The sequence below is a fragment of the Telmatherina bonti genome (genome assembly GCF_933228915.1).
Source record: "Telmatherina bonti genome assembly, chromosome: 2".
Lineage (NCBI taxonomy): Eukaryota > Metazoa > Chordata > Actinopteri > Atheriniformes > Telmatherinidae > Telmatherina > Telmatherina bonti.
In genome coordinates, this window is record NC_136620.1 from 8538998 (window position 1) to 8598342 (window position 59345).

Sequence of the window (59345 nt, forward strand, 5' to 3'; positions counted from 1 at the left end):
AAGTTCGACTCTTTACAAAGAATACACACTTCCTTAACTCAACACATGCGGGAATGTGAGGGAGTGTGAGGGCCTGAAAGGACATGGGCGGAACACATGATTCAGTTTAGGATTCAGTCAAATCAAACCACTTCGCTCATCGGCCACTTTATTAGGTACACACCTGCTTGTTAAAACCATCCAGCGCCAGATGGAAGAAGAAAGGAGATTTAAGGGTCTTTTTACTGGGATGTTCACACAGAACCATCTGCAGGGTTTACAGAGAAGGTCTGAAGAAGAGAAATATCCAGCAGATTATTGTGTTAGGTCAGAGGAGAATGGGCAGACTGGTGGGAGAGTGTGAACTGGCTGGACTAGCTTCCTGTAAAACAGCTTTTTGCAACAGATGACGCTGAGGTGGGTGTATCTGTTTTATCATCTCATCTAGCACAAGGCCACACTTTTCTGGGACAACAGCTGTCTCTCTTCTCTTTTTCAACCTGTACTTCCTCTGTGGGTCCTCTTCCTCCTCATCACTGCTTCCTTCATGTTTGTGTTTGTGTTCCTCACTAAGTTTATGTTCCTCTGTTTCACCATTTCTCCTAGAATTGGGCTGTTTTGTCTTCATGACGATGCAGACATGCTGCGGTGAGGCAATATGAGAGGAGAGCATTTGTTTCCAGGCCTGTAAGGTTAGAACAATCGCCCTCTAAAGAGAAGCTGGCCAACTAACAGCTCGCTGCACGCAGCAAACCCTAATAAACTTTTATTTATACAAAATTACTGCACTGTTAACGTCCTTGTGGAATTTTACACAGCTGACCAATCCAGTTCAATGTGTAACATTTCCACATTAAGTCTCTTTAATGAGGTCAAATATAAAATTCATAACCAAGAACCACACCGAAACAGAAGAAGATGACTGGTTTGAGGAGTATTTGAGGGTCACTGGGTCCTGTTGGGACAAAGAGATTGGAACCCAGTTCCTTTCCAAGGCTTTTTTTATATTTGGAGTTTCTGGCCTTTTTTAAGGCAGCCAATGATCTCAACCACTGGCCACTAATCCCTGATCTCTAGAAAAAATGGGTGCCTTAGTTCTGCTAAATGGGGACGTAGGGGCAAGAAAAGAGGTTTAAGGGATGGAAGGGTGTTTGAAACCTGGGGCTGACAAACATTACTCACTGACTCCAGAGGAAAATAGAGTGTAATTATATTACAATGTAATACAACTCAATATATATATATATATGATATGATATGATGTGATGTGATGTGATGTGATAAAGTATGACACAATACAATACTTATATCATATGATTATGATGTAATACAATACAATATGATACAATATTATACAGTAGTGAACAATACAAACAATAATACACAAAGTGATAAAATGTGATACATAAGATGCAACATATGATATGATATGATATGATATGATACGATACGATACGATATGATAAGGTTAATGATACAATAATGTACAATATAGTGCAATACAATATGATGTATTGTACTAAATGATACAATGCAATGCAACATGATATGATACGACACAATAAGATACAATACGATACAATACGAAACAAAACAATACAATACGATACAATATGATACAATGCAATGCAATGCAATGCAATACGATACAATACGTTGCAATGCAATATGATATGATACGATACTATGCAATATGATATGATACAATTTAAATGATATATTATATGATACTATACGATACAATACAATACGATATGATACATACAATACAATACCATACAATACAATATGATACATACAATACAATACGATACGATACGATACGATACGATACGATACGATACGATACAGTACAATGCAATATGATATGATACGATACGATGCAATATGATACAAAACAATTTGATACAATTTGATACAATATGATATGATACGATGCTGTTGGATACAATACAATGTATGATATATGATATATAATATATGATGTGTGATGTAGTATGATGTATGATGTGACATGACACGACACAATACGATACGATATGATATGAGACAGTAGAGGGCAATACAATACGATACACCTTTATTGTCAGGAAGTCTGAAATTTGTTTTGTGTTACATCAACACGATGTTTACACAGAACTATACTTATACAGTTTAAATAACAATGTTTAAACAATACTCGTGAAAATTTTCAAACTTGTACACAACTTTATCTTGGACTACACAAAGAGTGAATGGTATCTAGATTTAGTTGCAGCTCAGGAGGCTGTTTACAAATGGAAAATGGAAAATACGCAAGACAAGTTTATTTGTGTAGTACATTATTTGTGTAGTACATTTCATGTACAAGACAATTCAAAGTGCTTTACATAAAAACATTAAAAGCATTACAGTGGGAAGCAGAGAGCATGCATAAACTAAAGGTAAGAAATAAAATAAAAAGAGTTCAATCTTGTCATTTTCATATTGCTTGTCCAATTCAGGGTCGCAGGGAAGATGGAGCGTCTCCCAGCAATCATTGGGCGAGAGGCAGGTACACCTGGACAGGTCAGAGGGAAATAAACGTTTTAGATAAAAGTTAAAGTGTAAGGAATTAACAGTTATGTGGATAAAAGCCAGCAAATAAAAGGTTTTAACTTTGAGATTTTCAGCAAACCTGCAGGTTTTCTGAGCATTTGTTCCACATGAGGAGCATAAAAACTAAACGCTGCCTCCATGTTTGTTTCTGACTCTGGGAACAGAAAGTAGACCTGATCTTGATGGTCTGGAGGATCTGCTTGGTTCATAGCAAATCAGAAGATCCTGATTGTATTTTGGTTCAAAACCATTCAGTGATTTATAAACCAACAGAAGGAGTTTTATGATCCACTTTCTTGGTCTTTGTGAGGACTGGCTCAGCAGCATTCTGGACTAACAGAAGCTGTCTGATGGACTTTAGGAAGACTTGTAAGGACAGCGTTACAGTAGTCTAGTCTACTAAAGATAAATGCAGAAATCCTGCTGAGTCATCATTCCTTCAGTCCTCCAGATGTTCCTCAAGTGATATAAGGTGACTTCACATCTGACTTAATGTGATGCTGAAGTTCTGGTCTGAGTCAGGACGACACCCAGATATCTGTCTTTGTCATTAGCTTTTAACATAGCTGTCTGAAGCTGGTTGCTGATGTTGAATCTTTCTTCTTTGGCTCCAAAGACCATTTTTACTGTTTATTTACATTACATTTATTACAGTCTTGTCTTCATTTAACCCTTTCATGCATAGTGGCCATATAGTGGACACCTTTTAGAAGCTTTTTTCTTGCATATTCATGAATGTGAATGGTATTTATGTATATAAATTGCTTAAGTGGATGTTAGTGACTCCTCCAATATGTTTCCACTCACCAGAGAAGGAATAAATATATAATATAATGGAACATAATGTAATTCGGCAAGTTTGTATTTGCGATAAATAGGAAAAGAAATGATACAGCTATATTTTATAAAAGATTTACAAAATGTAATTATGATTGTATATTATTTTATAAGTATTTTGATACATTAAAATAAGTAATAAATCATGATAAATTCTAAATATCACTAATAAACAAAAAAAAGTGTCATTGCATATGTCTGTAGAGGTAAAATATTGTATTTTAAAAAATGTTGCATTGTTTTTTGTTAATTCATGCATGAAGGGGTTCATTGAAGGAAGTTCTGGAACATCAGGTAATAATTTGATCAATGCATTTGATCAGAGTTTGGATTGGACTGCAGTCTCTTCGTTATGTAGATTTGTGTGTCATCAGCATAACTATGGTAACATAATTTGTTTTTTGCATTATTTGAGCAGATAGGAGCATGCATGTTAACAGCAGTGGCCCCATAATGGCGCTTGGAGGAACTCCACCTGTTATATTTTTTTTCTTCTCAATGTTATAGTTACCTCTAGACACAAAGTAGTCCCTGTCTTTTATATAAGACTTAAACCATTTAACCACAGTGCCATTGAGGCCTACCCAGTTTTCCAGCTAGCCTTCCATGTCTAACAAAGATGTTATGGTCAGCTGTGTCAGATGTCGCACTGAGATCCAGCAGCATCAAGACTGTACAGAGACTAAACAAAGTTTTTATAAGATATATGCTGGCATTGGAGGAAGCCATTAAACGAAAGAGCTACTCCTTCACATTCCTTATCGAGGGCTCCACTCACAGAGCTGAAGTTTGAAGGAGTTGCTTCAATAAGAAGAACTGGATAATCGTCTCTTTCCTGTTTTCTGTTAAAAACAAGAAACCAAGTTTGTGTTTGTAATGAAATCATTGATTAAGAATGTTTTTCCTGCCAAGAATCTGGCGTTCAGTAGCTTCAGTGTTCTTCAGCCTTATCCGTCCTGTTTTGGTTATCAGCAGGCCGAGGGTGATGACGATTGAACACAACATTTGATCAATTTGTAGAAAACCTTTCGGTGAATCCTGTTTCTCTGAATATCTACAAGCATTTTATTGTGACATATTAAATCGGAATGAAGGTAACTAAAAGCATATCGGGCCCGGCTTAGTCTGGGGAGAGCCATGAGTGCCAGTGTAGTTGCAGCCTGGACCCAGCTCATCTCAGTTAGCTACACCGTTGTTATCAGGTCATGGAGGTGAGGTTGTGTCAGAGTTTGTAAGGTGGGATGTTTCAGGGGGGAAAAGTAGAACTTGGACATGAAGTCTGTTTGGTTGCAATGGTGATCATCTGCTTTATTGGGGTAGTGATGTCCAGGAGGGGTGGGGAGGAGACACTGGGTCTGGATGGAAGAGCAGGCCAGCTGGTTGTGTCGCTAATCTCAGCAAACTGGGCTCTGCCTGTTATGTGTCCTTCCTTTTTCCTCTAAGATGATTTATTCTTTGGTATTGTTCCAAGAGCATTCCAGACAACTATCGGTGGAATAATTATTGTCTTGCTCACTCTTCTCCAGTTTCATCCCAGTCATGTCCGGGCTAATTAGCATTGCGTTAGCAAGATCTTGTCTGGCGTTTTTTTTTTTTGTCAGATGGAGAGTTGTGGTGTATCCGTATAATCCATTCACTTCCACATTCACATCCAGCCATTGAACCTTTGTTTCCAGCATGCTGATCCTCTGGAGATGCTTGAGCGTCACCAGGAGATGGGAGAGGCATCTCGTAGCTAGTTAGCTTTAGCTCTAGAGTAGCCGTAGATGAGGCCTCTGCTATTTGTAGACCATGCTGATGTGGCACCAACAAGACTGTACAAGTCTTAAAATATAGTAGTATCCAGCCAAATCTACCACAAAATACAGTCCCACTTATTAGTGAGTGTCCAGGAGCCACTGTGCATAAATTTCTTGAGGAGAACGATACGAATGCAGAAAAGTGCAAACAGGGTGGAGTGTGAAGCAGATGACAGATGCAGAAGGCCATATATCACACACTAAATACGCTAAGGAATACCTTCATTATAATATTGGAATGTCTCTTTTTGGACCTGAGTGAATAAAGAGACATGTTTCTCTCCAAAAGATAATCATGGATCATTAAGATGACAAAAATATCTCAATTTGCTCATATCTGAGCAAACTGATTTAGCTCCAGCAGACTCAGTCATTTATGATGTTTCAAACAGTGTTGATGATATTGAGCAGATATCGTTGTATTGGAACGCTGCTGGTCCACAGGTTTGACTTTGTCCTTTGTCATGACACATTGAATTCAACTGCAGTGGACTGGTGACATGCCCACTGTGCTTGGATAGACTCCGGCTTCTTTGTGACCCTGAATTAGACTAAGAACAAAAAACAAACGAATGGATTAAACACCAAGGAGCCATGCATTACACGGTTTTAATGCACAGCTCCTTGTTGTTCATTCTGCTTATAACATGGTCCCACATTGTAAACATTTTATAACAAATGTTTATTTCCTTTTACAAAACTTGCTAAATATGCTAAAGTAATGAACTAGTTTACGTTGGTCTCGGTGTACTTTTTAACCATTGCTAAGGTACAGCGAGTTTCTCTCATTCACCTGTCAAACCCCAGCTGATCTGAGTATGTTGTTTAATGTTTGCTTTGGTAACACCCTCAACACAGTGATATTGGCAGTGGATATACATGACAATAATGCAGCCTGTGCAATGCCAATACAATGCTGCAAACAGTTTTAGTTATTTCTAAAAGTCAAATAGATTTAGCAACTTTAGCAACTTTAAACTTTGTGCATTTAATAATCTATGTGAATCTATGTGATTCTTTGTGAACAAATAATCTATTTCCAAAGGAAATAGATTATTTGTTCAACTTGTAGCTAAATTGTAGTTACAAACTTAACAAGTTGCCGTTGTGATGACTTTAATTAAAACAATGATGTTGCTTAATTTGTTCATGGAAACAAGTAATTAAGCCCTGAGCCCTCCTTGAAGTCACTCAGGGGACTGTCGTGGCCAAAAATGTTTGACACAAAAACCTACAAAAGCTGAATTATTTTTCATTGAGAGTTTGAATGACTGCCACATTGATTGCAAATTTATAAACTGGCGTTTCAAGGGCTTAAAATCCTTCAAATTATTGAATGTTTGGTTCTTCTTCCAACAGGATGGAGGTTTGTTAAATGTTTATGGAGCAAAGCAAAATAAAATACTGATGAAAGATGATTTTATTGCAGTTATTGTTCATGGACACTTTCTGTCACAAGGTTCACCAGACGGCAATAAACTCTCTAATAGAGTATAAAAAACTTTTGATGGAGAAAGTCAGTGGATTTCAAAAATACGTCAAAAAACAAGAGTAATAGCAAACATCTGTGGCTCGAGCCGCAGCACAGCCAAAATGATGAGCAAGTAACAAAAAGTTGAACAAAATGGACAGAAGTGTCACAAAGAGGGGAAAAGGGTTAGGGTAACAAAATACAAGTAAAAATGTATCTATTTAAGCTACTTACAGCTCATAGGATGAACTCAGAGAAAATCCTGAGAGTCAACTTTTTATTGTTGTGATTAAATTGAGAAAGACAGACAGTCATTCTTTACCTTCCTTCCACCAGAGCACCTCAAGGCTTAATATGAGCACCCCTTGTTTTGCCATGTCAGTGCAAATGTATTTATGTAGCGCAGTACATACATGAGTCAGCTCAGTGTGCTAAACATGGCCAAAAGAAACTGATGTGATAACAGAGACTAACAGATGTCAACGGGAAGTTTATCGTCATCACCATCTGCTATCTCATCCTCACCCTCACGTCAGTGTACATATGCAAGGAAATATGTACCAACAGAGAATCTCTCTGTCATAATTACCTCCACCAAGGAGGTTGTTTTGTTTTTTTTTACCGTCGTTTATCTGTTTGTTTGTTTGTTTTTATTCAAGATAACTCAAAAAGTTGAGGATGGATTTTCATTAAACTTTCAGGAGTTGTTGGAAATGTAAAAAGAAAAAACTGATTGAACTTTGGTGGTGATTACGGTTTGAATCCAGGAACTTTTTAAAGGATTCTTTAACATTGTGAGATTGGGCCATTTTCAGCATTTCTGCACGTAACTCCAACAAAAAGGGTTGGATCACTTAGGAAACAAATACAGGACAAGCTTCCAACAGGTTGTAAAATATATTGAAGACTGATCCAGGTAAAGGAATCATTCAGGATGCTATGATCCAGAATATGAAAAAAATAGGAGTTTTTGGAATTCATAATAGAAAGAGAACAAATAATTACAATATAGGGAGAACTGTGGCACTTGGCAGAGGTTTGCGCTTTTCGAGTGCTTTTTTTAGTTAAAAAGTTGTGATAACTAGAAGAGTTTTCAGACCTAGTTTAACTAAACTAAGGTTTAGATCAAACTTTAAAGTTTTTTTTTTGCTCCAGGTAGCCTCCCAGGAGGAGAAAAGCTAAATGTTTAGCTTCAACTCTCCGGATGAACGGCAAGCTTGTTGGCTCTTAGAAGTGTCAGTGGCTCGTACAATGTCATCAAACCACTGTGAAGGTCTGAGGGCTTAAACTATTCAGTATGTTCCCTTGTTTCTGTCTATGTGAGGACACCAGCAGCAGCATTCTGGATTAGCTGCAGTTTTTCAACATATCTTTAACATATTTTCGACAGTAGTCAAGACGACTGAAAACAAGCTATGAACTTTGTTCCAAACACAATCCTTTCACTTTTATCTTCATGAAAATTCATGGAAAAGCCATGAACTGTTTCCACTGAGGTTTTAAGGTTTGTATGGAATCTGGTGAGACAGTAAGAGCTGAGTGTCGTTGGCATAATTATGATCAGATATTTTGTTCATTTGTATGATCTGAGTATGTACATGCTGTATAACAAGGGGCCCAAAGTGGAGCCTTGGGGAACTCCATATGTTGTCTTTGTCTTTACAAATCAATACAAAATAGCCCCCACCTTTCAAGTAGAATTTAAGCCAATTCAGGACTGGAGCAAAGATTCCCACCCACTTTTACAATCTGTATAATATGATGATGTAGTCCAGGGATCCCCAGTCCTGGTCCTTGAGGACCGGTGTTCTGCAGGTTTTCCAAGCGTCCCAGTGGCAACTCACCTGTTTCAAATCAATGTGCATTTAGCAGACATGCGCAGAGCTTGTTTGAGTCTATATCTGGTGTGTTCCAGCAGAGACACTAGGAAAACCTGCAGGAAAGGAGCCTTGAGGGCCAGGATTGAGGATCCCAGTTGTAGTCAGTTGTGTAAAAAGCAGCACTGAGACCCAACAGAACCAAAACCCAGTCTCTGTAGCTGCTGTGTGTAGATGGATGTCATATTAACCTTTGATGAGGACAGTTTTAGTTCTTTAGTGTGGTCCAAATCCTCATTGAAAGTCATTTGAATAAATGTTAAATGTCAAGAATTCGTAAAGTTTTTGTTTTTCTTTTTGCGAAATGCAGCAGTTCATTTGGACTGGTTATCCACCAGTTTGATGGATGCTATGCAGATGAAGTACAGCTGTTTCTATTATTCTCGATGGATGACACTCATGGGTTCAGCTTAATCCTCATTTAGTTCTCTTAAATATTTTAGTAGTGTGGATGAAGTAATAGTACCTTGGGCTGAAGCTCACAGAGACTAATCTATTAGTCATGCCACACAATCAGTTCATCCATCACCTCGTCAAGAAAATAATCCCCTAACCAATGATAGCTGTAAGAACCCAGGTGTTGTCCCTTCCTAACCATATAAATCTCTTTAAAAAATCAGGCCTTATATGACTCAGTATGGCACCCCTAACTCATGGCACTGACCACAGTTGCCTCTTGCGTTGACTAATGCATTGCTCTTCTAACAGGTTTCCCAGCATGCACAGTGAATCCCCAAAAGAAGGTCCAGAAGGTGCTGCAGCTGGTGTTCTATTGCACTAAAACATGGATACACGTCATCGTCACCCATTACTCATTGTACTTTTCTGGGTACCAATGGCTGCCCAGATCTAATTCAAGCCCTTAGTCACAAAGTGGTCTCAGTAAAGACGGTTTCATGTGACGTTTCACAGCAGGATGTCTTTATGAAAGATGTCAGAGCAGGAATCTGGATCTAACACGATACCTGCCAAGGTTTGTTACCAGCTTAATTTTTTTTTTTTAAAGTTGCTTTTGATCTAAATCTCTGCTAAATTAGCCAAACAAATGTGTAAAGCTAGAAACTTGTTTAAAAAAAAGTTAGAATAAAGCTGGATTTTTTTTTTCTTTCCCTGTTTTTAACAGATGTAGAAATATTCAACTTCTCACATTAATGCAGGATTGGACTGTTTTTCTATGTTTTTGGGTCACATGTAGGATCACTGAAATAAAATGTGACATGTTAAGAAAAATTATTATAAATCATTATGTGATGAAGCTAAACAAATAAATAGCACATGCAAAATCAGTCTGTGTTTATTGTTTTTTATTGAGAGATAGATAGATAGATAGATAGATAGATAGATAGATAGATAGATAGATAGATAGATAGATAGATAGATAGATAGATAGATAGATAGATAGATAGATAGATAGATGTGGTCTTAAATGTGCATCAGTTTGTCTAGCCTGTGTCACCATGTGCTTTTAGTTTCAATACTAAGGCAAGGCCGGTTTATCCAATGGGCACAGGCCCACACCCACTTGGGACCCATTTGGAGATGAGTGGTACCCACAAAGGCCAAACACCAGCAGTTTGGACATGAAACAAAATGCACATAAAAGCCAGATAATTACACCAGGGTGTCTAGCGTAGTGCTACTGGTACCACTGGCTGAGAGATGTTAGAAATGTCGTTTCACACTGTATCATTCGCAATTTTCACAATGTTGCAAATAAAACTGATGGTACAGTGAAATCATTGTGGAAATGCCACTAGAATTAAATATCCGAGTTGCTCTGTAATAAATGTTTTATTTTGTTCTCCATATCATAGATCTAGTCTAATCAGTAAAATAAATAAAAATACAAAACAAAATGTATGTACTGGTGAAGTTATTGCAAGTATTTTGGATGTAGAAAGGGGGTGGGATTACATGAGTCTTCTTCCCACTCCCTTTTAGGAAAAACTGTTTTCCCCCCGTTTTTTTGCAACAAGGCTCATCATGTGAAAGATGACAGATCTGCATGACTCTTCTGTTTTCGCTGTAAATATCACCGAAATTACCTGAAAAATGACCAGAAATAAATAAAACATTGCCAAGTAAATGTACACGTCACTCATTAAAACACCAAATTTGTGTATACTTCTTTGCCAGATGTGGAATTTCCAAGTCTAAAATGTATCTTTAAATCAAAACATTCAAGGCCCGTGTAATATCTCAAAGATGTGGTGTCCACCCCCCTGGCCTTATTGGGCCAAACTGGTCCCAGTATGACAGAAGCAATGTCTCCCTGCAGCCATGAGAGGGCAGAGCTGCACATCTCTGCTGTGGTGACTGGTTTGGTGTGTAAAGCGCAGACAGCAGCAGGACTGATGCTGCACACCGCCTCTCATCGGTCCACCACGCGCACACAAGCTTTCAAAACACGCCATTCTGACCAGTGGTTGTGAAGCAGCGCGTGCGTCTTCTAACAGGATATCCATACCGGCGTGGATGTCGTCAGTAAGCTGCTCACTGTCGTCTCACTTTGGTTTCCACAGCTACTAGGCAGGAGATAACCATCGCTATTCATCATCTGTTTTATCACTGTTTGTTCAGTAAATTGTTCCGGATTAATGTACAAACTTTTATTAGAAAGAAAACAGAACATTGCGTACATTTCAAAGAGAAGGACATTTTTCTTTATTTTGCAGATAAAAAGAATTGGGAAAGGACTTGACATTTTTTTGTACAACTTGTTATACTCATGGGAAAGTTTCATATTCTTAAAAGGAAATGGGCTGACGGCAAGCCGAGCTTTGCAATGTTTTTACAAGAACTTTTTCAATACAGCACCATGATTAAAGATCTTGAAAACCCCAAGGCTTTAAAAAACTACGAGCATATTGGACAAATTCTTACTTCACTGATATAGTCTTACTGATAATTTGTATGTGTGTAGACGTATACACAGGTGAAGATGCTCAATTTTTTTTTGTATTGTCCATGGCCTACATATTCTTTTTGTAACTATTTTAATTTAATTCTTGACCCCCTGACTTATCAGTTTATGTTCTGTATTTTTGTTCAATTGTGTAATAAAATAAATTAATTAAATAAAATTTAAAAATAATAATAAAAAACAATTGTGTAATAAAAAATAAAATAAAAAAGAAGATAACTATCATTACTTTTTATTTTAAAAAATTATATTAATTTTAATTAATGTTAACCCCTGACGTATCAGTTTATGTTCTGTAATTTTTTGTTCGATTGCGTAATAATATATATATATATTAATTAGATAAATAAATAAATAATAAATAAATAACCAATTATGTAATAAAAATAAATTTAAAAATAAATCGAAAAAGAAGATAACTATCATTATTTTTAATTTATTAGTTTTAATTAATTAATTAAATTAAGCTTGACCCCCTGACTTATCGGTTTATGTTCTGTATTTTTTTGTTCAATTGTGCAATAAAAAAATAATAAATAAATAAATAAAAAAAATAAATGAATAAAAAGGAAGATAACCAATTGTGTAATAAAAAATAAATTTAAAAGAACCAATATTACTTTTTTATGCTTTATTTCACCTCACAATATGTCTTACCGTTCACAGTGAATGACATTGCAACAATTTACAAAATAACTTAATTGAGGAAAACAACAACAACAAAAAAAAAGCCATTGTTTGTATTTAAGTCATTATTATGTCATTTTTAAATTCTTAAAACAACAGAATTAGAAAAAAATATAATTTTGTTCAAATGTTTAAGCGTGTTCAAGGACATAGGATCTGAACTAAAAAAGACCGACATTGTTTAGTATAACTCAAGTATTGACTGACTTCAGATAAGCATCGCTACACTTGCTGGTCTGTCCTGTTTTGATGACGCCATCGCTGGGACTTTCCGCTTACGTCACGTGGAGCTTCCGCCTTATAAACCCAGCAACCGCCGCCGCGTTCATGTCGTCGGACGCCGCAAACGTTACCGCAACGCTACGCAACACACGCACCATGAAAACGCCAAACGACGCCAGCTCCGCAGAGGGGTCTGAACTCTGAGACGTCTCTGCTAGAAGCGACGGTCGCCCCGCGAGGCGGGATGTCAACAACGCGGCCCCTCCTCGGAATGCGACGAGTCACCGAGCTCTCGTGCCCGGAGCAGCCGGCCAGCAGGCTCCCTACGCCGGCCGCCAGGCAGCAGCAAGACGCCCCCACCGTGGATGAGTTCACCGTGCTGGAGGAGAAAGAAGAGGAGCTGAAATGCGCCAAGCCTCGAGTGGAGCAGGTGTTTAAGGTGACGTTCACTATCATCGGTCTGTTGGACCACTCGGGACAGCCTCACGGCAGTAACACATCCCGGCAGATATGGCTGCAGCTCCGGGGAAGCAGGGACGACGTGTCCAAGGCAAAGGTCAGCCTCTTCTCAACACTTTCACTTGCGATTTAAATGCAAAAACTAAACATAAGCTGGTTCATTTAATCCGATTTAAGGCTGAATAACTTCCCTGTGAGAGTACAGGTGTGAAGATGAACAGGTGCATCCGGGTCATGTGGCTGATTGGCACCAGCCTCCACCTTCCCATCACAACACAGTTTGGTCATATATTCCACATCACACTGTGATGGGTTTGCTTTGAAACTGGTCTAAACTTCTCAACATGATGAGATGCTTCATACAAAAAGGGAAAAAAGAACAGTAACATGGTGATGTTTGTTTATAATAAAGGTTCAGGCAGGCCATGGAGGCTGTCGTGTTTATACTTCCATTTACGTCCAATCCAACATAATATCTAGAGCTTGGAAGGCCAAATATGTTCTGGCTTTACATAAAAGTGGAAAACCTTCTGAGTTAACCAACTTTATACCGTTTTGTAACTTTCAAATCAAAATTTATGTATATAGCACCTTTCATACAAGAAGCAGTTCAAAGTGCTTTACATATATTAAAACATCAGTAAAACAAATCCACATCATCATACACACACTGACGCACCCCCAAACTCATGCTGCCTGATAACGCTTCTAAAATCGTCCTCTGTCATTTTAACCGACAATAATAATAGTAAAAGAATAAATATAAAATAGATAACATCTGGCTTGGCAAACTGTGAGGAAACAAAATCCCAGGGATCCCATCACACCAGGGGCAAGGCCACCAATAATCATAGGGTGCATCACCACAACTCAGGGTTTGCCCCGATCCGTACCCCAGCCAAATGGCTGTAATGCAAGGGCCGACGTGTCAGAGGACATCCCCATAGGCAACGACCTGGCAAACTGAATAGGCAGCGTGGTGGATCCCCATGAGGAAACACTGGAGTAACAGAACTTAAGATCAAACAAGACTAAGACCTACAACAAACTGCAAAATAGATAATTACATAATAACAGTGAGCATAAAAATAAAATATTTAAGAAATAAAGCAACAAAGTCAGATAGAAATAAATGGGTATAATAGAACAACAATAAATAAATAATCCTTACATAGACTAAAAACCGGACTTTCAGACGTGGCGAAAAAGACTGAAACTTGGGTCAGTTTGTAGTTTAAACAGATTTTATCTGATAATTGCAGTTTTGGTGAGTTTCTGTATGGCTTTGGAAGTGGTCACCGTACCAGTACTGCTGCTTTGCAGGAACAATTGGTTGCTTTTGACAGAAAATCATTTGACTCGGTTTATCAGTGACTTTTAGACTCACTTTGGGATCTTGGCTTTAACTTAAAACATCAAAATAGTTTAAAAATGACTTGACAGGTAACACAAAATGTATCCAAGACAATCAGATCATCTTGAGTGAATGAAAGCCCCAATGTTCCTATTTTATGTGCTATTCATTCATGTATATATATTTATAAACAATAAGTCCTTAAACTAAGGGTGATACAATCCTTGACACACATTCTCACTCTGCAGAACAAGTAATATAAACCCTTCAGACCGAATTTAGTATGTTGCAAATTATTTAAATATACAGAAATCAAAAGATATAATTTGAATAAAAGATGGTTTGCAATATTTTGACAATCTAAGGCTTTTTACATCTGATGTTGCATGAATTGTACGCTTTTAAATATTTGGGAATGTGGCTTATGTCTGACTGGACCATTTGCAAATTGGTACATGTTTATCTATGAAGCTCTTCACAGTGAACTCTCAGAACGTCTCCATAAATGAATGAAAGCCTAGGAAATGTATTGTGTTTGAATAAGTTTGTTCTTTCTGCAGGAACATCTTGTCCTGCATGTTGTGGTTTCATTGGGCATCTACTGGGAAACTGCTCTGTTTGCACTTTTACAAATAGAATGAAACTTCCCCCAAATCACACAATGTGTCTATTCTACAGACGTTTGCCTTGCCACCAAACGTCTGTAGAATAAAGTAGGTTTAATGCGTCTGAGAGCACGTTTACGAGGGCTGTGACGATATGCTTTTGTCCCGATTTTTTGGGGTGCCGATTCGATTTTAAATTGCGATTCTCAACATTCTTCTATATTGATTATTTTTGTAGATTTAAAACAAAATAAAATTTATAAAACTTATTTTTGGTAGTAGTTTTTCTTGGTTTCAGTAAGGAGAAAACAACACAGCAGCCAGACCATCATTCTGCTCCTATAATGCCCAAGAAGACCAGTAAAAAGATCAATAAAAAATGACAAAAATTTAATAGGGGATTAATTTTATGTGACTTGGGGGAAAAAAAATCAATTGTGAAACAGTAAACCCAGATTTTTCGATTTGATTTTCCCACCCCTAACGTTTACACTGCTGCCTATTGGTTCTTTTCACCGCGGTCCGCTTCCGGAATAGCGCAATACGTTTGGCGCAGCGTGAACACCAACTGCGCTCCGATGTGGACCAAAGAAGTGGACTTTGGTCCACCTGAAAGCCGGGGGTCTCGGTTCACTTGCAAAGCGACCAAACAGATGTACACTGAGCGCAATGAAGCATCAAGAAGAAAGAAGTGATGCAGGTCAAGCTTGTTGTTGTAACCAACCCACCCGAACCCGTTAGGATGACCAAACCCAACCTGTTTATGTCCCATTGAAATCTGGACCCAACCTGCATGTTAAAACCGCATTACGTAACTTTCTGACCTAAAAACTCTGCATCCCTTGCATCAACATGTTTGATGTGACAGTGACGTCTATCGCGCATTTCTGAATTTCTGCTCAGCAGCATTCCGAGGCTGAAGAACCGACGACTTTTACGTCTGGGACGCAGCGTGACGTCGCAGCAGTTTTGCTTCATGCTAGTAAACAAATATAAACACACCGGCTGTTTTTAACGGGCACGATTACTGATTCAGCAAAGAAACGCAAGAAGATTAAAGCTGGGTCATGGTAATGTTGGGGAGCTAGCAGGATGTCTTGTCTTGACCTGTTTTGGCTCCTCCTCCTGTTTTGGCCCCTCCCCCTTGCATTGGCTCCTCCCCCTCTGGTTTTGCTCTTTGCGTGATCCAAGGCTTTTTTCTTACCTCCACCAAGGAGGTCATGTTTTTACTGGCGTTTATCATGATAACTCAAAGTTCTGGGCAGATTTTGTTCAAATTTTCAGGAGTTGGAAATATGAAAAAGAAGTGATTTAGTTTTGGTGGTGATCCGGAGGTTTGCGCTCCCTGAGTGTTTTTCTAGTTCGCAGCTTTTTCCCCTAACGATTTTCTCTTTCTCTGCTGGTTAGCAGGAGGAGGCAAATAAACCGAGCCGGGTCGGAGAAATCCTTCCTGCATTTTCTCAGCCATGTTTGCCTTCTGAGTTTCTTCTTCACTGCTTTTTATTTTCATCCTAACACACTGTTTATATGTAGGGTGTGGCTGTATGCGCTGCTGGAGGGGAAGGAAAACAAACCAAAGGAAGGTGTGAATTTTTATGAAAATTACCGCCATATCAGACAGACTCCTCCGGACTATCCCTGTGTGGATGCCCCTAAACAGCTATGTTTGTCTAGATCGTTAAAAAAACTGTTTCAGTGTGAAGATCCGAACATCATGCAGGACGGATAGACCCTCGCAGTTAAGAGGTGAAGCTTTTGTAGGATTAGAAATAATGTGCATTAGTTTTATCATCATGTTGCATCAGCTGACGATAAGGTTGCTGAATTTTGCCAACACGTGTGCAACACAAACAAATGTTTTCTTTGAAATTATTTCCCCCACTCCCACTCTGTCTGGTGTTTTGAGTATATCTACAGGTATAACTGTCCCAAAATATCACCAAACTATTTACACATGGACATTTTGGTATTTAGTCACAAATGTCATGACATTTGATTCAGTTTATTGTCTGTTGAGCTGCAGATGGATGTGGCGGTGTCTCAGTTTCACATGGGGCTTTCTGAGATTAGATATAGAAGCTGTTGTAGATTCACATTAGCATGCATGCGAACATATTGTTTGTTGTCATTTAATCTCCTTCATCAAGTTACCACAATGGTTTATTTCCTAGCAGAGCGCATGATTCAGAAAAGACTGTGGGAGGGTTTTTATCTCAGCTTTAACAGACGGATAAATCAAGATGCAATGCTTTAGTCTGTTGTGCTGTTGGATGAATGATCTACAAGAAGTCAAACTGCAGGTGATTGTAATTGGTCAGTAGGGGTGGGGAAATAAATTTTCAGTAAACGTAATTTTTCAATAAATACAAATAATCCATCATCATTTTTTTTTTTACATTTGTATTGACCTAATTTTTCAATTAAACAAAAACAACCCAGTAGCCAGACCATCATTTTGCTGCTATAATGCCCAAGAAGGCAAGTTAAAAGATCCATAAAAATAATAAAAATGCAGGAAAATTTTAAAATTATATTTTTTTTTTTTCAAAAAAATTTGATTCTTAAACAAAAAAAACATATTTTAAAATGATAATTTTCATCAATTTTTCGATTAGATTTCCCCCCTCATTATTATTTATTAATATAACGACTATTATTTATCATTATTATTCAAATTTATTATCAATACAGAAGGCCGTAATATTACTCATTCTGTATTGTCCATTTTTCAACTAAAATATACAGCAGCTAGCCACAACGAGGGATGCACCGATCCACTTTTTGGGAGTTCCAATCCAATATCTGAAATTTGACTATCTGCCGATACTGATATTTGCCCACAGCCGCTCTGGTTTCATTCAGCCACTGTTGCCAACTTGGCAAGTTCCCAAACCCCCTTGGCGACTTTTTTTTTGTTAAAATCAACTAGTGACAAATCTTGCAACTTTTACTGGAGTTATTAGAGACATTTCTGGTGTTATGGCAACTGACTTGAAGGCACATATTGTTCTGCAGTTACTGTAAGGAAGGAGCAGCGGGAGCCTCTCCCGTCCTAAAGCACTCCCAGGCGGCCAGTCTCAGTCGGCTCCGGCTGCAGGTCAATGTAGAATAACTGGAAACTTCAGGAAACTACATGATAGGAATGAATTTTAATGATCTCTTTTCAAAATGGGTATTTAGAAATGCAAGAGAACATCTGGCTTTGACTTTCAGCTGTCCTGTACCCAACTCGGTTCAGTTTATTTAACCAGACTGGTTTTATAGTTAACGGAACTATAAAAACCATGTTTTTACAGTATGAACTATAAAGACATGGTTACCATTGTGCTGTATGTGTACAACATAGACATGAAGACACTACACACAGCCAGGGAAAGTAAACAAGATCATAAATGTGCTTAAATTATTGCACACTGACGACTAAAGAACAAAAACATTTCATATTTAATTCAATGTCAGTGTTGATATTAGATCAACATGAACATTATTTAACCATGTTACTGAACATCCAACTTTTACTGTATCGTACAAAGCTGCCGGTTCTCCTGCAGGAGGCAAGATTTATTACATATATGCTCAGGCTGATCAGTCGTCATAAAGAAAACCTTTCTATACTGGTGGTTCTCAAACTGGGAATTGGGAATTCCATAGGAGGGTCACCAGCAGCTCTAAAACATATAAAGCCTACATTTATCAAATGTGGAATTATTACCAACACTGTCTAAATTAAACCATTAACATTTAAATTAAGATTCATATAATAAATCTGAATTTGACTTTTGTGTGTGTAGGCGTGTAGGTGCCTCGTCACTGCAATGAACCGAATCCACCAAAAACAAGTTTATCGTCCTCATTTATAAAGATACAGAGTTCCAGACTTGCATTCAGAGGATGCTACAGGATGACCCGCCTGATTCTTAGGGAATCGTGGCTCACAACGTTGGACAACCACTGCTCCATATGATCAAAGAACCTGAAAAGCACGACTAAATTTGTCTGTTTGTAGGGAGTAACGTTTCCTCTGCCGTATCTGGAACGAACATGACGCAACACGAGTGTAAAACTGAGCTTTTTTTCGTTCTGTAGTGTGTTATGGTTCAGACGTAATCACTGTTGAAAGTGCTGATATTTAAGAATCTCTACGATGGATTAATGATAGCAATTTTAAAAAGCGGGATTTATTATATTAGATAACTTAGTTCCCTAATTGAGATGCCCCAAAAAAGTCCCTTTAGTTCATGATATGTCCATTTGTATTCACTGATCCTCATCTGGTGTGAACCAGCAGGATAGTCGGAGCGCCGCTGGAGTGACGAGGTTTATAGTGAGTCACAGCATCAAACTCTAAAACAGCCATCAGGCTTAAAGTCATGAGGCTGTAATGCATGTAGAGGTCGCACAGTGGGCTTACTCAGACAAGATGGCGGCTGACACCAGCTTCCCTGTGAATTCCCTTACCAGAGCATCTCTCACACTTCCGCATCTTGTCACAAGTTCGCTTCACCACACTGTGCCAAGCTCTGCCAGTCAACCGAGACCGTTGCGTAGGAGCTGTGGTTTCACCGTCAGCCTGGCCGTCTCCTGATAAGCTTGACACAAGTGTCGGCAATGGCTTCCTGCTTGATGGGCTGTGTTTTGTCATGCTGCCGCTTCCGCTGCTTTGGGAAAGCACTGCTATAATGAACAGAAACTAGGAAAAACAGCGTTTTTCCGATGGAACTGTTTGGTTACTGCAACGTAAATGCTGAATGTTGAACATTTTCACGTCGTTAATAAGTTAGAAATATCATTGGAGTCAATACCTGATGGTTAGATGTCTTATTTGGCTGTGTGGGATATCATGAGGAAAATATCATGCTGCTTTTTACAGATGATATATTAAAGCTCCAAGTTGAAAGTGTCCAGCTCATGTTACCATGGTGATCAGTTAGAAGTTGTACATTGTGATCAGAACAACGCATTTTGATATTGAATTGATTTTATTTGAAGTTAGAGAAGCTGCTCTGCTGCATGTTTATACTGTTTATGAAAGCCCTCAAAGAAAAGTCTTCATTTTTAGCATGATCAACATCTAGTTAGTCGACAGTGGCTTCCATGGTTGCTGGAACGAGGTGGGCGTATAAAAATCACAGGCAACGCTCAAACTATTTCTACGCTGGTTTCATAAATGCATCCTGCTTGCACGTCGCTTTTTTCAAAGCCTTCTGACTCTAGACTAGTGGTGCCCTGGAGATCTACTATCCTGCAGCTGTCAGATGCATCTCTTATCAAACACACCTGAATTTAGTGTCTGAATCCCCTCATCTGCATGCCTTTCTGCTCTGCAGAGGCCTGCTAACGATACATCCATGTGTTGAACCAGAAATGCACGTAGATGTCCAGAACCAGACTCTGCTGTGGACTTTGGTTTTCTGCTGATAGCTTTGAGCCTCATGCAGCATCACACATAAAGATTTGTGTTGGTATATTCCGACAAAACGTTTTCCTTATGCAGTAACCAGAAGTCATGTTTGCATGTAGCGCTGCCACAAACGATTATTTTGATAATCGACTCGTCACCAGTTATTTTGCCAATTAGTTGCCTAATGGGATTGTATAACATATAGCCTGTGGCACCAGCGTGCAGCTGTTCTTACATAACCATCATTACCTTCCAGCTTGAAGTCTTATCTCTAAGTGTATAAAAATAAATGATTTGTCATCCCACAACTTTTAATGAACTCTGCAGCTTGTAGTAAAATAAGGAAAATGAATCACTTGGCGATTTAATAAATAAATAAATGAATAAATAGGTCAGGTTTACCTTCATGACAACTGTGGGGGGAGTGAATTTTTTTCTCAGTCGCCCGTTAAAGTAATTTGATCTCAAAATTTGGCATATTTAGGGGTGCGTCTTTCTGATTGACAGGTACCCAATCTCCCGCTTCAAGTAAGAAGAACATAGAACAACCGCTGTTTTTAGCCGGTTAACAACGTGACTTAGCTTTAGCCCGCTTACTTCAGTTAGCTGTTAGCTCCGGGTTAGCTCGGTTAGCTCTTAGCAACAGGCAGCTCACCAGCTCAATCATCCACCATGACGCTCACAGCCCCCCTCTCAGCTCCACCTCTTTGCCCATATTTGTATTTTCCGGGCGAGACGACACGCATGCCCCTGTCAAGATGGCGAAGGTAGGAACCGCCCACTGAGCTTCAATTCAGTTCTTCAGAAACCTACGGGTTACACCACGGAGGCTCTGTCCATCTTTTTATATACAGTCTATAGTGTTCACATGTTTGAATGGAATATATAATTCTCATACATGTTTGTTTTTGTAAGTTTTCTTGTCATTTTCAAGTTTATTTCAGTTTCTGAACTGAAATTTATCAACTTAACGGAGGTCCTTTGTTTTCCTTTTTTTGCTTTTTATTTTTTGGATTTTTGTTACTAAAAAAAAAACAGTTTAAGTAAAACAAAAAGGGCAGGAATATATCTCGTTTATGTACAGCTAACATGGCAGTCATGGGCAGTGAAGATAATTTCTACCCAAATTTCAGTTTGTTTTTTGCGCACTCCTGATCTGCACCTGAGCCTGCGCCCCTCCCTCTCTCTCCATGGGCATTAAATTAGGATCCGAACTACTGTGATCAGAACCGTATTGTATGTTTTTCAGAGCATCTTTAGCCTCATCATACTTATTCTTAATACTCAAATCCCTGCAAACGTGGAACTGGTTAACCACCCAGAACTAGTGAGAGAAGAAGAAGAAATATTCACGGCAAACTCTATAATGTAACTTTTATGGCCGTCTCAGTAGAAACTCATCAAAGCCATTTGTACCCGCTGTAAACAGTAGAAAGTTAATGAATGAAAATGAAAAATACTTCATTAATCCCCAAAGGGAAATTCAATTAATAGTTATAATAGTTATTAATAGTAATAACTAATAGATTAGAATTTAGGCAAATAAAAACTGGTATTTATGGTGGCAAATATAAATATCTAAACCACCAATCTCAGTAATTATTACTTGTTTGTTTGTCTCACATCCACTTCAAGCTGTCTGAGTGGGATTTTCTGTAAACTGACCGTCCACGCCCAGATTATCTGATCTGTCTTCTGTTTTTATCTCTGAGTCATTTGAAACGGTCCCGGCTGAGTCTTTGTGTAAGAAAGCTACCTCACCCCCCTGCAGCTGATTCATCTAAACATTTGCCCAAGCCAGGAGATTCCCTGAATCAGTGCCTTTAGTTTCAGCATGTGGCGGCTTTCTTAGATCTGTTTCACTTTACGCTGCGGTCCTAGCCAGGAATTGGTTCATGAGTCACTCACATGTTTGGGTTTCTGCTCGCTGTGCAGGAGTACGTTCGGGGGCTGTGCGACCCAGAGTTGCAGAAGGAAGAGCGTTACCCGGTGGACATGCACTGCATCTTCGCCGGTGCCCGAGGCCTGTTCTTGGACAGACTGACACGGGACACGAGCGCTGAAGTTCTGGTGCCTGAGCCGGGCCGTCTGTGGCTGTGCGGTCGGGCCGAACCCGTAGTGATGGCTCAGAGCCGAGTGCAGCAGTTCGTAGCACTTTTCCAGGTAAAGACCGTCGTCATCAATGTGTGTAAAAGTGTTTGAGCGATACGTTCCAGTTAAAACATGTCTGTTTTCTGTGCAGGAGAAGAGAAGTCTGCCAAGCGACAGAGAATCAACAGTGAAAAGATCCTTCAAGTCCTTCGTAGAAGAAAGAGATGATAAATACACTATGGAGCTTCTCCTCCTGCCCAGCGCCCTGAAGGAGGAGTTACTGGGGCTGGTTCACACACCCGCCAGCACAAACTCATCCACTCTGGTTGGTTCATACCTGATTTAACATTTAAACCTGAGCAGCATCTTTAATTTCTCTGCGTTTGAACCAAGCGGCAACCTCTGGTGGTGAAAAGTGAAGCCGATGCGGAAGTGCAAAACATTGCAGTTCCTCTCTCATCCACCAAGGGCTCCAAACCAGAGCAAATCCCCATAGAACCCCATGTTAAAAAGACCAACTTTACAGCAGAAATAAACATCTTTATTATGGTACAAAAAATATTTTAGATAAATAGGTCAGGTTTACCTTCATGACAACTGTGGGGGGAGTGAATTTTTTTTTTCTTTTTTTTTTTTTCCCCTAACTCGCCCGTTTAAAAGTAATTTAATCTCAAAATTTGGCATTTTTAGGGGCGTTTCCTTTTGATTGACAGGTACCCGATTTCCCGCTTCAAGTAAGAAGAACGCAGAACAACCGATATTTCATAAATATTTTAGGTTTAATAGGTTCCACTTCATGACAGCTGTTGGGAGAGTGAATGTTGTTATGACTCCTCCATTTAGAAATAATTTAATCTAGAAATTTGGCATAATAGGGGGTGTGTCCTTTTGATTGACAGAGATCCCACTGCAAGAAGCGAGAAGGTAGAACAACCGCAGTTTTTAGCCAGCTAATATCGTGAGCCTCCGTTAGCTAGTTAGCTACTGCTAGCTCGGTTAGCGCTTAGCTGCAGGCAGGTTGGCGTTCACTAGATGTCAATCCACGCTCACCGCCCTCCTATCACCTCCACCTCTTTGCCATATTTTTTTTTCTGGGAGAGACGTCACACGTGACCCTGCCAATATGGCGATTGAAGGAACTGCCCAATGGTTTTCATTTGAGCTTTTCAGAAACTACAGGTGACTTCACAGAGGCACCGTCCATCTTTTATGTACATCTATGGTTTGGTGACTTTGATACCTGGAGGGAGGTTAGATTTGAGGTCATCCTTGGGACAGAATGGAAAAAAAATACAAACGCACAACCATAAAAACGTAGGTGCTTTTCTCATATAGGGCCAGAACGCCAATTCCCCAAAAACTTCAAAACCATAAAAGAAGATTAAACGAATAGAGTGAAATAAATTCCAGTATATCAGAAGCTAATTGGTTGTGGTTTAATTGGTTGTGACATTTTTGTTGGTTTGCTTCCAGCTTCGCCCACAGAAAGGAACACTTTCTGGACTGAAACAGTGGCTGTAAATTCTCATATCCGTATAAATCCTACCGTGCTGAAAGGATTTTGTATTTAAGCTGAAGTTTGTGACCGCCTGGTGTCTGAAACATATTTCAATAAAACATCAAATTAAGCCAGAAACATTAATATGATGCTTGCTGTGGCAGCGTGGTCTGGTTCTGGTTCTGGTTTGTTTCCATGTTGATGATGATGGTAACCAAGCCCATGTTGGCAAGCAAATCTTCAATATGTTTACATGCATATAAATACTAAAATTGTTCCGTGAGCTCTATTATTTTTAGATAATTATTTTATATTTACTGTATTTATTTCAACATCTCCTACATTTCTCACAGCATCCAGTTGGTTTACACTTTGACAAATTGTCCATATTTCCTCGTAAAGGGCAAGGACCAGCACCACCAGATCACTCCTAAATTCCTAATATGTTGGGTTTTTTGAAGGAAAAATAACATATTTATTGCTAGCTTTGGTTTTTCAATCTTTTCCAAATAAAAAGCCTGATTTTTTTTGCAGTTAATGAACAGAATGAGTCAATCCTAGTGGTCTGAACTAGTCTGGTTGGACTACTTCTTTATGCCTTTCCCTTTAATATATTCATACCTCAGTCAAAAGGACTTTGATTATAAAGTCATTTTTGCTGGTGACTATTTTAAACAACTCTCCATTGTTTTCTGAAGACATGATGAAGGTCCTCTCTGACTTACCCAGTTAAAGATCTCCAGTTGCCGTCTGATACCTTCTACAATTAACGTCACATTCTCCGGTCATCTATCTCGTCCTCTCTGGAAATTTAAATAAGTTCGTAAATACGTGCCGGATCTATGCTTCAGCTCATTTATTGCGCATATGTAATGAGCTGCGTTTCCTTTACAGTTTTTCGCAAAATAAACGTAATATTTGTAACTTTTGACAAACAATAACTGTGATTTGCAGGTTTTTCCGTTGAACAGTTCGTTCACAAGCTTCAGTTCGTCAACCGGACGAAATTTTACAGCTAAATGAAAGTAGCCACGTAGCGTGTTTTGTACTAGCTGTGGAAAATTTGCCACGGATTTTCGAAGCCTTTGTCCCTCATTTCCTTTTCTAAGTCGTTGTAAAACTCTGAAATTCAGTTGTTTGTTCCACACCGCGTCATCTTTACCGGAAATCAACTGGTCAAATGACCCCTTATGTAACACCCGGGGACACATAAATGTTTCCAGTACACTTCTGCGATGTACTCAGAACGTCTGAAAAACCACCTCATGAGAGCACAAAAGTCATTTTAGCGATTATTTGAGTAGGCGTGATCGGACCGGCCACCGTCAAATGTAGGCGTGTCATTATTAGCGTTTTTCATTGTTATATTCTAGATATGCATATCCATCCAACCATTTTCTTAACCGTTTAGTCCAGTTCAGGGAGGCTGGAGTCTGTCCCCTGCAGTCCATCGCAGGGACACACGGAGACAAACAACCCACACTCACTCCCAGGGACCATTTAGAGGAACCAGTTAACCTAACATGCATGTCTTTGGATGGTGGGAGGAAGCAAAAGAACCTGGAGGGAACCCACGCATAAACATGGAGAACATGCTCTCTCATGCACTCCTATTATTATGACCACTGTACTAATCCCCCCCAGTTGAGGCTCGAACCAGCGACCTCCTTGCTGTGACCGCTACGCCACCATGGTGCTCTATTATGTATTAGATATTTTTTAACTCTTCTAAAATCTTGATTTTTTTTTTTTTTTTTTTTTTTTTTTAACCTTTTTATCGTGTAGAAAACGAAGAGAACGGTTTAACAAGCACTGTATGTTGTCATGGTACCCGTATGCCAGCTGACGGGGAGTTTTCCTCCCCGCTTGGCGTCCAGGCTCCTCAGTGTCTCACTGTACATAATGTGTTTATCGTTTTCAGACCACTTTCTAGTTTCTCTTTGTTTGTTTCCTCCACCCAACCAGGCGCTGCTTCCCGGCGGCGCCGAGGTCGACCAGGACCGCTCGCAGAGCAGCACGCCGGTGACTGAGCTCTCCAACCGCATCCTGGACACCAGCTTTGAGGAGAGAGGAGGCGGCGCGGCGTCCGTCAGTGGAGGGGGCAAAGTGGGAGGCGGGATCGGTTTGGGTCCCGAGGCCGTGCTGCTCAACGGCGCTCGGCCGTCACACAAGCGGCGCTCGTCTGAGAGCGAGACTCGTGACACAAAGAGACAGTACTCCCTGGAGCGGAGGGAGGAGTCGCCGGACAGAGCGAGGGAGCGTCCGAAGGACAGGGATGTCCGAGGAAGTAGCAGCTGCTGCAGGTCCAAAACCCCCACCGCCTCCTCAACCTTCTCGTCCGCTTCTTCAGCGAAAGCCAACACGGTGGGGGGTCCGATCACGCTGGAGTCCAGCGAGGGGGTTTCAGATGAAGGAGAAGCAGTCAGTCCGGAAACGAACCTCCGCTGTTTGGTCAATTTCTTCAGGTAAAAGATCAGTGAAGCGTTTTTCGTCTTCTTCCTTCCCCGCGTGACAAGGTCGAGTTCTGTAAAAGTCATCAGCTGCACGTTCCGATGAAGTCCGTCCAAATCCAGATGTTCTCGCATCATAATTCACTAACGGATGATTACAGGAAAACAGATCAGTTTCATGTTTTTTCAGGCCAAAACACAGGTAAATAATCAAACTAAAACAAAATAGAAACATGAATCCGGAGACTTTTTAAACATCTGGAATATTCTCGTATGCATCACCGAGGCCTCAAAGCTTTTACCTGTTTCCACTAAGCGGCCATCTTTCTGTTCATTCCAGCGGGTTCAGAAGTAAAACCGAGCTGGTTTTCTCCCACTAGTGCATGATAACAAGCCCGCTGCACTGTTTCTGAGGAAATGGCAAAAGTTGAGAAAATATTAACTTCTCAGCTGAATAGAAACCTGTTTGTGATTTTTCATGGTTCACAAGTTTGTTTCAGTTTCAGACTAGTTGCAACTGCTTTTATTCTGCTTATTTAAAATAAAAATACTTCAATGATTTCCCTTTGGAAAATTAATGTCTCCCTTAATTTAAAAAAAAAAATGAAATTAATTCAAATTAAAAAAAATATTCATTCATTCATTCATTCATTTTCTGAACCGCTTATTCCAATTCAGGGTCGCGGGGAAGCTGGAGCCTATCCCAGCTGGCTTTGGGCGACAGGCAGGGTACACCCTGGACAGCTCGCCAGTCCATCACAGGGCCACACAGAGAGATGAACAACCACTCACACTCATTCCTAGGGGCAATTTTAGAGTAACCAATTAACCTAACATGCATGTCTTAGGATGGTGAGAGAAAGCCGGAGTACCCGGAGAGAACCCACGCATACACGGGGAGAACATGCAAACTCCACACAGAAAGGCCACTGACCAAACCCCTCCCCAGCCAAGGATTGAACCAGTGACCTTGCTGTGAGGCCACTGTGCTAACCACTGTGCGACCGTGCAGCTATTAAAAAATATGTTTTAGATAATCTGTTAAAATGTTTTTAATTTAAGTTCTAGTAAAATATCGTAAATTTTTGCATTTTGTTTATTTTTGCTATATCTATATCCAATCTATATTGTTGTCCAGAACCCAGTCAAGCTCTTGATGTTTAATAAATTAACATATTAAAATAGAAAATTAAAACTTAAAAAATTTAATTGGAAAAAATACTTTGATCAATGATTTATAAAAACCAAAATGTTGAAATGGAATTATATTATGTAAATATTTTTAATTGAACATTTTTCCATTATTTAAAAATTATTTAAAATGTATAAAACTGACATCATTATAAAAAATTACTGTAAAATAATTATGGCTTACTTTGTGATCCATCAACCTGCTGGTTGTGGGGCTGCAGCCATTAAAATTAATGTAATAAATAGTATTAAAAAAATCAAAATTAACATTTTAAATAAAATAAAATGTAAATTGTTTTTTTTTAACTTTTTTTTATTAACAACAATAATGATTAGATATTTAATTGTAATCAGTTTAATAACTGACGGCAGTAGAGCGGAAACGGCCAAAAAGACTCAATCAGGATGTCGGGATGTAATTCTACAGTAGAATACCGCACATCTACGTACGTATAATACCACACATATATGAGCGTACGTAAAATATCGCGCATCTACGTACGTCCGTAAAATATCGCGCATCTACCTACGAACGTAAAATACCGCGCATCTACGTACGAACGTAAAGTACCGTACATCTACTTAAATACGTAAAATACCGCACATCTACGTACGTACGTAAAGTACCGTACATCTATGTACGTACGTAAAATACCACACATCTACATACGTACGTAAAGTACCGCGCATCTACGTACGTACGTAAAGTACCGCGCATCTACGTACGTACGTAAAGTACCGCGCATCTACGTACGTACGTAAAGTACCGCGCATCTACGTACGTACGTAAAGTACCGCGCATCTACGTACGTACGTAAAGTACCGCGCATCTACGTACGTACGTAAAGTACCGCGCATCTACGTACGTACGTAAAGTACCGCACATCTACGTACGTACGTAAAGTACCGCACATCTACGTACGTACGTAAAGTACCGCACATCTATGTACATTAGTTATTTTAAAATGAGCTGCTTTCTCTGGAGAACAGCGTCAGCTTGGCATCTTATTGATGGACGTTTGGAATTTATGTCTCCGTCTCCGACAGAACAACGGCCATGATTTTATTGTGTCTTTTTTTTTGTGTTCCAGAACCATGGGCTACCAGCAGGAAGTGGTGGAACGCGTTGTCAAGGCAACGGGACAGACAGAGGACACGTTCCTCCTCCTGGAGAAAATCGTGGAGGAAACCAAACGCTGCGAGGAGGCGCTGAAAAGAGACAAAACTGAAAGGCGACCGAACGCCGCGCGGCAAGCAGACGTGGCCTCCTCTTCCTCATCATCGTCATCCTCTTCCACAGTGTCTTGCTTCAGAGACAAGGATCTGAGCAGGTTGCTGGTAGACCCGGGAAGGTCCAGAGAGAGTGTCCAACCCAACCAGCATGGAGGCAACAGCAACGGGCTGGGCCACCGGAGGCAGTGCAGCAGCAGCGAGACCAGCACCCAGCAGGTACCCGGCTCATCATCGCCCCCTGCAGGCCGTAAGCCTTTACTGCACCTTGGCCTCTGCTTACACGCTTTGACAGCATCCACACTCGTTCCAGGCCATCACCATCAAGAGAAGCTCCAGCGCTCAAGGAGGAGCAGGGAGCTACGAGGTCATCACCATCGACGACGACGACGACGCCGTCCCAACTCACACCAAAACAGACAGCCGGACGTCCAGGATGATGACGGTGGCGCGCCTCGAATCGCAGTCGGGGTCCCGAACTGACTACCTGGCCCGAGGAGGGGGCGGAGTCTCCCAGAAGGACTACCTATCCCGATGCGGGACTCAGACTTTGGGAGGACCGGTGAAAGTCGAGAACGTGACGGCACTGCGCAGCACGCCTCAGTGGCTGCCCGCCACGAATTCCTCGCTGGCTTCAACTCCCAGTGTAGGTATCACTCAGGGAACCCCCGATAGTCTGCATGGAGGTGGAGGAGCATGATGATGATGATGTCGTGACCCTGATGGTAAATAATTCAGGTTTAGACGTTGGATGAGCTTGTCTGGCACGGCATGCAGCAGGTTTAGCTTCAGTTCCCAGTAAGGAGGTGTGTTTCAGCTCTTATTACACAAAGCTCACGAGGGGAAATGACCTACCCTAACAAAACGAGGTACATCTCCACACCTACAAGGGCTTTAAGTACAATCTGAGTGTCAAACGACAGCTGTCAATCTGTTTATGCTGGCGTGTCAGAGTGAACTCACCCGGATCACAGTGGAAAATTACATTTTTATCTTCATCTAGAAAGAAACAGATACTAAATCTGGACGAAAACTAACTTTTTAATCGGAACAAAGCAGCTAGATTCATGAGTGAAGTCGTATCTGATGAGGATTCATGTAAAAGTAGAAGCTTAACAGGTGAACCTGAGTTGATGTATGCGTGTTTTAATAGAGGTGAAGCCACCAAAATGGACCCAAATGTACTATTTGACCTTATTCTGGTAACAGCGTGATGTTTTACTGGTATCTCAGACAATCGCTGGTTGATTGACAGCGCCATTTCCTAATCAGTCCTAGAAAACAAAACATGAAAATTCACCGTGGAGACATAAGTAGTCCTCCAGTGGAACTGAAGCCCCGGTTGGAGTGTTGTACGAAGCTTACACACTTCCCTGTCATCCCACTTCATCCTCTCCGAAGCAACTGGGATGTAAAACAAGCAGAGCTGCCTTTTAACTGGAATATAAGCAGCCACACACTCTATGGTGTCGCTGCATAGGGTTTTTTTTTGCTACTTTTCTGGCCACAAGCTGAGTTCTTGTCCCACAGAGGTGAGACAGAGTCTCTGCTTTCGTACGATGACTTGTTTGTGGTTTTGCTTGAAGTGGAGAAATTAGCAGAAGCTCTGAAGTGAACGTGGGCGGTTTTCATGTTCTCGTTACACCCGTATCATTTCTTGGGGTTTGAACTGTGTTTTATTTGAATGTTAGTCTTTCAGCAGAGTTTCTCTTCGTCATTTCGGCCTGCTACATGCTAGCAGTGCTGCATGCTGCCATGTGCAGGCATCGTTTGCAGGCTGAGTGAGGAAGTGGTTAATATCAGTAGTATGTTTTTTATCACCACAGCTGTAAAGTCTTTTGTTGTAAACACTGAGCTTATGAATGCCAGAGCTAATGAGACTTATGAGCCCCAGCTGGTGGTTGTAAAACCTCAAACAAAAACCATAAACTTCCATAATAAGTGCTGATTTTATTCAGATTATTCTATTAAACAGGTTCACTTTAAAAGATCAGTAATAAAGTTTATACTTTATCAGTCCCTGTTAGGAGATTGGGCTTTAAGGGACGGTTCATCCTGACCCGAGCCCACCTCTGTCACCACTCTGCTCATTTTAACCTGATTTTGCACATGTTGGATGCTTTAAATGTTCCATTCAGTCACTAAACGCTTGGTGTGAATCGTCAGAGGCAACATTTCTGAGACGGTTGGGTTAACATCTACCAAGGTGAGGGAAGGATGCTGGATGGGGTTCAGTACGAACAGAGAAACCTCCAGATTCATCATCATGCTGAAATGGTAATGATGTGTGTGTAGCAGCTGAAACTGCTTGATAGAGATCAGACACACGAGTCTGGTGAGATCCGGCGTGACGTCCCTGTCATAGCTAGGTTACGCACAGCGAACCTTCAAATCTCCCGGCATCATGCAGGTGGTCTGATAAATGAGCAAAACGGCAACATCGTGGACTTTCTGTTGCCTGCGTGTTGAAATCGTTTTCTTTGCTCCGACTTGTTTTATTTATCCAACAGTAGGTGTTACACTGGCTTTAAACTCCAAGTTATGAATGTAAAACTACACGTAGAAGCTGAATTCTTTAAATCCCGGCCAGACATGAAGTCTACAGGACAGATTATGAGGCTGAAATCATGTAAAATGACTAACAACAGATAAAGCAGAAGAAAATAACACACAGATCAGCAGCGACCAAGCCTTTTATCATCCGCACATCATTCTCACGTCTGGAACACACACACACACACACACACACACACACTGTTTCCATGTTTACACACTTCTTCCTGCTGTCCTCGCTGCAGCACCTCCACCTCAGCTGCATCCCAAACGTCGTCTTGGCTTTATTCCATCCATAGAGGATCATTATTTTCCTGCTTTTCTCATCACTTGTTGATCTTTGGCTGCTCCTGATTGGATGTTACCGACCGTTGAAGCTCTCTGATTGGTGGGAAGTCTGACAGGAAGTGTCTCTCAGCAACACAGTAGTGATATTGATCATTTTTCTGATGAAGATGTGATAAATAGTGGTGTTATCATGGATCATTTACCATGTAGAGTCTCTGAATAAACACATGTCGTGTCTGGATCGAAAACTTCCTGGACGGATAGAAACGCTGGAAAACCTCCGTAGATCAGCTGAAGTGTAAACTATCCATCAGAACTGCAGACTTACACACTGCTGTTGCTGAGAAATTGTAGGAAATGAAACAGAGTTGTTGTGAGGAAAACGGTTTTGAGGCTCAAAGCTCTTAGAAGTCGTGAAGGTTTCCTCTCTTCCAGGAGGAGTTTCTGCAGCTGCTGAAGCAGTGGTGTGAAAAGCTGGTTAGACCCAGCAGCCTCGCTCTGACAGGGATTTTGGATGTGCTGGTGGAACTGGATTTGAACCAGTGCTTATTGGGTTTGTTACGACAGTGAACGAAGTTTTTCTTTCTCCTGGTGAATAAAACAATAATTTTAGAGTAAATGACGGTAAAACGCTGAACGTTGTGCTGACGGAGCTGAGATTAATTCTCCACGTTCGGCAGGATGTTTGAGATATTGTGATGCTGGTGTGTTTGCTGGAGCTCCCACCAACAGTCAGGATTTATACTGGTTTCACTTTGATTCACAACTTCAGTCACGTCATTGTTTGTTTGTCCTCCCACCATTCAGTCAGCTCAGCCCATCAGCAGACCCTCGGCCTATCAGACCATCAGCCACACGGGCTTTCAGGGGGGCGTGGCCCGGAGTCCTCCCTCTAACGACCCCGCCGCCCCCCAGGTGACCGGTTTGGCTCGTTTCCACCAGTCGCTGAAGACACCGTTCGCGTTGAACCTACCCAACGAGCCCGGAAACCCGGAGCTGAGACACATCATCATAGACGGCAGCAACGTGGCGATGGCGTGAGTCAATATACACACACACACACACACACACACACACACACACACACACACACACACACACACACACACACACACACACACACAGGTATCAGCAAACAGCACACCACCTCGGGTGATTAACAGGTCACTGGAGGAGAACAGAAACCTCTTTCCAGTCCTGCATGAATCACTAGTTTCACTACACCAGTCGTTTCCTAACTAGTCGTACCTTTAAAATATTGTCATGTGGCTGAAAGTAATAACATTATGTTAGGCTGTTAGCCTGCTGTTAGCATTAGGCTAGTGCTAATCTAGCTATATGCTAGCACTGCATCAGTTTTAAGCTAATGTGGGACCACCATGCCATCTTTGGTTTTCAGTCAGTTTATTTACGTACCAAACAGGAACTCTGTTATAACTGAGTTTCACATTAAAGCTGAAAATAAACTCCTCGGTGTAGAGCTGCTCGATTATGACAAAAAATATTAAGATTATTTTGACTGAAATTGAGATCTCGATTATTTAACACAATTATCCAGTATTTATAAACAACGCTGCGCGTCGTGGTGTTCTAGACTCCGTGCCGTGCACTATAACCGTCTAATGGACGGTTCCGAGTTGTTTAATCCGCTTTTACCGCTTATATAGGAAATATTTTATGTTTTATACCAAACAACCGCTGTCAGGCTGCAGCGCGTTTCTCTCATTCACCTGTTAAGACAGCTGATCTGAACCAGCTGATTAACGCGTTGCTATGGTAACGCCCCGTAACGGAGAGATATTACAGTGTTTAACTTGCCGAACTATGTATAGGAAAATAATGCAGCCAGTTGTCGCTGACAATGGTATAAACTATGTTTAGGTGAACTTCCACAACCTACTGCAGTTATTCTACATTGACCTGCAGCCGGAGCCGACTGAGACTGGCCGCCTGGGAGTGCTTTAGGACGGGAGAGGCTCCCGCTGCTCCTTCCTTACAGTAACTGCAGAACAATATGTGCCTTCAAGTCAGTCGCCAAAACACCAGAAAAGTCTCTAATAACTCCAGTAAAAGCTGCTAGATTTGTCGCTTTTAACAAAAACAGTCTCCAGATTTAGCGACTGTAGCCAAGTTGGCAACAGTGTCTGAATGAAAGCAAAGCGGCTGTGGGAGGAGTTTACAGCACAGTGCTGCAACGCCAGAGACGTTCGATTAGCAGCTGAAGACAGCAGGAGAGGAAAATGCAGAGAGAAAAATAATCACACCCTTTTATTTTTATCATCGTTGAAAACCCAGATCGTAATCGTGGTTAAAATCTGATTCATCGCCCAGACCTACCTCGGTGTCCGCGCTAAGCTAACTAAGCTAGTGCTACACGGTCCAGTTCCATTTAAACAGGAGCTTTGAATGAAATCCTAAAGCAGCTCCAACATGAAATCTGGAGAAAAATGTCTGATTTTGTGTGAGAAACTAAAAAAAAAAAATGGACAGAGAGGAAGGACACAAATCCGTGTGCCAGGTCAAGACACCGAGATCCAGTTTACCCAGACCAGCAGAGCTCCTCGCCCTGCCGCCACATCAAGCTCCGACACCGCCTCTGAGAGGAGCTTCTGACTTGCAGACATAACTGGATATTTGCACATCCCCTAAGAAAACAGCGATTTATGATAAGATCATCATCAATGTATCCGACTTTCCCATACTTACTAGAAAATTAAATTAAATAAGAAATCCCTGCCACTGTCTCCGTCCAGTAAAGACGCAGCAGTGACTCACTGCACATACATGAAGGAAACGTTCAATCAGTCAAACTTTATTTGTAGAGCACTTTTACATACCTCAAAGTAACCAAATTGCTGTACAGGTAAAATAAAATCAACACTAAAAGCACTAAAATAAAGACAACATAATGGTTAAAAATACAAAAAAAGACAGAAAAGACCTGGTGGTCCTGCTCTCCAGAGTTAAAAGCCAACATAAAAAGATGAGTTTTCAAAAGAGATTTAATTGATGTTGATGCAGAGGAACATAAACGACTATAAATAACAGGAAAATGGGAGATTTCAGCAGATCCGAGGCGGCTTTTAGAGCCTTCCAGACCCTCATTCTGCTGCTCTGGATCCATGGAAACTACTGAACATGTTTTCTGCATGTTGTAGCAGCAGCTGCAGTTTACTGCTAGAACTTTTCTTTCCCTGGCTCGTGTGTGTGTGTGTGTGTGCTGTTTCAGCTGGTTTGACTTTCCCAGCATCTCCTGGCGGGTCTGACTGGAAGGTTGGCAACCCGACAGGTACGATCCCAAAAGGTGTTCAGTGACGGTAATTATTTAAGGAAACGGGTGTGTGAATCTGCGTTTTGATGCTGTCATTTCCCACACTTGACACACACACACACACACACACACCATGTTTTTCTTTTACTTGTGAAGCCACCATCCTTCCCATCATTATCATCACGATTTCAGGTCACACACACACACACACACACACACACACACACACACACACACACACACACACACACACACACACACACACACACACACACACACGTGTGCAGCACCTGTTACAGTAGGTAGGTTTCAGTTACAACTCTGAGCACCAAAACGTTGCCTACACATTTGCATGGCGTTACTCATCTGCTTTGTGTTTGGCAGCGTGATATTGTAGCGTGGGTGTGTAGTACAGAGGTGTTTCTGAGAATAAAGAACTTTTCTTGTAAAAATCTATATTTTTAGTTTCTCTCTTATTCAGACACAAAGATGTCAAACGGCGACCTGAAGGAGGGAAAGAGTTCATCCTGGTGTTTTTTTTTCTTCATCGCCTCCTGTTTGGTCGTCATCTTCATCCTTCTCGTCTTGTGCAACCACTTTCTTTCCTCTCCGTTTTTACCAGAACTGTACGGGAACAGAAATGTTGGCTCAGCTCTGACTCAGGATGAGCAGAATATTTAATCATTACTCTTCCATTTGTTCCTTTTTCTTTCTAAGAAATGTTTTTAATAAGCCCGGTGGTGGACTGGACACCTGTCCAGGTGTACCTGCCTCTCGGGATAGACTCCAGCTCCCCGCGTCTCTCATTCAGACGAAGTGGTTTGGAAGATGGATAAACGAATGAATGTTACTAATGTATAGCATACATAATACCTTTAATACTGTCATGTGAAGGTATTTTTATTTCATTTTGTGTTGCTTTATATGAAATACCCAGCTTTTTAAAAAAAAAAAAAAATTATTTAATTTTATTCATTGTTTTATTTTGATTTCATTTCGTGTTTATATTATATTAAATGCCCAGGGGGAGGGGCATGCAGTGTATGGTGGGCGGGGCTGCTTAGGTGGTCCCTCTCCCAACACCACGTGGCACTTCCCTCAATTTTATTTGCAAATAATACACACTTCACAATCAGTCATAAGTGGGGGGGGGGGGGGGGGGGGCAGGGGCGATATCCTGTACCTGGGGAGCGCAGCTGGTGCACTGGGGTGCGACCTGGCTGCCGCTAGGGGGCGGTCTGGGGATCCTGATCCTCCGTCGGTGTGGGCTGTACCCTCTGCCTGCGGGGGCGGGGGGCTGCTCTTGGGGCCCTGGGGCCTGCGCTCTGGGTGGCCGGTGCCCGGCGGGGTCGGCCCTTGCCGTCCTGGGCCTGCTTGGGCCTGTTCCCCCTGACTGCGGGGGACTCTGGTTGGGGACCTCCTTCGCCACCTCCTGGGCAGATGCATGGCTGGCTCCAGAGTGGGGGGGTTGGGGTCTGTGCCTGGGGGTGACTGTTGGTTACCCGGGTCTCTGGGTTCTCCTGGCCTTCCTCTAGCTGTAGGCGGGCGGGGTCACATTGGCACGATCACTCTTCTCTGAACACGTTCCACTCTAAATGTTCTGCATGAATGCATTTTAGGCTTGTTGTGAAATTTCACCCAAAAGCTGAATATCCCTAACTTTTTGTGAATAGTGTATGTATGTATGTGTGTATGTATGTGTGTGTGTGTGTGTGTGTGTGTGTGTGTGTGTGTGTGTGTGTGTGTGTGTGTATATATATTTGTGTGTGTGTGTGTGTGTGTGTGTGTGTGTATATATATTTGTGTGTGTGTGTGTGTGTGTGTGTGTGTGTATGTATATATGTGTGTGTGTGTGTATGTGTGTGTGAAAATAAAATAGGAATCAAGAAATACAAGGGGATCATTACATCTATAAAAGTTCCCCTTGGCAAAATAAATTTGCTCCGCTGAACACAGCATCCAGAACGTCCGTCTGCTTGCTTAAATGCTGGACAAGAAAAAAAAAAAAAACCCAGATTTATTTTATTTTTAATTTTTTTTTTTCTTGTTTTAATTTGTATTTTGATTTTATTTTGTCGCTTTATATAATATTAAATACCCAGATTTTGTTTTTTTAAATTTCATTATATTTATTTTTATTTTATTTTGTGTTGTTTAATATTATATTAAATACCCAGATTGATTTTATTTAATTTTGATATATTTTGTTTTGATTTTGTTTTTGTTTTATTCCCATCCACAGTAATAATTTTATTTAGACCAAGTATGGTTCTGTGCAAACTACATGATTTTGTTCTCATTTCTCCATCTGTCGCCAGGAAAAGAGGTAGTTGGTGCAGATGTGCAAACATAAATGGAAATGTAGTTCATGAGGCGGGAACGGTTCTGAGCAGCTTTGTTTTCATCCGGCTGAACCTCTCAGACAAACTTTCAGTCGTCTTCAGGAACAGTTCTCCGGACCTCCAGAAGAACTTTCCAGAGTTCTTCTTTGGATGTTTCTGGTTTTTGTTCTGTTGTGTCTGGATGATCCCGAACTGCTTCAGTCATTTTGAGGTCCGGGTTCTGGAGAGGATCCACCCCCCCCCCCCCCCCCCCCCCCCCAATCAGACCACGGCTTCTTGACAGCTACGTTTCCACGGAAACCATTTCCGATTCCAGCCAACAGCTGAAGGTCCAGATGCATCTCTCAGGTCCTGGTTCCGGTCTTTGCTGGACTCCGGATCCTGGCAGCATGCTGGCGTGCCGGTTTTCTCCTGGTTGCTGCTGAAATCCGGTGTTCTGGCTGTAAGACTGGGTTTTCTGCAGGTTAGGATTGGAATGATCGGTTCTGTGGGTCGGGTTCAAAAACTGGACTGGAAATAAGCGGAAATGGGCTTTCTGCAATGTGGAGAGCTGTGGGCCAGGATTCTGACGGTGGGCCAGGATCGGGGGATTTTCAGGCTTCTGTGTGTGTGTGTTCACACACCCTGACCAGGGTTTCACGTTGTGTGAAGTTATTCTACTGAGCTGTGTTTCCATGGAGATTCTTTCTGCTGTGGAGTCATTCATGTTTTCTCTGTCAACAGTTACGGGAACTTCCCTCGTGTTTGCATTTTCACCTGGTGTGTGTGTGTGTGTGTGTGTGTGTGTGTGTGTGTGTGTGTGTGTGTGTGTGTGTGTGTGTGTGTGTGTGTGTGTGTGTGTGTGTGTGAGAGAGAGATGAGTTACATGTGCTACACATGTGATCAGAACAGCGAGTGAAACTGACTGCAGATCAGTATCGTCGCTGTCAGAAGAAGAATTCAGGTCAGACTGGAGTGTTTCAGGATGTCTGCTGCGTATCAGCGGCGGTCCTGACTGAGGCATAGCGATGACCTGCGTCACCGTGCCGTAAACGGCGGTCCGTCCAGGCCGTCGGCCATGTGGCGGCGTAACCACGCGGGTCACATGAGGCCAGATCTGTGAAGCTGATGGCACACGGGGAAATAACCAGAACCCAAGCATGTGACTAGGAGGAAGTGCTCATTTGAACTTTGGAGTTTTCATCTTGGAAAGCTGTGGAGGTAGAAGTGGTTGGCATGGAAACGTGAGGCCATCACGTGGTCGGCTGATGATGGCGTTAAGGTTGTGGTGTGAACGTGCAGCAGCACACGGCTTCCTGTTGATCTCTGCTGCTGCTGCTGTGGTTTTCTGTCATGTCAACATGTTGTACCACCGCCATGACGTCTGCCTGCACAGCCTTCAACAGCTGATGCCCTCGCTGTTTCTGTTGTTCCACGTCCGGTCCGGTCTGGTCTGGTCTGGTCTGGTCTGGTCTGGTCCGGTCCGGTCTGAGGCCCCCATGGTGCTCCCATGTTACTGAGCTTCTAATCAATTTCTAATAATGACCTCAGAAAAACCACAATAATAAAGATAATAATAACAATAATAATAATAATAATGACAATAACAATAATTATCAGCTCATAAATCAGATCTAAATTATTTCAAGAATTGATCCTGGGAAATATTATCAACAAACTAAATAAGCTTATCAACATATCAAACATGATAGTTATTTATTAAATAAAGACATGATTTATTTAGTAATTATTCTTGATATAGAAAAACAGGTTTAAAACCAACCAAATAGGAATAAATATAAAAAAAATATCTAATAAGGTAAACATTAATCTATGCATAATTGAATAAAGTAACTGAGCAAATGAATTTATTATCTAAGAAAATATATATATTATAAATTAAAATGAATTTGCATATATGAAACAATAATAAAAGTAGAAATAAACAATGTTAGAAAATATTTTATTAGTGGTGGATATTAATGAAAGAAAATAGGAAAATACTTTTAATTCATGTTCAAAAAGATGATAAACTAAAAAGTTAAGCTTAAAACTAATAACCATAATATGCAATAATTATACATATTTATAATTATTTTTTGTTGTTCAGACACTAATGGTATGATGTTGGTCAGTATAATAACAGTAATAATACATTATGCATGATCATCATTACCATAATTTAGTATACGGCGGTTTTTAACAGTTTTTGCTTTGTTGATAAACAGGAGTAACGTTTCCATGACGTCTTTTTCCCTCTGTGTTAATGAAACTTAACTCAGTTTTATATGATGCTCGACATAAATCACATGCTGCTTTTCACGTCTTCTGCTCTCGTCTTCCTCCCCCTCCAGGCACGGCCTTCATCGCTTCTTCTCCTGCCGCGGCATCGCGCTGGCGGTGGAGACCTTCTGGAGGCGGGGCCACAGGGAGATCACCGTGTTCGTCCCTCAGTGGCGTCAGAAGAGAGACCGGTTCACCACAGGTACAGTTATTCATGCTGACTGGAAGACTTCTTCCCAGGAAGACGGCATATCCAGAAAACCTTCATCGCTTGCGACTTTTTTTGTTAAAAGCGACAAATCTAGCAGCTTTTACTGGAGTTATTAGAGACTTTTCTGGTGTTTTGGCGACTGACTTGAAGGCACATATTGTTCTGCAGTTACTGTAAGGAAGGAGCAGCGGGAGCCTCTCCCGTCCTAAAGCACTCCCAGGCGGCCAGTCTCAGTCGGCTCCGGCTGCAGGTCAATGTAGAATAACTGCAGTAGGTTGTGGAAGTTCACCTAAACATAGTTTATACCATTGTCAGTGACAACTGGCTGCATTATTTTCCTATACATAGTTCGGCCAGTTAAACACTGTAATATCCCTCCGTTACGGGGCGTTACCATAGCAACGCGTTAATCAGCTGGTTCAGATCAGCCGTCTTTTAACAGGTGGATGAGAGAAACGCGCTGCAGCCTGACAGCGGTTTGGCATAAAACGTACATCCAGGCCAACGTTAAATAGTTCCTATATAAGCGGTAAAAGCGGATTAAACAACTCGGAACCGTACATTAGACGGTTATAATGCACGGCACGGAGTCTAGAACATCACGACGCGCAGCGTTGTTTAGAAATACTGGATAATTGTGTTAAATTATCCAGATCTCAATTTCAGTCAAAATAATCATGATTATAATTTTTGTCATAATCGAGCAGCCCTAGACGTGCAGGACTGGAGCAGCAGGGGTCCCTAGGGGCCCGATAGTCTACTTTGACCTATGGCTACGAAATTCGGTACACATGTAGAAGTAACCAAGACGAGCAAAAAACTCTATTGAGAACCTGTTACCATGGCAACGGGGTGTCCGCCATCTTAGCGTTTATGCCCTTTTTATCACTTTAAGCGCATCATATTTGAACGAACTAGTCTGAGACGATTCATGCTATTGGCTCCACATTCGCCATGGAGCTTCGTGACAAGATGGGGACCAAAAGTTATTCAAATCTTTCTGATAGGAGAAAGCGTGTTACCATGGCAACCCATGGAAAAAAGCGTTCTCGCCATGAAACACGGTTCACTCATATCCCTGCAGAAATACATCCGATCGGAACCAAAATTCTGATAATTCATATTTGGTAGGTCCTTCACGCATTGTAATATGTATTGTGGGGGGGGGGCACATCTTGGGGGGGGCCCCTAGGGGCCCCGATCGTCTACTTTGACCTAGGGCAACGAAATTCGGCACACGTGTATCAACCGTAGACAAGCAAAAAACTCAATTAAGCACCTGTTACCATGGCAACGGTGTGTCCGCCATCTTGGAAAAAAACCTTCTCGCCATGAAACACGGTTTGCTTAGATCTTTGCACAAATTCATGCGATGTGCACAAAAACTTTAACTATTCATATTTGGTAGGTCCTTGACACATTACAGAATGTATTGTGGGGGGGGGCAGTTTTTTGGGGGGCCCTCAGGGGCCTGATCGTCTACTTTCACCTATGGCTATGAAATTCGACACACATGTGTAACAACGCAAGGCGAGTAAAAAAGTGCATTGACCACCTGTTACCATGGCAACGGGGTGTCCGCCATCTTGGCGTTTACGGCCATTTAGCACTGTATGTGCATTGTTTTTGAACAAACTAGTTTTGGATTCGTGCCTTTTACTTCACATCCACCCGGAAGCTTTGTGGCGAGTTCGGGTGGAGGGTTCGGCATGAGGCGAGGACCCGATGGATGCCGCTTGCGGCTTTAATTATTATTATTATTATTAACTTTCCTGTTACATTGCAGTTAGAAACCAGAGTGAAGGTGAAGGGAAGAAAGGGATAAATATTGAGATAAATATTCCTCCCAGCAAGACGTGATGAAATATAGGAGAATTTCGGTCTAAATAAACACATAAACATGTAAATATCCTGCCTGCAGGAAGCATCATGTGATGTATGAGGGAGAGGCGTGGCCAATCCTTCGTATTTGCTCAGACTGAGCCGTTAGTTTGGCATGTTTAACTGTTGCATGTAGATCCTCCTCGAGGGCCGATATCCGCAGGTTTTAGTTGTCTCCATGCTCCAACGCACCTGGCTGGAATTCCTGAATAGGTTTCCAAGAAGCTGTTGGAACCTTTTGACCTGAATCAGCTGCGTTGGTGCAGGGAAACAACTAAAACCTGACGAGGACTGGAGTTTGACACCCAGTTAAATGTTTTCTAAAACGTTTTAACATGAAAAAAGGAGAATTGTCCTGCTCCAACCGTGATGAGGAGAAGGTAAATATGACTCTAGTCCTGAGACTTTGACTTAAGTAAACATGTCTGAGGCCAGTTGGAGCCGGGAACACGAGAAACCGATCCAGCAGGAGGATTTATTGTCTTTTACACAGGTAGACCTTGTTGGAGCAGGTTCACCTGGTGAAGACGTTCAGCTGATTTTCTTTCTCACTGCAGAGCAACACTTCCTAAACCAGCTGGAAGACCTGCGGCTGCTCTCCTTCACCCCCTCCAGGGAGGTCTGCGGTCAGAGGATTTCCTCACATGACGACAGGTACTCGCCGTCTCCTGGTCCATGAACATCCTGTTTGTGTTACATCAGTCCTACAAAACGCCAACTCATCCTGACGCAGCACTGTCTGACCTCTGAACGCTGGGAAAACCCCGAATCCAAACACGCCCTCTGTTTTTTCTCCCGACAGGTTCCTGCTTCACCTGGCGGAGAAAACAGACGGGATCATCGTAACCAATGACAACCTGAGGGACTTTGTGGACTCCTCCGACACCTGGCGCAGGATCATTCAGGAGAGGTGATGCACAGCTCAGTTCCTCATCCCGTCCATGATCCGCCCACCGGCTAACGTTAAACATTCATGATTTCTGTCTTTTGTTTACCTTGAGCAGAAATGATCCTCCTCAAATTAAAAAGTAGATTTTTAGCAGCCAGAGAAACACAAACATCTGCAACAGGTTTAAATGTGTGTCTGAGGGGCACAGCTGGACATTTTCCTGGGCGTTTGGCGCCCTCTGCTGGTCACCGTGGGTCACGCTCCGCGGCGACGTGCAGCAGAATTCCCCCTGCTGATGCGTGAAACTGGACAAGTCTGACGTGTTTCACCAAAACGGAGAACAAAGAGTCTGAAACTCCACTGAAGTGGAAATTTCTCAGATTTTTCCTTTTCACTCCGTGTTGCCAAACAGGCGGAGATTTTATACGTTTATTTCTGTCAACAAGCCGTTGTTGTATATGTTGCTGCTGTTGCACATGTTGCTGCTGTTGCACATGTTGTTGCGGTTGCTATGGTTGCCCATGTTGCTGTGGTTGCCCATGTTGCTGTGGTTGCACATGTGGCTGTCGTTGCTATGGTTGCACATGTTGCTACACATGTTGCTATGGCTGCAAAGGGCATGGCCTGATCCACTATTTAATCAAGTCATCTCGATGCGACACTTCCATAATGACTTGTAAACGTTCTAAAATGATTTCTGATGATGATTAAAAGACAGAGATGCAGCTGTAAAGTGAGGCTGGAAGCTAAAAGTCCACTGTCCACACGGACACCTTATGTCTCCTCATGTCTCCTGGTGTCCTGCAGGTTGCTCCAGTTCACCTTTGTGGAGGATCACTTCATGATTCCAGACGACCCGCTGGGGAAGGACGGACCTCACCTGGACGTCTTCCTGCGTAAAGACGGCAGGTTTGTCTCCCGTCGGTGGCGAGAACAGGACTGATGTTTTCAGATCTTCCTCTTCACCTGTCCGTCTTCCTCCTCCTAGGTGGGCTCCGGCAACTCCTCCTCCTCTGCGGCCCCCAGACTTCCGGTCCCAGCAGCACCAGCCCATTTACGTGCAGGCCCTTCACTCGGCCCCCCGGGTCCCCACCTCCCTGACGCCCCACCCCACCGCACACTGGCCTCACTCCGGTCCGCCCGAATGGCACCCGCCGCGCCGCTCGCCCTCCCCGTCGCCCTCGCCTCCGCCTCAGCGGTCGCCGGGCGAGACGTCAGAGCTGAAGAGGAAGCTGTACGACATCTTCCCCGACCAGAAGCAGCGAATCGACCGCATCCTCAGCGACAACCCGTACATGAGAGACCTGAACGCCCTGTCCGGGTTGCTGCTCGGATAAAACCAATAAAACTGGCAACGTCAACAACACACACGCCAGAGTGTGTGTGTGTGTGTGTGTGTGTGTCTGCATCGGAGTAATTTATTTCTGCATCCTCTCCGGCTCGGAGGGCTTGCAAACGTTTCCGTGTTTTACCGACTGCTCATCAAACTCGCTGCTATTTGCTGAAAGTATTTTTGGCATTTTTGTTGCTTTCAAACGGAGGAAGATGCAGCAGCAGTGCGGACGGAGCGCAGCTGGGGACACTTTTCCTGGGTTCTGTCTGGGCGGGAGGAAAATTCCTGCGTCTCCCTGACAACGCAGAGCTTTCTGTTCCCACGGTTACCACAGGGGCAGGTTGCGCATATTTTTGGTTTTCACGCTCGGCCTCTGGATCCGGATGGACTGGTTTCACCACTACGTTAGCCAGGTTTCCATGACGACGCCAAACCTTTCACTTGGTTTTTACGACAGGAAGCATTAAAGACACATGGGAGGGACGGTTTGGGCCACAGCGACCTGAACTGGTCGACACTGCCCGTCTCTTCTCTGTCCGGGTTTGTAGGAATGACGTCAGTTTCGTCTTCGCCACCGGGTCCCTGAACGCACCGGCTTCTCGTTTAGAGGATGAGTATCTCATATCTCAGCTTATATCTAAAGCTATGCCACTAAGGAAGCCCAGAAGGAACAAACCAACATGAGTCGTGGTCTGATTTAGACATTTATATTATTTATATTACAGGTCAGTTTTGGTCAGATCGCTTGTTTCTGTTGCAAAATCTGGCAACTCTGCTGCAGCAGATTTTCCCTGTTTCAGCCAGCTCAAACTTGGAGGCTAAAACTGTAGAAGTTGTCCAGAGGGACTGGCGTGTTTAGATTCCAGTCACCGGTACGTTGCCTGTAGGAAACCTCAGAGCTCACATCACCGGAAGGAAACAGTCCTGATGGGAGCAAAGCTGAAAGTTGTTCAGATGGAAAGTTTTTATCAATCTGTTGAGTTTATAAAACATCTCGGAGCCAAAAACTCGCAGCAGAAGTTTTACTACCTGCTACGTTTTTACCTCGCGGTTTTAGGAAGCAGAAGCCAAGCTGCTGAGCAGCTTTTAGTTTTATTTCACATTCAGAAACGATCAGATCAGCCAGAAAGGAGCGGCCTGTCGGCGGCCTCCCACCTGATCTGCTGTGTTTTACCTCGCAGTCATTAAACACGAACATCGACGTAGCGACAGGCTGAAGAGTCAAAGCAGAGCTCTGCTGCCCCCGCATGCCCCCAAACAGGTCCTGTCATGTTTTATTTGTCCTTTCTGGGCTTCTGTAGGGACGTAGCAGAAGACTGAATGAGCGCAACCTGCAGTTTAAACCACCTGCTAACTGAATCTTTCTCTGCAACGAGAAGAAACTCAGGAACCATTTGGTATTTCATTGGGTTTGTTCCCAAAACGAGTCTGAGCAGGATCAGCCGCTCCAGCTTTGGTTTTATGCTTCCTCTGCTCGGTAAGTTATGAAGCAGGAAATAAGTCGAACACTAAAAGATTTTTTTATTATGTTTTAGAACCATTTAAGCCAGAAAAGCTTCCCCAGTCTGACGGAAACAAGGCAGGTTTTTAGTTCCACTGAAGAATGTACTGATGCACTGAACATGAGCCAACATGGTTTCCCAGCAAACCCAAACAGAATGTGAGCTGCAGCTTTCATATTTAATGTGTAAACTACAAACACTTCATCTCCACTCTGCACATAAACCCCCAAATTCTGTTTGTATACGTTAAGATGGTGGTGCCAGGGTTACTGAAGGATTGTTTTTCTTGTAATATAATTCTGTGTATATTGATTTGACTTTTTTGTAAATATACACATTTTTGGCTACAGTGCACATATGGTTGTATGTATGTGGAAAACAATAAATGCAGCATTCCCCAGAAAACTGCAGATTTTTTACTTTAAATTATTTCAGTACTTTTACTCTGTAGCTTCATTTGTCCAGTTTTTCTACATGTGCAGCGCAAATGGCTTTACAGATGAGCAACAGGAACAGAAGTGATGCCATCATCACCAGCAGATAATGGAGCACCATAAACTTTATCAGGTCCACCCTGCTGACTGGGTTGGACCCGGTTTTCCTAAGAACCGCTTTAGATTATCAACTGCCATTGATCCAAAAAGGTGTTCGAGACACTCAGAGGTTTTCTTCCAACTTAACATGAAGCATCACGCAGTTACTGCACATCACGATGAGATTCTCCTGTTCCACCTCATCACCATGAGAATCTCCCGTTCCACCTCATCATGATGAGAATCTCCCATTCCACCTCATCATGATGAGAATCTCCCGTTCCACCTCATGATGAGAATCTCCCGTTCCACCTCATGATGAGAATCTCCCATTCCACCTCATCACCATGAGAATCTCCCGTTCCACCTCATCACCATGAGAATCTCCCGTTCCACCTCATAACCATGAGAATCTCCCGTTCCACCTCATAACCATGAGAATCTCCCGTTCCACCTCATAACCATGAGAATCTCCCGTTCCACCTCATCATGATGAGAATCTCCCGTTCCACCTCATCATGATGAGAATCTCCCGTTCCACCTCATCACCATGAGAATCTCCCGTTCCACCTCATCACCATGAGAATCTCCCGTTCCACCTCATCACCATGAGACTCTCCCGTTCCACCTCATCACCATGAGACTCTCCCGTTCCACCTCATCACCATGAGAATCTCCCGTTCCACCTCATCACCATGAGAATCTCCCGTTCCACCTCATCACCATGAGAATCTCCCGTTCCACCTCATCACCATGAGAATCTCCCGTTCCACCTCATCACCATGAGAATCTCCCGTTCCACCTCATCACCATGAGAATCTCCCGTTCCACCTCATCACCATGAGAATCTCCCGTTCCACCTCATCACCATGAGAATCTCCCGTTCCACCTCATCACCATGAGAATCTCCCGTTCCACCTCATCACCATGAGAATCTCCCGTTCCACCTCATCACCATGAGAATCTCCCGTTCCACCTCATCACCATGAGAATCTCCCGTTCCACCTCACCACCATGAGAATCTCCCGTTCCACCTCATCATGATGAGAATCTCCCGTTCCACCTCATCACGATGAGAATCTCCCGTTCCACCTCATCACGATGAGAATCTCCCGTTCCACCTCATTACGATGAGAATCTCCCGTTCCACCTCATCACCATGAGAATCTCCCCTTCCACCTCATCACCATGAGAATCTCCCGTTCCACCTCATCACCATGAGAATCTCCCGTTCCACCTCATCACCATGAGAATCTCCCGTTCCACCTCATCACCATGAGAATCTCCCGTTCCACCACATCATGATGAGAATCTCCCGTTCCACCACATCATGATGAGAATCTCCCGTTCCACCTCATTATGATGAGAATCTCCCGTTCCACCTCATCACCATGAGAATCTCCCGTTCCACCTCATCATGATGAGAATCTCCCGTTCCACCTCATCACCATGAGAATCTCCCGTTCCACCACATCATGATGAGAATCTCCCGTTCCACCTCATCACCATGAGAATCTCCCGTTCCACCTCATCACCATGAGAATCTCCCGTTCCACCTCATCACCATGAGAATCTCCCGTTCCACCTCATCACCATGAGAATCTCCCGTTCCACCTCATCACCATGAGAATCTCCCGTTCCACCTCATCACCATGAGAATCTCCCGTTCCACCTCATCACCATGAGAATCTCCCGTTCCACCTCATCACCATGAGAATCTCCCGTTCCACCACATCACCATGAGAATCTCCCGTTCCACCTCATCACGATGAGAATCTCCCGTTCCACCTCATCACGATGAGAATCTCCCGTTCCACCTCATCATGATGAGAATCTCCCGTTCCACCTCATCATGATGAGAATCTCCCGTTCCACCTCATTATGATGAGAATCTCCCGTTCCACCTCATTATGATGAGAATCTCCCGTTCCACCTCATCACCATGAGAATCTCCCGTTCCACCACATCACCATGAGAATCTCCCGTTCCACCTCATCACCATGAGAATCTCCCGTTCCATCTCATCACCATGAGAATCTCCCGTTCCACCTCATCACCATGAGAAACTCCCGTTCCACCTCATCACCATGAGACTCTCACGTTCCACCTCATCACCATGAGACTCTCCCGTTCCACCTCATCATGAGAAACTCCCGTTCCACCTCATCACCATGAGAAACTCCCGTTCCACCTCATCACCATGAGACTCTCCCGTTCCACCTCATCACCATGAGACTCTCACGTTCCACCTCATCACCATGAGACTCTCCCGTTCCACCTCATCATGAGAATCTCCCGTTCCACCTCATCACCATGAGAATCTCCCGTTCCACCTCATCACCATGAGAATCTCCCGTTCCACCTCATCACCATGAGAATCTCCCGTTCCACCTCATCACCATGAGAATCTCCCGTTCCACCTCATCACCATGAGACTCTCACGTTCCACCTCATCACCATGAGACTCTCACGTTCCACCTCATCACCATGAGACTCTCCCGTTCCACCTCATCATGAGAATCTCCCGTTCCACCTCATCACCATGAGAATCTCCCGTTCCACCTCATCACCATGAGAATCTCCCGTTCCACCTCATCACCATGAGAATCTCCCGTTCCACCTCACCACCATGAGAATCTCCCGTTCCACCTCATCACCATGAGACTCTCACGTTCCACCTCATCACCATGAGACTCTCACGTTCCACCTCATCACCATGAGACTCTCCCGTTCCACCTCATCATGAGAATCTCCCGTTCCACCTCATCACCATGAGACTCTCCCGTTCCACCTCATCACCATGAGAATCTCCCGTTCCACCTCATCACCATGAGAATCTCCCGTTCCACCTCATCACCATGAGAATTTCCCATTCCACCTCATCACCATGAGAATCTCCCGTTCCACCTCATCATGAGAAACTCCCGTTCCACCTCATCACCATGAGAAACTCCCGTTCCACCTCATCACCATGAGACTCTCCCGTTCCACCTCATCACCATGAGACTCTCACGTTCCACCTCATCACCATGAGAATCTCCCGTTCCACCTCATCACCATGAGACTCTCACGTTCCACCTCATCACCATGAGACTCTCACGTTCCACCTCATCACCATGAGACTCTCCCGTTCCACCTCATCATGAGAATCTCCCGTTCCACCTCATCACCATGAGAATCTCCCGTTCCACCTCATCACCATGAGAATCTCCCGTTCCACCTCATCACCATGAGAATCTCCCGTTCCACCTCATCACCATGAGAATCTCCCGTTCCACCTCATCACCATGAGACTCTCACGTTCCACCTCATCACCATGAGACTCTCACGTTCCACCTCATCACCATGAGACTCTCCCGTTCCACCTCATCATGAGAATCTCCCGTTCCACCTCATCACCATGAGAATCTCCCGTTCCACCTCATCACCATGAGACTCTCCCGTTCCACCTCATCACCATGAGAATCTCCCGTTCCACCTCATCACCATGAGAATCTCCCGTTCCACCTCATCACCATGAGAATTTCCCATTCCACCTCATCACCATGAGAATCTCCCGTTCCACCTCATCACCATGAGAATCTCCCGTTCCACCTCATCACCATGAGAATTTCCCATTCCACCTCATCACCATGAGAATCTGCTGTCTCATGACAACCCGAAGTTGCTCTACTAGATTGAGATGTGGTGACTCTTCAGGCTGTTGGAGGACTGCAGGGAACGTCTCGGTCTAATCCTGGAGATATGCTACCCTGCAAGTTTTGTCTGAGTCAAATGTTTGAATTCCCTCATCATTGTCTCTGCTGAAGCCTGGTAACGAGACGTCAGGTGTGTAGTAGAAGCCATGCATCAAAAAGTTGCAGGATAGCTGACCTCCAGGACTGGACTTGCCCCTGAAGGACAGTGAAGTCATCGTCATGGTGGAGATGATGTGAGCTTTGTGACATGGTGCATCATCCTGCTGGAAGTTTCCATCAGAAGATGCTACACTGTGCTCAGAAAGGGATGGACATGGTCAGCAGCAGGACTCAGGCAGGCTGTGGAGGTTAAACCATTTTACCATCCTCAGCCTGAAGCGTTGATCCTGACGGCAGGATGGATCCATGTTGTCATGATGTTTCCAGCAGATTCTGATCCTACCATGTGAATGTGGAGCTGAACTGGAGACTCATCAGACCAGCAACGTTTCTCCATCTTCTATTGTCCAGTTCTGGTGAGTCTGTGTGAATTGTAGCCTCAGTTTCCTGTTCTTACTGACAGGAGGGAACCCGCTGTGGTCTTCTGCTGCTGGAGACCATCTGCTTCCAGGCTGGACCTGTTGTGTGTTCAGATGATGTTCTGCATGTCTCGGTTGGAACCAGTTCTGACTGGACTTCCTGTTACTACTGTATATTCTCTGTAAATCCTACAAATGTGTGAAAATCCCAGTAAATGACATGTTCAGTCACTTAAATCCTCTTTCTTCCTCCTTGTGATGCTCAGTCTGAACATCATGTTATCTTCATCATGTCTACATGAATAAATGTTGCCATGTGATTGGTTGATTTTTGCAATAACAAGTGGATAACACATGGAGCTGATAAAGTTAAGTGTATTTGTGATTTCCAACATCTTTTCTTGTGTTTTCAGGTGGTTTCTGTTCTAGAAGTCATGCTGAAATTGGTGAAAAACTTTTTGGATTTTCAGAAATTTTCAGTAAAACCATGTGTTTTTCCTAACTGTGTTTAAAAAGGGCAGATTGAAGATAATCAGCTGTTATGAAGCAGATATGAAGGTTCAACACCATGCTGGGAATAAATAAAAACTTTTGGTTGTTATTTGAGTGAAGATCCAGAAACTTCACATTTCTGGTGGCATCTCTGTCCAGAAAAAACTTTTCCATGAACACCAACTGGTTCCTGCTCGTATCTGGAAGCAGAAGTCTGTCGAGGAACGAGATTCTGTCTCATGTCGGTGAGAAATGTGTGACTGAGTGGTTTCGGCTGTGATTGACATGAGGAAGAGGACACCCCCGCTGCGAGTCTGAGCCGGTTTCCACTTCACTCCTCTTTCAGGGTTTCATGATTGTGGTTCAGATAAACCAGTTTCAAGTCCACTTCCTCAGCTTCAGCTTTGATGCCTCCCATGTTGGGACTGAACTCTGCTCAGTTCCCTCGCTGACAGGCCTTCAGTCTGCAGCCTTAAACCAGGAACATACTGACACCTGTTTAACAAAATCACATTTAAGACAAATATAATTAAATAAAATCCGGACCAAGACTTTTGCACAGTCTTATAAACTACAAGAAGTCGTATGTTTCCACTTTATAAATGTCTTACAGACCCACGAAGGTTATTAATCCCTATTAGTCTGGACTAACACGTGTGACGGTCAACATCTCCAGATTTTATTTGACTCTGGTTGGTTTCATCAGTGTGCATGTCTTCTCTGCTCATTCACCAGGGGTCAGTGTGCACTCAGTTGTGGATAAACTCACCATTTCCATCTGTTCACTGTAAAACCTGCAGAGGGATCAGCTCCCAGCTTCACTACACGTCATGTACTTAAAAATAATTTAATTTAATTTTAATTTAATTTAAAAATAAAATGAATATCAAAACAGAAAAAAGGGATTTGATAAAAAAAAATCTTAACCAGAAGCCAGAGTTACACTATATTATACTCTATACTCTACTATACTATACTCTATACTCTGAGACTGACAGAGCAGGTTGGAAGGCCAAAAGGAGTTCCTTCCAGGCGAAAACAGGATCAATTAGTTTCCACTCTGAAGACACGTTTAGTAAGACGAAGATTTCAGGAGGACGTGATGCTGGCTTATTTAAAGAAAAATGTTAAAGACACAACCAGTACATTAATTGATTATGGGTGAGGGTGTCGATATTGGGTATAAAGGCAACATCACCAAAGGTTTGCATTTCTGACAAAGATAGAGTTGTATTTCTAACTCTCCACTTTGATTCAAACTCTGCCAGAAAATCACAAATAAGTTCCAATATTTTTCAATGACAGTTAAAAAAACAAAACAAAACAAACACCTGTGTCAGCATTTACAGATAACATGACAAGGAAAATTTATTCTGAGAGTCTGGAGAAAACTCATAGTGGAAAGAAAATAACAGAAACTTGTGTCGAATGGTCTTCGACCATTTTTTTAAAGAAGAAAAAAAAAGGACTTTTATTATTAAAGCTGGGGTAGACAATGTTGCTCAGACATTTTATTTTTACTCTGTTTGAAGTGGTTCCTCATCCTGACAGTAGTCTATAAATTCTGTTATCATGAACAATAAGAAATATAGTTCGACCCCTCAGTTTACTGTAAATCTGTAAAAACTCTGACCAATCCAAACGTTCCGACCCAAATGGAGTTGTTCATTTCTTATATTTCGTAAGCTTCTTCTCCCGGCTCCCCTCCTCCCCCTCCAGCAGCGCATACCTGATAGCCACACCCTGCATATAAACAGCGTGTTAGGATGAAAATAAAAAGCAGTGAAGAAGAAACTCAGAAGGCAAACATGGCTGAGAAAATGCAGGAAGGATTTCCCGACCCGGCTCGGTTTATTTGCCTCCTCCTGCTAAACAGCCGAGAAAGAGAAAATCGTTGGTGGAAAAACCTGTGAATGATCACGCAATGAGCAAAACCAGTTGAGGGGGAGGAGCCAAGACAGGGCGCCACTTTCACATCCTGCTAGCTCCGCAACATTACCCACCCCAGTTTTAATGTCCTAAGGAGAAAAATATGCCAAGAAAATGTTTAGTCTTGGTTTTGACTTGTCTACTTTTTATGAATGAAACATAAATTACCTTTCCAGTATCTAAACCAATGTCCTGATCTTAGACTGTATATAGAAGATGGGCAGAGCCTCCATGACATCACACGTTAGTTTATGAAGAGCTGAACTGAAGCTCGATGGGCGGTTCCTACCATCGCCATCTTGGCAGGGGCATGCGTGTCGTCTTGCCAGGAAAATACAAATATGGGCAAAGAGGTGGAGCTGAGAGGGGGGCTGTGGGCGGTGGATGATTGACATCGAGTGAATTCCGAGCTCCCTGTAGCTAAAAGCTAACAGGGTGACTCCAGAGCTAACAGGAGCTAACCAGCTAACGGAGGTAAGCTAAAGCTAAGTCACGTTATTAATCGGCTAAAAACCGCGGTTTTTCTAAGTTCTTCTTATTTGAAGCGGGAGGTCGGGTACCTGTCAATCAAAAGGACAAGCCTCTAAATATACCGAACTTTGAGATTAAATTACTTTAAACAGAGGAGTTAGAAAAAAATGTACTCCCCCCACAGTTGTCATGAAGGTAAACCTGACCTGTTAAACCTAAATTGGATATTTGTACCAGGCTGTAAGCATGTTGATTTCTGCTGTAAATATGTTTATTTCTGCTATGAAGTTGGTCTTTTTAACATGGGAGTCTATGGGGATTCGCTCTGTTTTAGAGCCCCTAGTGGATGATGGGGGAACTGCAGTTTCATGCCCTTAGGCTTCACTGTTCACTGCCCGATGTTGCCGCTTGGTTTAGACAAACTTTTTCAGCGTTCTCTCTGAACACAATTTTGTCAGTATTGACACAAAAATCCTTTCTTGGACTTGTATCTTAAAAATAATTGAATGAGTTATAAATGTCCATATTTTTTGCATTGTGAGAAATTTCCCAACTTTTCTGGGAATAATGTTTTCATTTCTATCCTCAGGGCTGCTGTAGTGTCTCCAGAAGCCTTCTCCATGACCCTCTTCTTGCTCCCATCATGCAGAAAAACTTCATTAGACCTCCATCCTGAGAACCAAGGGGAACCAAAGGTTTAGAGGCCCTTGTGATGAAGAGGAACTCCCTTCATCACTTTGCTTTCATGCAAATGTGCCATCTTGGTTTCACAATCACATTCAGCTTTTAGCTCCACGGATGCAGTAAAACCTTGAAGTCACGGAACAACAAATACCAAGTGCGCTTAGAGCAAATACAAAACTTTTCCTCTTTTCTTCGGCTGAACTTTATGTGAACATGCCTCACCGACCTCACCAGGTCCTCATACAGAAATGTGTGCATGTGTCAGGTGCAACATTACATAAGAAACACACCCTGTGCAACCTGACTGCTGCAATGCAAATGCAGGTGGCTTAAGTTTCAGGTGTCTTTATTCCTCAACCGCAGTGGAAAGTGTCAACGTTACTCGCATGCAGGTTTGCCTTGGCCAGAAAATAGCTCCTGGAGAGTTCCCTCGAGGCCAGACCGTCTAATGTGGGGCAGAAAGGAACGGGGCCTTTTTACATGTGGTTCTGCACAAACACAAGGTTCTGACTGCAGTTTGTGTTGAACATTCAGGCTGGTTTTATGTTGCCGTTGTCATGGAGTGATGATTTGCAGCATTTATAATCAAATCTGATTCGTTTGTTTGTTTTTCTGTCTGTTTTAATGAGGCGGCCACACTGCCTGGTCATTTTCCTTGTTTGGTTAACTTCGTGTAATGATGTAAACTCACTCACTGCTGGTTCATCTGCTTTGTAAAAACCCACAACTGAACTTTTGCAGATTTTCTCCCCCAAACAGCGGCTTCCATCCTGCATCCCGTCTCTTCTCTGAGATCTCTCCAGCCAGTAAAAGTCCTTCCAGTGTCCTATCTTGTCTTCTCTTGTTCTGTCTTTTTTTTTTTTTAACTAGTGTTGATATCCAGGTGCTGGTGTGATGGGGGCCAAAATGCATGGGTTTGGTGAAGTGTCTTGTTGTGTCACTCTCCTTGGAGCCCATCAACCCTGGGATCGTTGCTAAACAGGAATAGTTGCAAGTGTCTCTGCTGGATGGAATTGAAACTGCAGGTGTGACGGGAGGAACAGGAAGCAGATGGAGCAGAAGAGGAGAAGACTGCTGAGGAGGGAGCAGTCGGGGATGGAACTTACCAGTAGCTCGGTGGTGAGCAGGACTGGGAGCCTGGAGGGCAGCAGCCATTCTGGGATCCAGTGGTGCAACTACTCAGTCCTGCCCCTCCAAAACAATGGGGAAGTTTTGGATCCAGAGCAGGAGGCAGCTTGCAGGGCCAGTCAGGAGGAATCGTGGTTTCCCCTTGTGGAAGGGTGGACTGTTGTCTCTCTTCTGCAGGCAGACTGGACACGTGATGTCACCAGGGAGGAGAGGACCAGAAGAGGAAGTATTGTCCTAGGGATCAGCACCAAGCCACAAGCCAACATTGTGGCTGAGAGGACTGTCCTTTTTGTTACATGTTTTTTTTTTGGTCATGAGCTGTGGGTCGTGACCGAAAGAATGAGATCTCGTAAACAGGTGGCTGTAATGAGTTTCCTCCGCAGGGTGGCCGGGCTCTCCCTTAGAGATAGGGTGAGGAGCTCGGTCATCCGGGAGGAGATCAGAGTAGAGCCGCTGCTCCTCCGCATCAAGAGGAACCAGTTGAGGTGGCTCGGGCATCTGGTCAGGATGCCTCCTGGACCTCCCTGGTGAGGTGTTCCGGGTGCGTTCCCCTGGGAGGAGACCCCGGGGAAGACCCAGGACACGTTGGAGGGATTATATCTCTCGGCTGGCCTGGGAACGCCTCGGGTTCCCCCCCGCAGAGTTGGCAAATGTGGCTGGGGAGAGGGAAGTCTGGGCTTCCCTGCTTAGGCTGCTGCCCCCGCGACCCGACCCCGGATAAGCAGCAGAAGATGGATGGATTTTAGGTTTTAACACTCTGGGGACGCCGGTATTGTCGGCGATGCCAGGGACCATGTTGTGTTTAATCGAGCATAGCTCTCGAACCATAAAAGACAGAAACTTACTTTTTTTCCCCTCTTAATCGGGAGACTCCGGGCTTTTTAGGCGGTAGTTCCAGCATCACTGTAGCCCATTCAAAGGTGATACAGTGTTGTGTCAAAATAGGTGTTCCAATCAGAGCCTTTGTCTTTGCCGCATGACACGTGTTTGTCCAATCAGAGCTGATGATGCCTCAGGAAACGCCTCCAAACAGTGTCAATCACTATGCATCGGTGTCATTGGCCATCGAATAGCTGCCTTCTGTATTTACAAGGCCGATAAATTATGAAAACAACAGATTTTACGCACGCATACCATGCATAATTGCTCAAACAAACATTTGCATTACTCAAGTAGTTTATTTCAACATAAACGACACGACGGCGTTGTAACAGATGTATGACTTGGTAACAGATACAGTGTGTGCAGCTGACAGTGATTTCGGAAAGCTGCGGCGCTTCAGTCCCCTTCAGTACCATTAGTCATGCTTCGAAATAATAATACTCTTTATTTCAAGCAAAGGAGCCTCATTTACATAGCAGTTTATTATATTTCAAAATAAAAAAAAAAAAAACAAGGTATAGGATATTATGGGGCATTGAAAGGTGGTGTTTATCAGCATTTAAACTAAAAAAAGGCGAGGTTTATTTCTCTAAAATACCCTTGGTATTTTAGCAAGCTAGCAAGCTCAGCCATGCTAGCAAGCTAAACATGGCTGAGAAATACTTCTCATCGGCAGACATCAGGATGCTGAGCTGAACTCTGAACTTCTATCCCATGGATATCTGCTGATAAATCCCGCCTGACTCTACATTCATTGCACTTGATCATTTTCCAGTATTTTGAATCCCCCCACTTCCCGCGCCGATTTAAACAACTTCTGCTGCTATAACCACTTTGCACCCTCACAATACATACACTGTATATGTCTAGTTATTTATTATTGCATATTGTTGTAAATTTTGTACAAATTGTTTTATTTTTTATATTTCTATATATTTATGTTGTATTAATCCTTCTAACAGACACTGTGGTTAAGAGGGAACACAACTTGACCCTCTGTATGTCCTGTACATATCGTGGACTGACAATAAAGCTTAAAAAAGTGGATTAATGTGGTATCTCAGCCTCAGGATGCTGCAATGCAACACTGGCTTTAGGAATATACACAATAAATGTTGATGTGCCATCAAAACTAATCAGAAAAACAGAGTTTTAAATTCACAAGTGGTGTTGTTTTAAACACCCATTTGTGCTCTTATCTAAAGATGAATATGGAGCCTTTCGTCCATCTTCTGCATCCATCGCATCGCATGTGTAATTTGGTCTGTTTTAGGGGAGTTAGCAGATGCAAGCTCGACATAACAATTCTGGGAACCACTGGGAACTGTGGGCAAAGTTCTGTGCTGTATAGCTGGCATGCAACTGGAATTCAGGAATGGATTAAATAAATTAAAAATCCTGCTGGAACTGGGTGAGATTCATACTCACAGAAACAGGGAGAGTTCTGAGGTGGTCGAGGGTGGGCCAGTGACCCCCTGACAGCAGGCTTGGCTCATTAGTTCACCTGTTTTCACACAGCTAACCCACTCCCCCTGCATTTCATCTATATTCCATGCACATGCTCTGCTGAAAAAAAAAAGCCAGCTCCTTTCTGTCCTGTGGGCACAGGATGTGATCGAGACCCTCACTCGTAACTCTCAAACAGAGGATGAGGAAATAGTGGCTCCCCATATAGACTTGTGGTTTTTCACTCCTACTGAGTTCAAATACAAATGCACGTCCATGTTTGTCCGAGTTGGCCTGATTCCCACTCCGGCTGCTACTGAACACCACTGTATTTGTGGATATAGACGCAGATGATGCTGTTTGCGCTGCAGATGTGCTTTGATCACTGACTGTGTAATTTAATACCCCTGGTTTATAATCACATAATTAAATCATCTGATGTAAAATAATTTGGCAGCGACAGGAAGGGAGCTGCAGCGGCTGGGCAGCTGTTGAACAGAGAACTATCTTCTTTGCAAATAACCTGTTGAATCTGTCATGAAGCGTTTAGGGAGTTCTAGAGGGAAAAGGGGGTCTGACCCTGTACCAGTAGTCAGTAAACTGTCCAGTGTGTGTTGGATTGGGGTTACATGGCTGTTAATTTCCAGTTTGTAGAGAAATCTTCATGTTAACAGTTCACCCCAGTTTACGACAAAGTCATATGAAGGCCTTTTACAGATACAATCAATTCAAGTCAATTTACTGTGATCCAGTTTTAGTCCAGTTTACAAGAACTGTGTTCATCAAACCAGTTCATACAAAATAATAGCCTAGCTTAGCAAACCAATGGATTGCTTTGTATCTTTTCTTTGATTCAATCCTTCATCCTGATCCATAGGAAATCAAGGGATGGTAGAAATGGAAATAATATAATTTAACAGGAAGAAAAAGTCTCAGCCAGAACCAGAACATGGCTCTGGGAGGGTACCCATCCTGGACAGAGGGGACAACAATCAACACAACGTTTAGCCAGTGACATCTGCTGAGAGAGAAGAAGAAAAAAACACTTCATTAGTTTAAACATGGAAAATAAAAAGCAAAGAGATAGAAAGTCAAAGAAGAGCTCAATGCATCATGGGACATCCCTCAGCAGTTTAAGCTAATGGCAGCTTAACTAAGGGATGACTAGCGACCCTTAACTACAAGATTTATTGAAAAGACGTTGTCCCGTAAGAAGCTACGTTTCTATGACATATTTTTACAAAATAAAAGAGATATTTATACGTGTCGAAAAACAACAATTGCGATTTGCGAGTGTTTCCATTGAACAGTGTTCAGCGCATTAACCCAAAGTCTCGTAAAATCTTGTTACTCTTGCGAGATTTTACAAAAATTGCGACTTCTGCAAGGTGTTATTATGAGGTTTTCTACTAGCTGCGGAGAATTTGCTACGGCTTTTCAAAACTTTTCTCCTTCATTTATTTTCTGAAACTCTGAAATTTGCTGTTGTTTGTTCCACACTACGCAATCTTTACTGGAAATGAACCAGTCATGACCCTCAATGTCATATCTGGGGACACGTAAATGTAGAAAAAAGTGTTTCCATTACATTTTTGTGATGTATTTCCAGAGGTGGCAATTCCTGGTCCAGAAAGTAAAATTCCTGCCATGTTTTTGGATGTACCTGTACATTTACAACAGGTGTCTTCACTAACAGGCTTGTTTACCTGGCAAATAAACTCTGCTCATTAAACTCAGCTCGTTTGGTGACTGGTCTGAACAGCTGCTGGACTGGACTTTTACTTTCTGGACCAGGAATTGCCACCTCTGTGTATTTCTATATTGAAACATCTGAAAATCCATTAGCATTTTTTTTATTGCGATATTTAGTTTTTGCGTAACTCTAGGTGTAATGGAAAAAAAGCTAGAGATCCCTGATAATTGAAGGTTTCCCATTTCTGCTCCCTTACGCATATAAGTGTGGACGTTCATTTAAAATAATATGTCAACAATCTCATACTTAACTGTCTTTTACGGTGCCATGGTTGTTAAGTTGTTTACAACCGTTCAAAAGCAACAGAAGAAGAAAAGAATAAAACCATGAAGCTTGTTGCTGTTCTTAACTTCCTCTGTCTTCATCAGGTGCTTTTTATTTAGTGGTTTCTGTGTTGTCTTCTTCTCTGATTTGTTCCTTTAGCTGGTTGCAGGTTAGCGCTACAACTCAACACTGCCCCCACAATTTCCAGTGCTATTGCTCCGTTTTCTGTGTCAAGTGAAAGATAGCTATGGCTCCTTGAAAATGGACCAAGTTTTGCAGGAGACAGATGTTTCTGTCTGTCCATCAGAGTATCCGTCTCCTGCATTGAGCAAAAATGGGCCTTAAGTTATTCCAGTGAGTCCTG

General features: G+C 42.5%; 1 protein-coding gene across 1 annotated transcript; it reads left to right on the top strand.

Annotated features, from left to right (window-relative positions):
* Nucleotides 1-12469: 12469 nt before the first annotated feature.
* On the top strand, nucleotides 12470-45528 carry n4bp1 (nedd4 binding protein 1). Its single transcript, XM_079254076.1, has 12 exons — nucleotides 12470-12928; nucleotides 22127-22354; nucleotides 22434-22607; nucleotides 25746-26245; nucleotides 28513-28870; nucleotides 28965-29297; nucleotides 32300-32529; nucleotides 39439-39569; nucleotides 42017-42113; nucleotides 42262-42369; nucleotides 43156-43257; nucleotides 43337-45528. Exons 1-12 carry the CDS (start codon nucleotides 12617-12619, stop codon nucleotides 43683-43685), a joined length of 2922 nt encoding a protein of 973 aa, XP_079110202.1. The 5' UTR covers nucleotides 12470-12616; the 3' UTR covers nucleotides 43686-45528.
* The last annotated feature ends 13817 nt before the right edge of the window (nucleotides 45529-59345 follow it).

Bases quoted from the DNA above. Each gene is read 5' to 3' on its own strand.
- n4bp1 (XM_079254076.1), top strand. From the start codon at position 12,617: ATGTCAACAACGCGGCCCCTCCTCGGAATGCGACGAGTCACCGAGCTC. The intron at 32,530-39,438 runs GTGAGTCAATAT...CTCCCCCTCCAG, and splicing joins GGCAGCAACGTGGCGATGGC to GCACGGCCTTCATCGCTTCT. The intron at 42,370-43,155 runs GTGATGCACAGC...GGTGTCCTGCAG, and splicing joins CGCAGGATCATTCAGGAGAG to GTTGCTCCAGTTCACCTTTG.